Genomic DNA, 72,089 nt, shown 5'->3' on the forward strand with positions numbered 1-72,089 from the left:
CAGTGATTTGGCCACTTTCAAAACTATCCTCAATATGTTGAGTTAAATTGAGCAGCTGGCTCGCTGATTTTCCACAATGAAAGCTGCTCTGTTTAGGGATTAGGTGTTTATCCACATATGGGGCAAGCTGGTTCAGTATCAGTCATTCATACAATTTGTATGTATGACATAGCATAGATAGGTCTGAAGCTGTTTGAGTCATTCCCTGGCTTTAGAAGTGTCACTCCCTGAGCATGGTGCCATATCTTTGGAATTTTTTGACTGGCTCTGCATGAGTTATATAGAGAGAGGAGCCATTCTCAAGTCTGGTGTCCAAATTGATTGACTTGTTTGGTAAGTATGTTGTTAAGGCCAGGTGCTTTCCCGGTCTTTAGTGCAGTGGTACCAGCATTCAACTCTGTCACTGAGAAGGGGCTTGTAAAACCCAGGTCTTTGGGGTGCTTGTATCTTTCCAGTCTGAGTTTTTTTCATTTGTTTTTGGTCTGGGGGCTTTTTCTATTGAGAAGCACCTGGTGAGCAATTTGGTTAGCAGTGACATTATGAAGTTCTGCCTTTTGTGTGCCACTGCTCGGTTTACGTATTGTCATCCGTGCCTTTTTACTATTAGGAGTCATATCAGTTGACTCAGTCATGGTCTGCCAGGATTTCCTGCATTCTTCTGTGATGGCTAACATGAACTCCCTGCCTGTAGCTACGGTGTTTGTGGGAAAAGGCTGTAGTTCATACTGTTGCCTGTAGTCTTCATATAGGCCAGTGATTTCTGGAGTGAGGTCTGAGACATAATTCTTGCACTAGCCCCACAGATGTTCTTTCTTGTAGCTTTCTGTACAGCGTTTATGAATTGGTCTTGCCTTTTTAAGGTCGAAACATTGACAAAATGGCAGCGTTATAGGTGTTACTGAGGCTTTGAGCTGAATGCCAATTGATTGATGCTAGGATGTGGGGTGGAGTCTAGTAACATTTTATTACCTAGCCCAGTGATGGTGTTGCCAGTAAATATAAGGTCCGAGTTGTGTCTTCATTTCCAGGGGCCACTGTTGAATGACTGAGGTAGCTTTGGGTCATAAATCAAGCTCAGATGATATGCATCTGGCCAAGCTTCTACAACTTTGCTGTCTTTATTGGTCTCATTGTAGCACCATTGCGTGCTGTGGCTGTTAAAGATGCCAGTGATCACCTGTGGTTTATTCTGAGTGATACCTGGTGTATCTTTAAATGTGAAACTTGTGTTAGGTGGTTTGTAGACTGAAGTGACTGTAATTCTGTTGAGTTCAGCAGTCAGGATTTCATTGTTGTTTTCTTCAGTCTTTCCTGTAGAAATTATGACTGTTCCAGATTTGGCAAATATGGCACTTCCAAATTTCTTGGGTGGTCTTTCAATTGCCATAGTCATTTCAGGTATTGAAGGACAGTTATTATGAGGCCTCAGTGTGTCACTTCTAAGCACAAGATATCATGCTGGACTTCCGTACATAGATTTACAATTAGTTCTTTTTTCACCAGTGAAAACCCTTCAGCCCTCTGCAGTCAGTATTGTTAATGCTGGCCCTAAGGAGGGCTCATGTCTACTTTGGTCACAGGGCCAAACTGATTGGTTGTAACTGACTGGTTACATTGGTCAATTTAACCAACCGACTGGCTACTGACTGGTTACATTGGTCAGTTTAACCAACCAACTGGCTACTGACTGGTTACATTGGTCAATTTGCAGGGACAAAATCATGGTTTGTTGTGTTAGCAGAATCTCCAGGTGTTACCTGACACATCATATCAATCACATTACCCTTTGAGTCCCTTTGTTCTGGCACCAACGAAAGCCCTAACACTCCTTATAGCTATTCAGCCCACGGTTTTCTCTACACTGGGGGCAGGCAACCCCCGGCATGGGTGGCAGAGCATGGCATGTGAAGGCATTTTGCTTGACATGTGCCTCTCAGGGCAGAAAGCAGGGAAGAGGCTAGAGTTGCACTACCACAAAGATCAGGCCCCTTGCGGCTTTCCTGCTGCCCACCCCTGGCACACCAACATCTTACAAGTCGAAGTTGTGGGTGTTTTTGGCACTCTACCCAAAAACAGTGCCAGCCCCAGCTGTACACACAGGGCAGTTTCACCTCCCTCGCTAAGGCATGGCCCATGTCCCTCTGGGGTCCCGTCCTGCCTGCACCTCCCTGCTCAGCCCTGGGGATTTAGCCACATGCTTGACAGCAATGCCCAGGTGAGGCACCCGCTGCCCTGAATGAGGGGCAGCCCCCAAATCACTCCCCCACACACACATGGGGGGTCCCGCCCTCCCTTCCCCCGTCAGGCTACGCAGTAGCAATCCTTCCTCATGATCAGGGATCCTGGTTTTCTCCGATTAAAAATAAATCCCCAATTTTTGGTTAAAAAAAAAAGTAACCCCAAATCCACATTAAATTGAAACTTCACTATATATCTTTATATATCAGCAGTTCCCAGTCTGTGGTGTGGGTACCACCAGTGGTGCATAGACAACCTGTCAGTGGTACACAGTAACACTTATTATAATTACTTTATATGACAAAAATGTGTTGGTGGTACTTAAGGTTGTACCATTTGAAATTGGTGGTGCGCCATCTGTCAGTTTGGGAACCGCTGATCTATACATTAGTGGCGTTTCACTTAAATCACGGGAAAATACGGATTTGGGGTCACTTTTTTTTAAACGAAGCGTGGTTTTTTGTTTTTTAATCAGAGAAAACCAGGATCCCTGTTTTCAGTTGTTTTTAAAAAAAATCCCACATCTACGTCTTTCCGTGGTTAAAATGAAACATCAACTATTTATCTATATATTTGTGGCGTTTCACTTAAATCATGGGAAAATACGGATTTGGGGTCACTTTTTTTTAAACGAAGCGTGGTTTTTTGTTTTTTAATCAGAGAAAACCAGGATCCCTGTTTTCAGTTGTTTTTAAAAAAAATCCCAAATCTACGTCTTTCCGTGGTTAAAATGAAACATCAACTATTTATCTATATATTTGTGGCGTTTCACTTAAATCATGGGAAAATACGGATTTGGGGTCACTTTTTTTTAAACGAAGCGTGGTTTTTTGTTTTTTAATCAGAGAAAACCAGGATCCCTGTTTTCAGTTGTTTTTTAAAAAAATCCCAAATCTACGTCTTTCCGTGGTTAAAATGAAACATCAACTATTTATCTATATATTTGTGGCGTTTCCCTTAAATCATGGGAAAATGTGGATTTGGGGTTTGTTTTTTTTAAACTAAAATTGGGGATTTTTTTTTTTTAATCAGAGAAAACCAGGATCCCTGTTTTCGGTTAAAAAAAAAAGTAACCCCAAATCTACATTTATCCATGATTAAAATGAAGTATCACTCTCTAGATACATAGATCGAATAATCTCTCTATATCTCTGTGTATATCTATAAACAACGATATCTATCTCTATAGACATCGGTATCTCTGTCTCTATATATATCTATGTATCCATATCTATAGATAGATATAGATATATAGATATCTATAGATATATATAGGTAGAGAGAGATGGATGTCTATAGATAGATACATGGTGTTTCATTTAAGTCTGGGGGGACGTGGATTTGAAGTTACTTCCGTACCTGACCACTGGGGATGTTTGTGACCCCGGCCGTGCTCCCGCGGCATCTGCCGCCCCTCCCCCACCTCGCGTAGGCCACCCCCGGCCCCGACAAGCCGGAGGCTGGTTGTCATGGCGACCCCAGGCAGCAAAGCGGCTGCTGATTGGCCGAGAGGCGGAGCCCAATAGCGGGCCGCGGTGTTAGTGGAGTGTCAAGATGGCGGCGCGGTAAACAGGGCTGGTGAGCACAGCACAGCACGGCGCGGCGCGGCGGGGGTGGCCGGGCTTGGGGCAGGCTGCGGTGGGCGTCAGATGGCTCCTTCCCGGGGCGGCGCTGGGAGGAGCCCCCGGGCGTGGTCCTCTGGAAGCCCCGCCGGGAGCTGCGTTTGTCCCGAGGATGCGCTCGTGGCGGGGGGGGTCAGGTAAAGGCCGGTCCTGACGTGTGGTGGGGAGCCCCTAGGAGCGGAGACCTGCTGCGCGGGGTCTCACCCTGCGATCCCGGAGCTGGAGGGTTGGGGCCCGTCACTGGGATGATCTGCCAGAGCCTGGAGCACCGGTGTGCCAGTAATAGCACCGTGAGACTGATTCCTGCTGCTGCCCCGGGGGTGGGGGGTGTATATACATAAACACACATTTCTCTTTACCACAAAAAAGCGCATCTGTTAGAGTGGGGTGATGCCCGTCTCGGGTAGGGTCACATGTGCGGTCAGCAAGGGGAGTGTTTCGGACATCCTGCTTGTGTCTCGCCCTGGTGTTGTTTCTCTCTTCTCCGTCCTCTCCCTTCTCCCCCCACCCCCTCACCCTGCTCTTTTTCTGAAGACTAGAGCTTAGTTGGAAGGAAGCTTCTTATTCACTTTTCAGGTAGACTCAAAGTATCTGGGACACAATTCTGCTCTCGGAGCAAAATAGATTTACGAGATTTCAGTGCTCGAGACTCAGAAGTAGAATGGGATCTGGTCCTGCCGTGACACAGTCTGTCTTTGCATGTCATATTTTTCAGCAAGATGCATGAGGCCATGTTTTAACAGCGAGTGCAAAAGCCAATATAGATTTTAAATGCTTGTTTTCCAAATTTGGCTGTATGCATTTTAAACAGAAATCCTGTCCTTGGTATGCCTCAGAATTTGCCTAAAGTGAGCATCTTCTGAACTGTAATGGTTTCATTTTCTAGAAATAGACATTGTCATATTGTTTAAATGAAAAAGTGAGTTGTTTTTGTCTGTCCTGTTTATCCAAAACAGAGTTTTTAAAATGTATGAGTAAGCTTTCCTTGTTTACGAGAGTTAAGATGTTCGGCATTCATTCTACTAAGCTTGCCTAAATCACTTAAAACTCATTTCATGGAAGTAAGATTACTTTTTCTTGTCAGAAGTGTTTAAACTAGTTGTAATGCTGTATTTCATTATTCCTAAATCACTGTTCTTCAGCAGACTAGCTGTATTTTTAGCTCTAGATTCTAGGTAAATTCACGTGACATTTTTGGTGTCTTGCTCTTGTTTAGACTAGAAGATGTGGAGTGGGCTTTTACCACCAGGTGTGAATGAAAGTGATGTTGACTTGAGCTCTGATGATGGAGATGCAGCAGATGGTCCTGCATTGTGTACAAAGGATGATAGAGAAGAGGCTGTCAAAAGAATTCAGGTTTCTGATTTCCAGATAGATGGACCTGAAAGTACTTCTGTATCAGTGACAGATGAAGAAAATGCATGTCAACCATGCCCTTCTGGAATTTCTTTAAATATGTGGAATGTGGGTATGATTAGATATTTCTAAATGTCCAAAATATAAGTGTAACATACTCCAATGTCGCATAGATATGACATATTTTATAAACATCTTTGTAAGTAGTCAGTGAAAATATTTGAATTCAGATATTTTATATTTAATGTGTAGGACAAATACAGAGCAGTTTGAATAAAATGTAATTTGTGACCTACTAGAAACAAGTTAAGCAAACTGTTTTGAGGGACTTGGAGGGGATTTTAAACACTTTTTCTTTGCTTTCTTAGCTGATTGGTAAATTGAAGGGTAGAGGAGAGAAATAATGTAGGCACAACAGATTCATTAGTTAGTTTTCTGTTTGCCTTGGAATCCTAGCATCTGAAGTACTTTTTCAACTGTATTTTCTTTTTTAAGACTAGCAGTTAAGCATATGTCTAATCTGCATAATAGGTCAGACCTATTTAGCAAAAATTGTTTATCCCTAAATTCCATTTTAAACTCTACCATTCACTATCAAAATGTAATTGAATTACAAAACCTTTTTTGTGATTTGCGCATCAGAGAAGACTGAATATATCATGCTAATGAGCTCTGACCAGTCTACATTGATGCTTAACAATGGGGTTAGAATTCTGAATAAGGATTGGTAAAAACAAGTGTGTAACTTAAATCCATAGCTATACGTAGTCATACAAGGCATTTGCTGCCAATCATCCTTGGATGACAAAGCACTAGTTAAACTGAATATAGAAGACTGTGAATTGCTCACTGTTACACCTTTGATATATTTAATGTTGGTTGTACATTTTATGAAAAAACAAACTTGTGAGAATGTTCTGAAGAACTGGGGGGATTAAAGTAAAGGCACTAGGAGGTTACAGAGGTTATGCAGGGATGAAGATCAGAGTTAGTTGTGTGTAACATTTGCAACTCAATACCAGCAGAACTGACTTTCACAGTATATAAAGGTCCCCGTAATAGATACTGAGACTTGAAAAACAAAATGAGAATTTGAGTAACATTTTACAATACTTTTTGCTTCACCAAAAAACCAAATATTTGGAGTTTGCTTTTCCTTCTTCCCACAGAAATTTCTGGAGCTGCAGAAGAAAAAATGTGAAATGAAAGCCCAAGCAAATGAGAGAAAGAAGGGGAAAAAAAGAAAACGTTCCAGAAAAGGTGTTTTGGGAGAGTTAATATAAATGCATTTTGGTTTGATAAAGCCAGTTGAAAATACTATATTATTTCAGTAATTGTAAGACAGCTAGAGGACAACATTTGTGACCCTTACTGTGTCAATGATGATGCAGGGGTTTTTTTTTGACTGAATTGTGAGAACTGGGCACTGAAGGGAGAGATTGGCCTATGTTATGGGATAGGGGACGGGGAGTGGCTACTAAGGAGTACACGGTTAGCTGCTGGGGTCTAACAGTTACATTTATGTGATCCTGTAGTGATACAAATTAGGTAGATTACCCTAACTTGGACCCTAAAAGACCAGGATTTAAATTGGAGTAGTTCTGCTGCGCTTACTATGGAATCATAGTTAATTGTATCACCTTTTAAAGAATACTGATATTATTCTGAATCAAATCAGTCATCACATCTATTATACCCTGTTGGCGTGTCTCCATGAGCACGCACATGTGGTTTGCAGTGCCTCAAAGCAGTTTAAGGCGCAGCAAATGGCATGTGGTACACTTGTTCACTGCACTGCCAATTTGCAGCGAGGTGGGTCTTTTTGACATCGGGAGATCCCAATGTCAAAAAATCCCCACCAGTATAAAAAGCAGTGTGACGCATGTAGCAGCAGCATGTGCAGCTAGAAAAGGAGCCTGGTTGGCTAGAGCTATGCTCTGACTGCCAACCAGGCTCTGAGCAGTTGGCTTGGCACCACTGCTGCTTTGGGAGGACCCCCAGGTAAGGCTGCTGGAGATGGCACAGTTGCTGGCCCCAGCCTCTCCTACCTCACACGGGTCACATTGCTGTGCATGTTCAGTGGTGTGCCTGGGGACAAAAAGCAGCGGCACAGATGTGTTATGCAATTTGTCCTGCAGGAAGCACATGCTTAAAAAGTACATTTACACTTTCTTCAGTTATGAAGATGTTCAACTTTCAATTAATGTTGATTTATCAAGATTACCAGTTAAGCATGTGTGAGTATTTCTTGGAATCACTTCTGGTTTTTTGCTTTCTGATCAGAATTATCTATTCACAGATACTGTGTAAACTCTGTGAGAACTTTTTCCACTGAGTAGAATCTTATTAGCTTACCTCAGTCAACGTGCAGGCCATGTCTACACAAGATGCTGACTGTGCAGTAGCACCACGTAACATGAAGTTTGATGCAGTGCTACTGCGTGGTAGTAATGGGCTAGTATTCAGTCAGTGTCACCTAAAAACCATTCGGTGACACTGCTGCACAAGTCAGCGCCTTGTGTAGATGCAGCAACTGAGCACTAATGCCCCAATCCTGCAAAGAATCTCTGCTGAAACAGAATAATTCCATTGAGTTCAGTAGAAATCTGCATAGGACAATCTCTTTGCATCATAAAGAGTAAAGAAAAGGAAACTACTGAACTGTACTGAATTCATCTCCTGTAATGATTTGCACTGGAAGTCTCTTAATATTTTTAAAATACAAAATGAGATTGCTTTATTTTTTTTCCAGAAAAACTGAAAAAGAATGATAAAGAAGTGACTGACAGGTATAAATATGTCACTGTGATTATCTAAAGCTTGGGTTTTATTTCCTTCTTTTTTTTAATGGGATGCTGGCAGGTAGAATGGGTACAACAGTTTGACCAACCTTAGTGCCAGCTACTGGCTTTGGACATAGTTATGTAGTTTGCACTGAAATTAGCTAGTTTCTTTTGTGGGAAGACTAATTTGATCCCTTAAATTCTTTGAGAGCAATTATCTTGTGATTTATGTACATACGTGTATACAAATTAAAATGGGGAAGAGGCAGGTTAGGTTATGTTTAAGCCTGTGGCTATGAAGCCTTGTCTTCAGTGACTTTCAGCGTGCAATTAGTCACATGTGAAACTACTTGCAGGATTGAGGCTTTACATTGTTCTGGCACATGCTGTGAAGTGAACAAAAGCAACAATTAATTGTAATTTAGGTTGTTTCTGAGGGCAGCATCTGCCAAATGAAGGACAAATTGGGTCCACATAGTTCGTTAGTTTTCCCTTTGGTTTTCAAGATGGTAAAAGAATGGAGAGTTTAAGCATAGTTAGCTTTATATTATTAGTTACTAGCATATTTTTAGCTGAGTAGTCACTTTCATTTGCTTTTTGTTGTACAAATTTTTGGTTTCTCCTTTGCAGTCAACAATTGACAAATGAAGACCAGTGGAAGGAACTGACCCAGTACTTTGGAAACAATGACAGGTTTGAACCACTTGTCAGCAAGAAAGCTCCCCAAAAGGTGATTGTTCAGTTTTGTTATAAAATATGAAGATACATTTTACCAAGAGACAAATTTAGCTAACACTAAATAAGTTGGGCATTGATTGACAGTGAAAAAGTAGTCATGTTTTTGTTTTGTTGGCGAGAATTATGTTCACATGCACTTGTAATATTTATTTAATGAACAATTTTTTTCTCCTTCCCATTGATGAAATGAGTGTGAATTTCCAGTTCTCTTATTCTTTTGCTGTGAAATAAAAAAGGAGTTATATGTATTTGGTTTGACTACGGAAATTTTCTTTAATTTTTAAAATGTGTCAATTGTTATCTGTAACAGTTCTATTTTTTTCAGTCTTGAGCTCCATATATTAATTACCTAAAAATGATATTCTCTTTCTGAAATAGCTCTTTATTATTAACACATTCATGTTCATAAAATCTCTCACCACACGGGCAAAGTCTTCTTAGCAACTCTTTGCACTAGCTATCATTAGTAATGTCTCTTTTTCAAAACCTATTTAGTTTTTATGTCCTTCATGGCGGTTTGTTCAACAGTATGGTAATGCACAGTATAAGCAACTTTATAAAACTGCGTGGCATTATAGTTGATCTAGTCTTCTTTTCCTCCTCAGAAGCCAGTGGCACACTGTTCCCAGTTTTTTCTACTTGTGGAACCTGCATCTCATATTCCAGGCTAAGTGACACTGGGTGCAGCTACACGTTCATTAATGCACCTTATATACTGTGCATTTAGTTCAGTACTTGTTTAATAAAGTACTAACTAAATGCACAGTAACTAGAGTTACTGTGCGGTAGTGCTGGCACGTGGTTATTTTGTGACTCTGACTGCCCATTAGCCTAATACAGGGGTTTTCAACTTTTTTAAATAAATGTACTGCTGGTGGCTGAGCGGGGGGAGGGGCGGTGGCAATTAGCACGCAGCTGGACACAGAGCAGTGACATGGGCTGGTGGATGGTGGCGGCTGCTACCACTTGCAAGCTTCCCTTCTTTCCCCCTGCCAACTGGGTGGCACCTATGTGGCCCACAGAGGGGGCCACTGCCCTCATCCCATCCTGGTCCTGGTCCTGGTAGGCACTGAGGCAGGGTGGTGGGTGGTGGTGCTCCATCCCTGCCCACCTGTGTGTACCCTGTAGGGCCTTCCCAGGTTCCCCCGGGAGTACATGTACCCCCAGTTGACAAACCCCTGGCCTAATAACACTGCCGAAGGCTATTGGTATGGTTTTTAACTGCCACGTTACTGCACAGTGTTATTAGGCTAATGTGGATTATACGTCTCATGTAGACCCACCCACTGACTACTTCTTTGAGGAGTTGTTACAGGCAAATGTTTACTTAACTCCATATTTAATTTACATTCTAACCCTGGACCAAGTAACTCAGGGAGGATCTGGGTGGTAGCCTAAGTTAATATAATATGGAGACTCCTCCTGAGTTGCTGATAGGTTGCTAATTGGCGCTCTATTAATTGTGTAATCTTCAGAGAATTGGCTACTGCCATGACTTTGAAATTTTTGGTTATATTTTTCTTTTCTGACTTATGTTTTTAAGGTAATGAAACAGAGGAAAATATCCACTTATGATATTTCTTAATAATAAACAAATGGAGTCTTTTTGCCTTTGTCTTTCAAACAGAATTAGTAAATGGACTAATTTAGATTTCAGACGCGCATACTTCAGTAGTTAACCTCCTATTAAATCAAAAAAGTAATCTTTTTGACTGGAAAATAAGCTGCTTTACATAAAGACTTGAAACAATTTGCTTATGACAGACCTTCTTGTTTCCGCTTCTGTATTTCCTCAAGTAGTACAGGAAATATGCACTTCCGATTTTTTTAAGAACACAAGTGAGTTACCATCATTAGTGGTTGGTACATCTTTCGTAAACATTATCTTTAAACAAGCTAAAATTTGCCTTTGTAATTAATGTACCTTATTTTCAGAGACTGGAAAAATAATCTAAAATATTATGTTTTGTTTCATACCTGACTGTCTGAATACTTGGGTTTATTCGTACAGTAAAGTGATGTTATGCCAGAAATCATTTTTCATCTGTTGATAAAATCTGAGATTTGTAATGATACATTTTTAGTTACCGTTCTTTGTTTAACCAGACATATACGTTTGTCGTTTAATTTTACAACGCTCTGGGGATGGAATAGGCCAACCTTTATCTGAAGATTAGACTTACTGTGACGGGCATAAACTAGTCCATATAAATATGTATGTGTATGTATTTTTATACATGTGCATGTGTAATATATGTATGGTGTGTGTACATAGATGATATGTACAGACACGCATTGCATTTGTTCAATCTTATATATACAGTAAATACACTCAATCTTGCATATACAGTAAATATGTGCTTGTGTGTATACACATATAAAAGTACATAAAATATGTATAAAAATAAACCTAGTTTATTTACTCAAATACACACACACACACACACACACACACACACACACACACACACACACACACACACACACACACACACACACACGATTTAACTAATAAAATAATTTGTTCTCAGGCTTTTCGGTGCATATTTAATTATACTGTCCATTACAACATGTTTTATTTAGATATGTACAGGTTTAATATAAGTAAGAATTTTTATTAAACGTTTCTGAAATATACTACAGAAGTTCTATCTAGAAATCCTATTTCCGTATTCAGTTGGCCTGAAGATGTTTCCCCCCCCTTTTTTTTTTCTTCCAGTCTGGCCTTGAAGTCAGTGTTGACAAGTCCGTGGCTGAAGGGGACATTGAGAAAGCTGAGGAGCTGAGTGATAGGCTAGCCGTTCGTGAGGTAAGTGCACATTATTAAGTACTGCCTCCTAGAAGCCGTGTGTGTGTGTGTGTACAGAGCATTATAATGTAGCCAAATACTGTAAAAGGTTGTTCCTGGCTCTCTTTACTTTGACTCGTTAAATATGTTTTTTTCAACTGCAAAATGACCGTGGCTATGAATCCAGCTCTAGGACTGTTTGCATAAGTGTAGGTATTACTTAAGCCTTTGAAAATAAAGGTATCATAAGGAGACTGAAAACTTAACTTTGAAAGACTCATCCCAAACAAACAACTTTTTGTACAGGCCTAGTAGTGCCTCCACCACTATGACAAACTAATCCATAATAATCCTGAATCTGATTTTTTTTTCCCCCCCTCCACATCAAAAATGTTCTTAAAAATTTCTGACAGAATTCACTTTTTTTTTTATTAATGCCCTGTACCCCAAACTTTGCGTCTTGTACCTGAACAAAATTTTTCTGTAGCTTTAGAAGTGTTGAAGAAATTTTTATATAAATTGACAGACTTTAATATTTCAGGAACATATCTGAAAATTGTCATTGTTCAGAAACTCTACATTTTGGCTAGGCTGTCTTCCATGTATGCTGGGGTGTCCAAATAATTTTATGAAGGTTGGGTTGCTCATTATAAAATGAATTTGTGCAATGAGTTCTTTTATGCAGACAGGCTCTGAATGAGTTCATTGGGGCTCTTGAATGGGAGCATGGATTTACCCATGCAAAACTCATTCTGAGGTTTTTCTTTTCGTAGCAAAATCTGGATTGTGCAAGGAGGATCCCTTTACTCTGGTGGGGGCAAGATATTATTTTTTATTGTGGGAAAGCATGTTTATTGTAACTAATTGCCATAGGAAAGTTCAGTTATACAGTCAGCAGGGTCAAAACATGAATGTCATGCCCCATGCAAACACTCAAGCAACCATCTCCTATTCCCCTCTAGACTTGATATATAAGAATTATTTATTTATTTATTTTTTAAAAGGAAGAAGGAAATGCTTTTATAAAATACTGCTTCTCTGCGTAGTTCTACCAGTTCGTTACATGTCTCACCTCCAAATGCTAGAAACTTATGGAAATGGCTTGAGTCAAACACAGATAGATACAGACTGAGTTGTGGTATAGGGTCTACTAAATCACTGGTAGACTGTTTCTCTTTCTGTAGACTCCATGTTGTTCTTTATTCATGAGCAGTGATGTACAGGGATATGAAAAATCAACTAAGTTCTCTTTGGGGTACAGCCCCCTTGCAGCCATGTAAAATATGTGTTCAGTGGGTGGGTTTTCTTTTGGAAATCAGGTGTGTGAGGGTTTAATCGGCACCATTTTTTCTTTTTGCAAGAAGCAGTGACTGGAACCTGCTGATAAAGCCTTTGCTTTGAGGCACAGATCCCAGAGTTCTTAAAGCTGTTTCCTGCCTTAATAAGTGAAACTAATTTTTGATGTATAACATTTATAAGCTTGTGAAACTGATAGGGCAGCTTCAGTGTTTAGAAAAATGAAGCCAAAAATAAATAGATGACTGAGAATAGGCAATGAAACCATGCCTTAAAAAGCAAAAGCTTGTCAAAATAATGCTATCATTATGATACAGTCAGAGAAGACTTTCTCTCTTTTTTTATTTTTTATTTATTTTATTTTTTTTGTGAAATCAGATTCTCTTAAAATCAGAGTGACTGGAGCAGTGTGCATAATCTCAAGGCTCACTGTGTGGATCACTGAAATGTACATACCTAAAACCTGAATGGTTCGGTTGCATGGCTTTTTTTGCCATGTAATGCTTGTTACAAGGTGCTGTAGGATGCATGTTGTCAGGTTATATTCCTGCAGATGAGTTTAGAAAGTCAATGTCCTTAACCACCTTTAATGCTATGAGGAAAGTGCACATGTTAAGAAGTGGTTTTAACAATTTTACATGCACTCTTTTGTTGCATTAACCCAGGGTGCTGAATTGTTGCAGGCTGGTAGTTGCAACAGTCGGATTCCTTTCACTTTCAGGCTGTTTTATAGCTTTATAGACCTGCTAATTCAGATCTTGTGTGCATTTAAAAGGAATATTCAGTTGTACAGCATGCCTGAGTTTTTTATCTTGATCTACACTGTTGTGCGTTGTGGCAGGTGTACAGTTAGGAAAGTGATAGGTTTCTCAATTTGGTGTTCAGTACACAAGGAACAGTGTACAAAGAGGAAATAGATGTATGCATCATAGGTAGTGATATGCTATGCTATTTAAAAAATAACTGGGGAAGTATCAAATTAATCAGATTTTAAAATCTAGTTTTGCCATTAGAGATGCTTCAGGTCCTCTCATGCTGGCTACATCTGCTCATCTTCATAGGAATTTCCCAAGCGGAGCTTTGCACTCTGAAAGTGACTGTGCTCTAATGGCAAGATTGTAGCCTGTGTTTAATGTGCATTCATTGCTGCTACATGACATTGATTATTAATAAAAGTTTTGTGTGCATTTGGGTGGTGAAATTCATCCCATTCCCTTCACCAAATTTCCTGTGAAGACTTCTCTAGTCTTTGGAATAATTAACACTTCCCCTTCACTATCGCTGTTCCAGTTAATAGGCTCACACAGTGATTGTAACTCCATGTCCTTTGACAAGTTTTGGGCACATGCGTCTCTGGAAGCATAGAATCCAGGCCCTGCACCCCAGCAAGTCCTCTTTCCCCTTCTTCCCAAAGGGTCAGATTCTCTGGAAGACTCTTTATACTTGTGCAGACTTTACCCTTGAAAAACTTCATGTTGATGCAATGAAATTGCCCATATATCTCTCTACTACACTGTAGTTTGCAGGATATGCATGCCTTATACTCTGTAAGATGCACATGTACAGAGTTAGAGTTTAACCTGTGTGTGCTGTAGTCTTAAAAAGGGGGAGGAAATTAGTTCACTGTAGGTCTTAGGTACTGTGAACAGGACTCTGGTAGTTATTTTGTAGACCATACATTTAAATGTTGGTTCAGACTGGTTATTTTAGCTCCTATATTCTTGCACAGTATAAGTATTCACAGTTGCGGCATATTTTTGTTGCAGTCCAAGTGCCATCTTTATTATATCATCATTGTAATCTAAGACTTTCAGCATTGGCAGAGTGTGTGATATTTTAAAGCTGTGCTGTTTGGATGTAGAACTGAGTACCTAAGGCTATGGTTTCAACACAGTATATTTAATGATAGCTTATTTAAACTGAGACCTGTCAAGAAAAGTATTTCAGTATTAATGTAGAAGTTATCCAAGGAATCCAAAGCAGTCCCGCCCCCATGCATGTTTGTGTAGAAAGTCCCTGAGTCGAGTTTAAATAGGTTGTTTCACAGCATTAAAAAATAGGATTAACCAAGCTTGAATTAATAGAAAGTTTTTTCATGTGTAGTGAATATGGTTGAAAATTGTTTTAATCAATAGAGATATTTTTAACAAAGTAGATTTTTAAGCATGAACATTAATTTTCTCCAAATGAATGCGAGTGATTCACTTACAGCATTTATTAGACTAAAGAGTTAATACTGAAAAGGTGATTTGAATTACTTGGTAATGGTGCTCTGATCAATATACGGGTAATCTATTCCAATATGTGTTCACATCTTCTTTATCTGATTAAGCATGTTGAGATGTGAATGTATCCTTAAATCGGTGGCTATTTTAATTCTTTGTAAACTTGTTCTAAAATGTACTTAAACCTGAAAAAATACTTTGGAGGGTCGTGTTGATGAAAGCTCTTTCACAGTTGCCATTGAGTTCAAAATGTTGTGTTTTATCCCTGGAAATAGAATGCAGGTTTCTGTATATTTCTAATAGTTCTAAGAATTATTTGGCTAAACTTCAAACTTTTTTTTTTGACTTGCTATTTTCTTTATCTAGTTACTATTGCTGCATAGGTGCCACATTGTCTAAGAGTGCATTAGCTTGAAGGCAGTAATGTGAACAAAATAAAATAATCTTGACCACATTAGATTTACCTGTCAAAGGAGGCTTTAAAATATCGTGTAGTTTAAAGTAATAAATTACTGAAGCAGTTGTCAGTCTCTTAAAGAGCCAGTTTTTTGACAGCATTATTCCTAAAGCTATAGCTTAGTGGCTTCTGGCATTTTGGTCAAAGATTTCAGAAGCTATAATTTACCAGGAAACCCCATTATTACAATAGCACTTAGATAAAATATCTGTTGTATAAGCAAATTTATTAGTCCTTCATTGGGGTACCATTCTCACCTTACAGCAGAACATTGTGTTACAATTAAAATGGAAAGAATATTTATTGCGCTGGTTTTTGACCACATGTGAATAATTGTTATGGTCATCATTTGGAAACAACTTCTAACCTGATTAATTTAGAAAAAGAAGCATGACAGCAGAGTTAATAAAACCTTTGAGAGTTGTTCTTTCAACTACCAGCCATTTAAAGAAAATCCATCTAGCATATGATCAGCGGATCATATACACGTCCCCCTCTTGGATATACATAAGGTAAATTAATCAGTTTGCATGGTGAGCTGCCTGCTCTATTAGCAGTATCCTACAAAAGGAATTATGTTTCTAAATTTTTATCGGAGTATTTTTTCAGAACTTACTGTTATGTTTATAGGTACCCAAAGGAATTGAAACAAATTTTAAAAATGTAACTAAGGAACTTGGGGTTCTGGTGTATTGAAAGGCCTGGGGGAAAAGAAAGAGAAACGTATTATATATCAGTGATGGTTTTCTTTGGAACACTTAGCAAAGGTGCCTCCAAATCTCTCTCTTTGTTGAGGTTGTTTTCTTTTAACCTTTGGAATATGACAGGGTTATCACCTAGAATTGAATTCTTGTGCTCCCTTAATTATGTATATCTTTTCTTTAACAAACCTTAAAAAAAGATTTCAGATGTTACAAGTCTAATTAAAGAGACAGACAAAGCACAGTTTATACTGTAGATTTTTTCTGCAGTTCAATTAATCAGCATGTTTTCTCTTTTAATTAAAACCATTTTAGTAAATTAAAGCCCACAGCAAAACACATATATAATTTGTTTGTAATTAGCTCTTAATTGGTGGTAGTTGAAGCTTAGCACCCTTGGTTTCTTTCTTCATGATTGCCATTTTATTAGCAGCCAGTCATTAATTAATCTTTTTTTCTAATTAGCTTATAAAACTGTTGATGGCACATTATTGTAAATGTGATTTTAAGTTCAAAGCTTGTTAATAAGCTTTCTTACTTAGAAGAACAGAGATAAAGAAATTGCTGAAAACAGTACTACAGTTCTTTTTTTTAAAAGTGCCTTTTTTATAAGGAGACTGTGTAAAGCATCTAACAGCTTATGGTTAATTTTTTAATGCTGTATTTTCTGTATGAATGGAAGAAGTTTCTTGCATACAAATGTTTAAATCTAGAGAAGAGCTTAAATATTACAACGTTGCTGTCCTTGCTATGTTACTGTGTCGTCTGACTATAATTTGCTGTTTTAATACCCAGCATAAAAACAACAAAGGTATTACAAACTATTTTACAGTGAAAGTTGAGCACATCATTGAACGCAGACAATTTTCACTGCAAAATCCACTCAATATTCTTGTTTGCTTTATATATTTTATATAAGTCAGCAGTGGATAACATTCCATAACATAAAAGGAGAAAATCATTGCTAAAGGCAAGCCTGAAATAACTAGATTCATATTTGATGAGAAACTGTAATACAGTATTAAAAGGCTGTTTGGCTTCTCTGGTATGACCATGGGATGCTTCGGGACCTGTTTGAATGTAGATGTCTTATAAAAGCCTCTTGCTTTAGCATTTTGTACCTCACCTAAATATGACATTTCTGGAGCAGCTCTTGAATCCATCTCATTATAGAGAGTTTGTATTTTACGACATGACTTCTCATTTAATGAAGGATCTTCACTGCATAATATTCCAAGCTAAATATCTGAAGGGTTTTGGAAAGTTTTCTGAAAGTTACAGTAGATGTCTGTTACTGCTCAGTAAAAATGTTTTCTCTTTTTCTGCCTGAACTTTACAATAGTATTTTAACTTCAGCCATTTCTTCGCTTGTTTTAAAAGTGCTTTATGATGCTGTGCAAGAAACACTAGAAAGGGATAGCTGACAACGAAAAAATTAAAAATTGGATAAAAAGTAAATGAATAATGTCATATTACTAAAAAGATGAGAGGCTAATTTGTGCCGACTTTTTGCTAATTTTGTTCAAGCCTCAAAATGAGGAGCTGTCACCCGTTCTGTGTAGCACTGATGACAGTGCCAATGATCCATGAAATAAGCTGCCGCTGGCTTTGTTCTGATAAGAATGAACAAATCTGCACAATGTACGGCTCCCAGAATCTCATTTTCATACTTGCATGCAGGCTAAAAGAAATAAGCTGTTTGCAGGCTTGATTAATCAGACATTTGAGGGTTTTTTGTCTCTTTGATCTCTTTCGTCTCCTAGGTAACTTGCTTGACATTAATGTTGAGCTTGAGTAAAGACAATCAGGAATTGTAGACCGAACTGATATAAAAATTAAAGACCTTAACACTTTAAGTACTCCAGTAATGGTTCCGCTTTACTTCAGAAAACATCTGTTTTCATTTAATTAAAGAACAAAAGAGAATAGCATAAATATTTTTCATGGGGACCTGTTATTCCATAAAAAGTTAAAGTCTGATAATTGGTATTTTTAAATAAGTGCCTTGAAACCGTTCAGAAAGAAGAGATGCTTCAGAAATACTGCAAGGTAACAATTTCAGATGAGCAAAAAAAATTATGACACATAATGGCTCAGAAGTTTACATTTATGCTAAATTAAGGTCCTAAAGGAAGATATTTGAAACAATTATCAGTGAACTTTGAAAATGGAAGGATTTTTGCCACGTAGAAACTTAAGTTGATTAAAAAGTTTGTCTTTAAAAAAATCTATACTATGTTACAAGGATGAACCATTATATCTACTTTACTACCCAATATGATTTACACACTTTAAACCTGTAAAATTGAAAGGAATTAAAAAAAAAAATGTCGCAGTGCGTTTGCTTGAGGTTATGCAGACGCTTTTACAAATCTTCCAAGTGGCTGTAAAGATGAATGCCTCAAGGGTCTAGCCAGGGCCCTGCTTTTCCAACCAGCTAAAGCCCTTATCTTAAATCCAAGCAAAGTACCATTAATCTTTTTGAAAGACCTTTTATGGCTTTTAATATATCCCAAATTAGAACATTTTACACCCTTGGTTCCTGAAATATGGTGATAAAAAGCCTTTAGAGCTTAATTTTCCTTACTGCGTGCTCTGACCAATTTGCAGTTCTTTGTGATAATGTTTAGACACCTTAATTAAAATGCAGCAAAATATTGGATGTTCTATATGGAAAATGCTGATACTTTGCCTACACAAGACATTGTTGTGTATATTTTTATTCATGTTTTCTTACTTCTTACAACATTGTATTTTATTGAGTTATCTGATGACCTGAAATGTTTTTTTAATGTTAAACCCTTTGCCAAGCTTTTATGAAATTCTTGGGGGAGGGGAAGTGAAGATGTACGTCTGGGTATGGGTGGGAGCAGAAGATGCTTAAGCTGAATAAAATGTTTTTGAATGCTTATACATAACACTTGTTTTCATGTTTTGCAAACTGGGTTTTATGTAGCCCATAAGCGATAACATAATGCTGCAGAGTGTTTTCCTCCCATCCTTCCAGATCCACTATGGAGGATCTTCTTGTCCCGTAATTTTCAAAGATGCAAGGATTCTCACTCAGCCTTCCAAGAAATATGGAGTAAAAGATGTTGGGTTTTTTCCAGATATTTGTATGGACCTCAGTTATATATTGGCTTGTCTATTTCATATCAAAGGCCTGCTCGAATATACCATATTTCAAGGCAGTAACTAGAAGGATTAATACCCATGGCAAAATACAATCCAGAGGTGACACATTTAAATACACAGCTCTTTTTGTCAGTTAAATCATCTGGTTTGCTCTGTTTGAGGTTAAAATGGTTTTATTTTTTCACACACATACCTATTGTTGCATTTAAATCTATTGTGCGTCTGCTTTTCTGCTGTATCTTCAACATTGTGCTAGTTCTGATTATTTGTAAATGTTCCTAGGATTTTTTTTTTTTTTTTTTTATAGCAAAGTATGTCTAGATTTGTAGTTGTGCTTAAATGGATGCATGTTGACTGTTGAAAGAGAGACAATCTTTGCAACTAACTTCAGATTTTGGAGTGCCGCTGTCAGTATATTGAATTGCTGGTTTGTATAATATGTTGAATTGTATTTTATTAACAGCCAGGCAAGAATTTAATCATAGTGTTAATGATGCAAATGATTAAGTACTTTTAAATACTGACTTTTAGTGTATCAGGAAGTCTCCATGAAGACATCCGTGGCACAAACTCATGCTAAAACTAGATTAGAGAGATGTTTTGGTTTTGTTATGGGTGCTTAATGCTTGCTTTACAGCTGTTATTATGACAGTGCCGATAGTCTCAAGGGTTAGAACCCTTTTGTGCTAGGAGTGCTCAGCAATCAACCAGGCCAGTTCCTGCCTCAAAGAGCTCGCAGTCTAGGTTTATCACAAAATGTGACAGGTAGGTAAAATAGTGGTGCAGAGTGGAGATTTAAAAGGAGCATATTTTGTGTAATAAGAAATGGTTTCAATCCACTACCTGTCTAATTTATCAGGTGCTGCTGTTGTTATGCAGTCAGTGATAAAATGCAGGTACCAGTACTATGTCGTATGTAATCATTGTGCAATAGCCAGCCTTCCTTTTAAGTTTACATGTGAAAACACTGCATTCTTTGGGCTTAGCCCTGTAGTTTTACACGGGTAGATTCCCACCATCCCCGGCCCCAAAAGTGTAAATGGTAGCTTAGTTCATGTATGACAGCAGTTGGCCTTGAACATTACCTGGACCTTACACTCGCTCACTCCTCTCTTTTGACTTTATATGGAAAAGTGCCAGGGCAATGTTTATGAAGATGTTCATTGACTTGACTTTTTGGTCAGGCTCAGTAGGGTATAATTGTAGCAGGACCTAGACAGTTGAGTGAATACCCCAGTGTTTTTAAGGCAATTTTGGTGAAATAAGTTCTCCCAGACAACTATGCTAAAGGACCATAGGTTTTGAGAGTGCAGTTTTTTTCATTTTATATTTGTATTCTCTCTACTTATGCACAGATATCACAAAATCCATCTAGTGAACAGAACTTAAGCAGCATTCAGTACAGGACTGGAAATGATGAAAATAATTTTCTGATTGTATTTCAGAATTGTCATTGTCCAGCAGTTCCCACTTTGGGTGATCTTGCATTCTGGTCTCTTTTCAGTTCTCAGAGACTAAGTTTGTGTGGCATTCAGCTTCTAGTCTGCCAGAAGCTTATTTGAATATCATGCAAGTTTATTACAAATTAATAACCTAACAGCCATTGCATTATCTTAACATATATCCCATGTTCTCTCAAAATACATTGTTTAAGTTGCTTTGTGTAAAATATGATCATGGTTGAACAGTATGCAATATCTGCAGGGCTGTCCAACTGGGAGCACATGAAGGGTTAAGTTGTAGCCCAAATCCCCCCACCCCAACTCCCCTGGCTCTCACCTGGCTGTTGCTGCCTCTCATTGATTTGGCTGCAGTAGCAGTTCTGGACTCCAGCTCTCCCTCCTGGCTGCCATTTCCTGTCCTTCTTGCCCCAGGAGGCAGGGCAGTATGACTCAGTGCAGGGAGCTGAGGGTGAGGCCGGGCTGTGTCGAATGGGGGGTCTAAGAGGGCTGGAGATCTTGCCCAGGTGGGGCAGCGGTGGAGGGGGGTGCATCTGTGTACTCTGGTGATCTGTCCAGCGTATGGCCTTTGGGGACCTAGAAGTTGGATAGGACTGCGGTAATGGAGAACTAGAAGCAAAGAGCGTTTTGACAATGGGTACAATGTAATTTTCTAAATTAACACTTTGATCAGCGCCATTGAAGCTACTCTTCCTGAAAAAGGTGTTATAAAAGGTTTTAAGGTGTGCTCAAGAATTTGGTCGCTTTTCATTTAGAAGATATAATATTGCCCATTAGTAATGAGCAGGGAAGTTGGTTCGTTAATCTTGGACAGAGTTTCTGACTAGTGCAGTGGCACTTCTCCAGAATGCTAGGTTTTCCTCTTCTAGTGTATTGATAAGGCCCGATGTTGCTTATCTTATTGAAAAATCTGAGATCATAGGTTCATCTGTCTAATAACATTCAGTGCTTCAAGCATTTCATTCAGTGATTAAAAATAAAATTGCACTTTTTTTTCTAGTATTTGGCTCTAAACTCTTCCACATTACCAACATTTTTCTCTGTGTTTGTGGTTTGAAGTTATAATTTTCATTCTTTAATGAGATGCATCAGGAACTAATACCAGGTGGTGGCAAGTGCCCTAGTGATGGCAAATACAGAAGCTATTCCCCGTTGCCCTTCTCACTGACTTTTTTTACGAGTAGTTAATTTACATCTAGTCTCTTTTGTAAAGGATAATCAGGTGCGGTTGTATGGAAAATCTTAATATTTAGTAAGAGCCCAATGCTTCACTGCTCTTTTTTCCCCTAACTTCCTTAACTTTGTTGTCTTTTGGGTTGATAAGGGTCTGCAGGTGGGGACAAGTTTCACGTATTCTTCTTTTTTGGACAGGAAAACAAGGACTAAATGAACATTTGTTACAGAAGTTAGATCTCTCCCTGGAAAAAATCTCATCCTGCTTAGTCTTAAGGGTACAACTGTCTTTAATACTTGAAAGACATGAAAACCTGTTGGCTGTTAAGAAATAATCTAACGCTGAGCAATGCATTGGTAGGCCTGGTGTTTGATGTGAACCATTTGCCTTTGTTGACTGCCTTTTTTTTGTTCTTCCTCACTACTTTTTAGCTGGGTGTGAAAATTGCCAAGGCTGTAGCTTGTCGCAACTTTGTAAAAGCCAAGCAGGAAACAGAAGCTTCTCAGGAAGCTCGGAAAAAGAAGAAGCTTGCTTGGGGGTATGCTGGCTTTAATACTGTATTCAAGGTCTGAGAGTATATTGGTGTTAGACGCATATAATACTCTCAGCACCTGTGTCCTTACTTCAGATGGGTTTATACTAATCTTTTAATCTTAATACTTGATTGTTTAGTTTGACCTTGACTTTTTTTTTTTTCCCTGAGTGGGGTAGCAGACTAAATATAGTCTTTACTAATACTGATATATTGTCAAAATGTCTATAATAATCCTCTTGTGATTAGAAGAGTATTTAAAAACTGAATTTTGATTGTTATGGCAGTTAAATATAATTAATTGAAAACTTCCAACTATATACTGTAATAGATCCTAACTTTTTTTTGTGCTTCATTTCAGATTTGAAGCTAAGAAAAGATGGGAAACAAAAAGCAACATGGGATATATGTAGTTCTGTCTTATTCTCATCAGAAAGCAAAGCTGTTTTTAAGTATTCTGTTGTATGTGGTGGAGTCTTTGCCCTTTGGTAAAGAGTATAAATTAAATCTGAATATTTAAAATAAGTTGATTAGTTTGAAGATTTTTTTTTTTTGCTTGTACATCTTCGTGCTTTTAGATTTCAGAATCGTGTTTTAAATCCCTGTTTAAAATACATTGGAAATAATATTCACACATGTCTGCTTAGCATTCAGGTAACAGATTTCCAAATTTGGGAAAAAAAATCTCTATAACACATTTCAGGTTTAGTCAGTTTGGAGCCAGGTCAAGAATTCTGTAAAGCTAGACTCAAAACTTCAGTGCAGAGAGGTGTTCTGCTGGTGGTAATGTATCTCTATAACACTGATAACATATTCCTGTCAGCAGTTCGGGATTCAGGGGGGAAAAACATCTTGTATATTAGTTTTCCCAAGTACGTGTTGGACCAATTAATCTTAGCACCATATTGTTATGAGACAAATAATGGAACTTTTCATACAAGAGATCAGTTGATTGGATTGAAGGTGTGTTCTGAAATACTTGACAAGTGCCAGAACGTCAGCTTTAGTCACCTTACCATATGTTCCTGTCACTTTATTGAGTATGCAACACTTTCAGTAATGTAAAAACCGGTTTAATTTCAAATAAACAACACATAGATAAGATTTTTATGTGGCAAGATGAGTTGTTGAGGAACACCCTAGGCTTGTAGTTCAGAAAATGTGGTGGTTAGAGTTATTGTGAGGGTTGCATGTACTCTGTGACCTAGAGCTATTGTTCTGGAAAATCTTTCCGTTTCCCCCTTATGAATACTGCTTCCAAACTTTAAAATTCCTTTTTGTCAGGTGGGTAATATGAACCTAAAAATATCAACCATTTTCCACTGTGTAGTCTTATCAACTGCACTCTGACATCAAGTGCAAAATCTCTTCCAAGTCAAATGTCTTACAGCAGAATTGGGTTTCAGATATTGATGCAAGTAACCAGAATTGATGTTGTTTCCCCCCGTCATTTGCTTCAAAAAAAAATTTGGGCACATACAAAACTAGTAATAACTTTTCCTCCTAAAACTTCTGCATCAGAATGTGTAAATTGAATTGGTAATGTAAATGTCAGTTATTGATGGCCAAGATTAATATGTTCCAGGCTAAAAGTATAGTATTAACATAATGGTGACTTACTCCAAGTCCTTCAGGCTAAAACAGCATTCTAAAGAATAACAATTTGGAGGTTTATGGCACTAATTTTGAGTCTCAGGTGGAATAGTGCACTCTTGTTGGGTAGCCTTCAGGATGTTTTTCTGTTATATTTCTTTCATAGAGAGGAGATTTTGCAATGTGGTGATCTAGAGTTAGCTGTAATTAGCTATGATGACAGAGTTAAATTCAGTTGCCAAGATTGTAAATCAGTGGCTAAACAGGTTTCTACAGTAGAGCATCATAAATCTCAAATTACGTATTAAATACATTTACCTCTTTGGGAAGCAACTTTGTGAAAGGAAACAAGTGTTATCTAATCCTTACTTTCAAGTTAATAATGCGTTCAAACTATAAATGCAAATTAGGTATCTTATGTTTGTGCATCTATTTTTCCACCTACGGTAGCATTACACTTCAAATATTTTTAGTAATAAAACCAGAAAAAAATACCTTGCCGGTTTCTTGGCATTCCTACAAAAATACTGTTTAGGAGTGGTGGGGTATATAGTTGTAAATGTATCAGAATTCTGTGAAATGTTTTTGCGTAAACTTCAGAGAGAATTCAGGTTTTGCTCTTGTCCATTTTTCTTAACAGGTAGTAAATAAAGGTTGGGAAGTGGATGAACTCTAGCCTACTGTACACTGAAAAAGCAAAATGATACTAGCTTAAGGCACATGTATTCAAAAAGGAAAGCAGAATTCCATTATCTGTCTACCTCCTTGAAGTTACTTGCATGTTAATAACTAGTAAACATTGTAAAGAGCATATTAATAGTTACTGATCTAGTAAAAGATCATTGCTGGTATCTGGTGGTACCAGAAGCATGGCTAGTTATATTTGGTCAAAAAAATAAAATTAAAGTTCAAAGTTTAACATATCACTGGCTTGTATACATTCTGTCAGTGCTTTCCAGCGTGTAATATTTTTTACTTATAGCTGTTTAGCTGTATTTTGGGTAGTTAATATATTTAACAAGTATGTCAAATCTTTGCTTCAGCTTTTTTGTTACGAATGAAAAATGAACACATTTTAAGCTTTTTCATCCTTCTAACACCTTCATTCTTAGTGCTTTAATTTCCCAAATGATGCTATGTACAAGAAAGTATTAAAGATGTAATACAGTAGAAAAAAATTGAAAAGTTTACTGCAGCAAGGTAGAGATCTTGAGAGAGAGAGAGAGAGAGAGAGAGTGTGTGTGTGTGTGTGTGTGTATAGAGAGAGAGATCTTAGAGATTACATCTCTCTCTCTATCTCAGATATCTGTCTTGCTTGTGTGTGTGTGTGTGTGTGTGTGTGTAAGCTCTCCAGTATATATAATGTAAGCTAAGATTTCTATCTTGATATAATTTTACAGGTAATTGTGATATACGTATTTTCTACGTGTGCATGTGAATACACGCCCCCCCCCGTTTGTTACAATTTTACAACTACTTGTGTAAGTTGATTTTATATATTTATATGTGGAGGGGTGTGCATATGTATATAATCAACTTTAAACAGGTAATTGCACCTTTCACAGAAGACGGATGTGAATCCTGGGTAGTTTTACATTCCTGACACTTTTTTTTGCAGGATAGCTCTGCTCTGAATTCTGGTCAAACAGGTGAAACTACTTGCTGAACTGCTGTTAATTTTCTTTCTGTTGTCAACCTCAAAAATATGTGTCCTGAGCAACACTTAACTGATTATAGCTATAAATTCTGAAAACTTCTCAACTACAATCTGGCTATGGCATGGTAGCAAAAGAAACGTAAGTGATTTTATTTAGGCCCTTGCACTTCTCCTATTAAGATGGAGTTATAAAAAAAAAATACATTCAACTTTCTTATTCTATTTAAGGTTAGATTAGTAGAGTAAAACTGCACTGCCTCTCAATTGATCAGTTGACCGATTTTTTTAAAACAAAATGACTGTCTTGCTAGCATACCAATAGGACCATCAGTGTCCAACCATGCCGGAGCCAAGTGCCTTTTGTCATTTTCAGGACTTACAGGATGTCAACTGAATTTGGAGATAGCATGCCATTCACCAAAAGTGTCCCAACATTAGCTTCTTCCCAGTTGTTACAAGAGACTGTCAGCTGAGATGGTGGTTACTGTAGTGATATCTAATGGGGGTGGGAAAGGGTTGGTATCCTAGACGAGCATCAGCATTAATGTAAAAAAAAAAAAAAAAATCCAAGTGATCATCACTATTAATTACACCCTAGTTCTATAAAACTATCAGAGCTTGGAGAACTTGCATCTCTCTCATGCATTTTCATTGAATATGTGCTTGAAAACTGCAGGAGCTGAAGATTTTTGAGTTGTCTTCTGTAACGCCTGGTAGAACACACCTTGACATTGCAATACTGTCAACAAAAGTGTGAATAATTACAGGGAAATCTACAGCGAAAATAAAAGATCCCAACTGTTTAGCCACGCTGAGGTGAAAAACAAGCAGTCTTTTCCCCTGCTGCTACCAGAACATCTGGAAGCTGAAAGGGAAGTATTGGTCAGTATCAACCTAACGTTGTTGCTGACCTTACAGACAATATGAAGCAAAATCTCTCTGCTCTTTGACATTTCTTTCAAAGGCTTGTTTAACAGGAACGTGCCCTGGTTCAACATACACTGGCTTTCAAACTGCGTGGATTTGGTTGTTTCAGATTAGTTTAAACCTTTTTTCCTAATTGACTCAAATTAACCTCATAAACTGAATTTAAGCCATTCTGAGAAGTGTCCAGACAACCTTTTGACCTGGCTTAACTAAATTGGTTTAAATTCACAGTTTAAGTGCATCTTTCTTCAATAGACAAGTCCAAGTGCAACCAGAGGACCTTGTAATCAATTTAGTCATGGATCACAACCTTCTTGTGCAGGGTCCTGTACAAATGCATAATTAATGATGATCCTCTACCCCAAACAGCTTACATTTTAACCTCAGGAAAAGTTCCTTCATTCACTTTTCATTGGTGACTGACCCTCAAAAAAGACCAGAAGACCTCTAGTGACATCCTCCATCTGTGACATATTACACTCTGTATTGAGATTTTACAACTGGTTCCTTGGTCACATAATTCGGCTAACTCAGTTTGGAAATAAGCCTACCAACACCCAGCAAGTATTGTAATAGTCTAAAGTTATGCTTTCTCACCCCTATTATGTGCTCGTGTCTAACATTTAAGAATAATGGTTTGCATTTTGATTCCAGTAGTAGAGTTTAACTGTCACTTTGAACATCATACTGATACAACTGTATTTCAAAATACTGTACATCTGTGCTCAAATAGTTGCTGCAGGGATCATTTGGCAGAAAGAATTATGCATATTGTTGCCTGCAACTATAATCTGTATCATCTTTTTCAAATTTGAGTACTACTTTTGTTGAATCTATTGGACAAGTTTCAAAGATAAAATTGGTGTGTAATAAGTCTTTGCAACCTCTAATTTGTGAAGGAGTGCCCATCCAGTTAATACATGTTTATAGAAGCAAGGTGTTTTGAAATGGATGAAGTATACACTATAATTACTGATTTGTTTCCCATTTACCTTTGTCTTTGGCACTTGATGAAGAAAATTAATGCATTGCTTAATTTCAGAGTATTCCCCAACATCAAAAGTGTGTACTTGGTGGAGAGAGTTTAGACCTGAATAGTCACAGCAAAACCAAAATGTATTCTCATTTCACATTTGGATTTGATAATCTTCAACTAATTTGCCATCGTGTATGTGCATGTGTACATATATATTGTGTGTCACTTTTTAATATGCACTATATATAGTGCCTCCAATCCAAAAAGTTCAAGTTCAAGGCCCTTCATAAACCATTCAGAAACTGTGCAGAAGCACATGGAGGTTAAAGTACTGTGAATCTAAGTGTTCTGGCTCCAAAAACCGTGCCCTAAATACTGGGTTGTTTTCTTTTCATTAGGAAACAAAATTGAGAGGAGATTTCCAAAGGCATAAATTACAGATGCATGCCTAATTCCCTTCGAGTGACATTGTGAAGTAGGTGCCTAATAGTTACCCATGCCTTTTTGACAATAATTGTGCTGAATTGAGTAAAGCTGTGAAAAGGAAGGAAATGTTCCAAGGATGATGAAGATGACTGAAACCCAAATGTCTCTAGACTTGTCAGGCACTTGTGCCCACTCCCCCTCGCCCTCCCCCCATGGTTTTTGTTTTTCCTTATGCAATAAGAAGGTCTGAATAATTTTGTGTAACATTTGGGCTTGTTACTTTTTACATTCAAATCTTGTCTCCTCTATTTTCTGAAATCTTTCTTGGAACCAGAGCCACAGCGAATAAGAATGGGGGGTTTTCCCAACCCTTATTTTGGACCTGAGCTTCTGGAGCTGGTGATGTTTCTTTCCAGTAAGTGTTTTGAATTATAAAAGATGGTAACAAAAACAGCTCCAGAATTTATAAGTAAAAATTCCATCTCTTCTCAGCTGCGCACATTTTACTTCTGATAGGAACAGCATACTAGTTCTCCAGTCACTTTTCATAGGAGTTCTGGACACCACTTTGGACCGAGAGAGAGCTATTTGTAATGAGAGGACAACAGCATGCTGGGATGTTCAGTTCAGAATCGGCCAACTATTGAGTCATCATCTCAACTTCTGCAGTCTGTTCATTTCCCTTGGAAGTCTCATAGCAGGCCTGGCATTGCTTAGCTCTTGGGAATGAAGACATTATGTGACTGTAGACTGAAATGACTTGCTGCATCCCCACAGGATATACCTTATGGGGTGAACTGCTGTAATTTACTGAACCATTGCTGTAGCTGTGGTGGAAATTCAGATAATTCGAGGAAATAATTCATTAGAATGTGACCTAGTCTTAAAACAAGCAGTTTTCTCTGTGATGATGGCATAGGAAGAATCGGGGTGGGGAACGGGGAGGGGTTTAGAAAATGCCCGCCTGCTCACCTCCTAAGGAGTGCTGACCAGTTTGAGGTATTGAGGAAGATGATGACTCAAGTTGTGGGATTTCTGTCATTCTAGAAAGTATTTACAATTGGGTTTTTAAGGGTTTTCATTAATAGATCCACCACCTCCAAGGGAGGAGTGATCATGGTTCACTATACAATGGCCATTTATTTATGACTCGCAGTCATCTGAAGTTGTCACCCAGGTGGGGTAGACGAACTGCAAAATGGAAGGTTAAGGCAGATGCTATTTCTTTTTTGCCCAGTGTCTTCTCTAGTTATGATGACAATACCAAAGAGCCTTCTTGAAAAAATAGAAACATCTTCATGTTCATTGTTAAGGAAAGGAGTTTCTGCTTTTTTTTTTTTTTCCTACTGTGATTTTGTTTATTTTGGCAAGTTTAATCTTACAATAAACTTTACTTTGGATCTCTGAATATTGAAAGGGCAGCTAATAGAAAGGATTTGAGCCATACATGGCCAAATAAAACATTTTTCTAAACCCCCAGAATAGTGTCATGGTTTCATCCTTTATCATAAATGGGACTTTTTCAAAAAACTGTATTGCTCTGATAGTGGCCCCAATGCAGCTTCAACAGGAGTAGATGTATCCAATGCTAGATACTTTTTATAATTATGATATAAAATCAACTTCTAACTAATTTATTCAGTGATGCCATGGCCCAGTATTGTAGTGGCAAAACTTGGACAGACTTTAGTTCTTTATGGGATTATGTGAGGATTTTTGAGAGTGACTCTCTTTGAATTTACGTGCCTAAAATCCACCTAAATACCACCTTGGGTTCCTAACACTCCAGGCCATGAGTTGATTCCCTTTTGAAAATGACCTTAGCCTATTCAGTAGTAGCATTAGAGCAGGGGTAGGCAACATACAGCTGGTGGACTGGATCTGGCCCAGTAAGGTATTTGCTTTGGACTGTGGCCCTGTCCCCACCGTGGTAGATGGGGTGCTTCCTGTTGCCCCAAGATGTGCCAGGGGCACCAGACAGAATGGGCAGGCAGGGTCTTCATGAACCCTTGTAAGTGGGGCGTGCTTAGCTGGGAAGATCAGATGGGGTGTGGGTGGGCTGGCAGTGGGATCACAGTGGTGACAGCCCAGGGCAGAGACCAGCCGGCTCCCTGCGTGTCCTTGCCCACAGAACTGATGCCCGTAACAGGGATGTGCAGGGAGTGGTTTGCAGCTTTGCCCCAGGCCCTGACCTTGCATTGTCACCGTCTCAAAGTCCTAACCTCCCTCCCTTCTGCATGAGGCCCCATCACAGCCACCCAGCCAAGCATGCCCTGCCCATGTGGGGTTTGGGTCTGGTCTTTGGAGACCCCATTTGCTCGCTCCATCTGGTGCCCCTAGCAGTGGGTGTGGGGCAGACAGGCTGGGGCTGAATAGGCTCAATTGCCCCCTCCCCCATGCTGGGCCAGATCAGCACTCCCTCCTCTCCCCAAGCCTGCAACAGCTCACCAAAACTCCTTAAGTGGCCCTCCAGCCCAAGTAATGTAGCCATGATGGTACAAGATTTATGCAAGAGGCAAGGATTTTTTTTTGGAGGGGGCAGAGGGGAACAGAGGGAGGTGATATCTTCTATTGGACCAACTGCATAGTTGGAATAAACCTGGGCATTCTTTTGAATGCAGGACCTTCTTCATCAGGTCTCTGATAAAGTGGCATGATAAAGAATGACTTGCATTCGCATACTTGTCTAGCATCTCAGCCATGTTGGTCCAAAAAACATCATCCCTTAAAAAATCCTTCCCTCTTAGCTATTGAGGTCACTCAGGTCTTGCATTAAGTGAATTAGAGTTTAAATGCTGCTGGTTAGGCCTCATTATTTTAGGACTGTATAGGCAATAGCTCTCCCACATGCTAACTGTAGATGTGGACCCTCAAAGGCATTTAGATGCCTAATGTGTGTTGTTTTAAGTGGGAGTTGGACATTTGAGGAGATTGGCTTAATTTTATAAAGGATTCCTGGAGGTACTGTTTTTTAGGCGGAGTCCGAAGTGTGTATTTAGTGATGAGTTTTAAAATATAAAGGCAATATTGTAATGTGTTCACGCTGGGCGGCTGACTTGCTGAAAGGAAAAGATAATCTCAGAAAAAGAACCAAGGGCAAAACCAATTTCTGTCTCTGGAGAAGGGGGCAGATGCCGAGTTGATAATTCTCATAGCCCCACTTATGTCAATGGTGAGACATTGCATATGAATTCAAAATGGCTCTGTGTTTACATGGCTTTAAAATATATCACTTTATTTAGGTACAGGCAAGTGCTAAACAATACTTACAAGGCTACATGGACCTCATCTGCATTTCAGCGCATGAACTTTGTAAATTCAACACCAGTGCTGTTGCAACAACAAAAAGGCCTTTCCCAGAAATGTTTTCTGTCTTGATTAGTTTATTAAAGCTGACAAGTCTCTTTCCTTACTACAGCATTGGAGCCCAAGAGATGTAGCTGACAGTAGCATGGCATCTTTATTGTTGGTTGGGGTGGGGAGTTGTACAAATGAAAAAAGATAGCAAAGAGGGACCTTGCAAGGGAAACTGAACGTCGATTGGCGGGCACGTGCACATTTCTTAAGAAACTCAATGTTGTTTCGTTTAGAGGGGGGAAGTTCTAAGATTATAAAGGTTAATTTGCTCATCTGTAGATATAACGCAGTGGGAAATGTACTTGAAATCCTAACTATCTTTTAAAATATCTCCTGTTGTGGAATGGAGAAAGTCATGCTATGGTATAGTCTGTATTCTCCTTGCCTGCGTCTCCGTACTGTAGATAGGACACGTGCTGCTTATACAAACATGAACAAAGCGTTTGTTCCCCAGACTGAAAATTTCTTCCTGACATAGAATATTTTGTAGTCCTTTATCTTCTTCCAATTGAAGATCCCCAGGAATTAAGTGTGGTCCTCACTAAAGCGCAGAAAAATTAAGTGGCACAAAAGTGTTGGTATACATTAGAAATGCCTGAACAATCATGAGGTTGTTCAAGACCCATAGTATTTTTCAGGTGGTGGGTTGCTAGTGCACTATGTCATAGGCTAAGGACTTCCATTGTGTTTTACCTGACCAAAAGCTTCACCCTTCTGTGGCTTAATTCATCAAATCTAAATATACTGACAGGGTGAGTGCACTATTCCAGTCTGCCTGTATTGGATCACAATGTTATTTAACGTTTAAAAATGAAATTCCACTTCTAGAAAAATATGGCTTGTAAGCGACCTCACAATGCTGAAATCCTATGGACTCCTTTCTGAATAAGAACAACTCATAAATCATCTCTGGCATAAGTGGCTGCAACTCTATTGGCCACGTCCAGACATGCATGGGTGTTGGGTTCCCTGAGCATTTCCAGGGGCCAAAAAAATGCCCCTGTGCTGCAAAGTAGCAGCCAGGGGAATGCCTAAACCTGCGGTGCGTGACGCTGCAGATGGGTCTGCGGTGCCACATACTGCACGACTGCACTTGTTTGGATGCAGCTATTGATATGAATTAAAGTTGTACGTTTTCCCTGAAGAGGTGTTTGGTCACGTTTCGTGGTACAGAATATTCTGAAATTGCCAAAGACAGGTGAAACTCGCGTGATCTTTGCGTATGCTATATCTTGCTCAGATAAGAGTCATTTTCACAAGCAGTTCAATCGTTTAAAATGAAAGAAAAACAAAACAAAGTAATTAATCTTGTGTGAACTTTCAAACCGTCTGTTACCAAGGGTTGTTGTGGGGTTTTTTTCCTCCCCTTAGATTTTGGACTTCCTCTGTGTATGATCCAAGAAGGTTAGTAAAAATCTTTTCTGGGAAAATACAGGTTTCAAGTACCCTGATTGTGCTATGATATTTGTTCTACCTGAAGCTTTTTAGATAACAAGCATCATGCCGTATTTTTGTTCATTTATGTCCTATTGAAGATCAGGAGAACACAGAAATAGCAGTCGGTGAACGTATTAGAAGTATATACACAGTTTGTGATAGTCAGATCAAGGAGGACTTGTGAAGGAGAGGAGACTTTTCTTCATCTAGTAATTCACTTTCACAAAAGGGAAAAGAACAGTCACTAAAAAAGAAATTTATCTTATTTCTTTTGCTTGCAAGTACTGTCTTGTGTTTAAGCAATAGATTGAGACTCAGATCAGGATTCATTACCCAGCTAAGCTATAGATTGAGACTCAGATCAGGATTCATTACCCAGCTCTGTTCCAGGATCCCTAGTGACCTTGGAAAAGTCAGTTCAATTTTTAAAGGTATATGAGCAGCCACGATTGTGTGGACAGACATCAGACTTGGCTTCCCTTTCCTTTCCATAAAGCTTGACAGTTTCTACCCTAGAAGGATATTGGGAATATCCTCCTAGAAGTGAGGCAGTTTGATAGCACTGGCCTCAGCAGAATTTGACGTGATTTAATGAGAAGGAACTGTGCGTGCACACGGTACAGCTTGTACCACTATGGTACAAATTAAAAGCGCTTCATATTGTGCCTTTACCTGAAGTCCTTTTAAAGTACATCTTTCTAAGTCTTCCAAAATACTGCCCAGCTATGGATACCCAAGTCTCTGCCAACAGCATATGCCTTAGCTGCTTGGATTTCCAAACCTTTCCTCTCCAGTTTACCTGAAAATCCCTTCCTTAGGCACCTATCTCGCACCACCTATAGTGTGGGGAGTGGAGGCCTGTCACTCTGGACTGAGTTGTTAGACCTAGGAGTTAGCTGTTGCAACATGTGAACACTTTTAAGAATTTAGCTCAAAAATAAAGCTCTAGATCTAAAAAACTGGGAGTATTGCAATTTCCTGTGTTCCCTTCCCTATTTATATTTAACTTCTCAGGCAGAGTCTCGTATCCCATGTATGTTCAAAATATAACAATGGAGTGCTGATCTTTGTAATTCTTCCTGGCACCTCTGTGATGCAAATAACCACAATTGTTATAAGCGATTGTTCATCAATTCAGAAAAATAATATATTTAAGTGTGTGTTAATGGTAGGGCCACCAGGGCAAGCCCATGATTTGCATGCTGTCAGTGCATGGCATGCTCCATCCAATTCGTCCTCAGTGAAGCATAAAGCCCAAATCTGATAAATCAAATAGTTCAGATAGGCTGAAGGTCCAGACGCTCAGAGGGCAGATACTTCTTAGAATTGCTTTTGGATTCCCCATATATCAATCATGACATAAAATCAGAGGAACTATGCTACATACAGCAGCAGACCCATCCTTTGTGGTAGCCTTATCTGGATCTTATCAATGCCGCCCATTATACACCATTAATTACACCTGAGTCCACAACACGGTCCAAATACTATTGCAAGTTAAGTAGCTGCAGTGTTAAGACACTTCGGGCAAGATTTTAGAAGGTTTTTTAGGTGGCCAAAGATGCTGATACCTGCTTAGAGGAGAATTTTCCTAAAGGCGTTCAGGCACTTAGCCCCCGTTGCTTTCAAACCTGCCCTTTTAGAAGCCTGCATCCCTTTACAAATCTGTCCTTCGCTGCTTCGAGCTCCCCTGAGCGCAAGGTTGCTTTCTGAAAAACAGTCTGTCCTAGGATGCCTTTCTGAAGCCAGTTCTTCAAATCTGGCAGAGCCAGGCTGCTGCAGCCCTAATGTGGCTATTTTGTGCCTGACTGCTGCTGTTTGCTGCATCTCCTGCACTGCAGATTAGTTAAGTGTTTCCAGCTTTCTGATGTTTCCCTTTTCTGAAGGAGCTGGGTTGTCGCCTCCCTCCACTTAGAGAATTTGGAAGCCTCCAAAGGGCATGTAAGGCCAAAAAAGGAAGATGCAACCTGTGATGGATCCATCTGCGTCTTAAGAGAGGTTCTGGGGTTAGGTGGTATCAGAGGTGCAGAGCCGGGTTTCAGTATAAAAGGAGGCAAAGGCAGATGGGGAGTGCACAACCTGAATTCTGGGTGAGGATGAGATTTGGGGTGCATGCCCTACATCTAACCATTTCAGGTGGCTTGAAAACGAGCATGATGCAAACCTTCTCTTTCATCTGGGTAAGAAGATACTTTTGAAGCTGGACTGGTGTAGGGGAGACTTCTTTCAAGAGGGTTGGAGTAATGCTACCCTAGGGAGGAATAACAGTAAATACTAAACTTTTCCTGGCATATTTCTAGGAACTGTGGGGTTCTGTTTTTCAGTTTTGTACTGGTGATGAGCCACATAATTAGTCACTGGGGATACTGGACAATACAGGTGGACATTAAGAAATGCCTGGCTTTACCTCGCCTCTTATACTTTTTCATTTATTGAAGAAAATATATGCTGGTCTTGGCCATAGCCCATTGAGCTCAATCCACTTCCATGGGCTTCAAATACACCTTCAAAGGCACCAAACATTAGCTTCATAATATCCTTAGGTTAGGACTACAAATGATATAAATGCTAGCAAATATTTTTATTCCCTCAGAGTGTACTGTGCTGCAGCAGAACCCTCTTGCTATGCTGCATGATGGACTGCATTGCAAATAATTATAGAGTTGATGCATGTTGTAAAGTGTAATCCTTTAAATATGGCTTTTTCTAGTCATTCTGACTGAGCCTGAGAGACAAGTTTGCCTAAAAAAAAAAAGGAGACTGACAATGTGTAGTTATGCTGCAAGGTGAGCATGAAATCATTTTGTGTGCCTAAGCATACATAAGTTATAATTATAAAAAAAAATAGGAAGTGAAACAATAAAATGTAAATGTAATGTACCCACTGAAACAATATAATGTAAAAGAAAGCAGCGTGGAGACAAAGATGTTTCTTGAAGGGATAAGAGCTACTTTACAGCAGTGGTTTTCATACTGTTTTTGGCCACCTACCCCTTTACCTGCAAAATATTGCTGCTTGTACTCCCTACACTGGATACAGCTCTACATATTCATTCCTTATGAGGGCGGTCAGCACCAATGCGAGTGCGTGGCAATGCAGTTGCACTCTGTGCACTGACCAATCAAGCTCTACTGCCATTATTAAAATGTAGGCACATGCCCCTTGGCAAAGTGCTGCATACCCCAGTTTGAACACACTGCTGTACAGCATGTCTGCACCCCAGCGTGGCGCTGAGCTGCATCTCAGTACTCTGCGGGCACTGTCGTTCAAAACCAAGTGTGATGTAGCCACCTTAATGGCAGTGTTGCAAAGACCTCTTTCTGGTCCTGTCTCTACAGTAGTGCCCTCAGGCATCCTGTGCTTTTCCTCTGGGTCAGTCTTCTAAACTAGAAGTAGTTGAACTGTTTGCATAGGCGAATTAGCACCCCACCACCAAAGCTAGCGCTCTGAGTTGTTAAAATGCCGAGCTTGGCATCAAGAGATTTGGGTCCTGTTCCCTCCTTTGCAGTTGATGCATATTCCTCCTCCAGACAAGTCGCTTGTTGCAGAAACTCCTATATTCCCCTGCCAACCCCACCCCATCTTCCAGCACAGGAGAAATATGCTGAACACCTTTCTTCCCCCGGCCTGATTTCCCTGAATCTATTCTCTGTATCACAGATCTTCACTTAGAATTGCTCAAATCAAGCAGGGGAGCGAAGGTGGGAATGTGCGTGTGAAGGGATGGATAGAGAAGGAGAAGCCCCTGACGTTCTCTCCCCTCGTGGAGGAAAGGAGCATGGGTACAAGGTGGCTAAGGCTCTCCTGCCATTGCCTGGAAGCTTCTAATTTTAAAGGACTAATGCATCCCAATCGTCAATGATGGGTGGGGATTTATAGCACAGTTGCTTGCCTGATTTTAATGCGAGGGAGGATGGGATGTGGTTGAAGCCAATTTCAAAATTGCCTTGAACAAACTGAAATCAGAAAAAAAAAAAAGATTTTTCACCTCCCAGCGAATGAATGCTATACCATCAATGTAACAGCATGCTCAGGCTGTTTCCACATCTCCAGGCATTTCTTTTTCTAGGAGCAGTGGTAAGATGGGGGTTGGCATGATCTAACATCTTTGCCCCACCACTAATTAGATATTGTAATTCTGTTATAACCACACATGCTAACTGCATGCCCCAGCCATATTCTACAAACTGGAATTCATCTAAGTCGATTCACTGGCTTTTTAATTGCTGTTAGATTAGCTCTTTTGGATACAGATGAATTCCTTAGTCTTACTGTCTTTAAAAGTGCGTATTCAATACAGAAGCCAGAAAAAATCATGTCCTCTCATGTGCTTGTTACTTCGTATGTAATGTAAGGGTGCAGGGGTAAAAAGGCAGATATTTCCAAAAACACTTAAAAGATTGTTTGTATACCGATATTTTTTTATGAATTAAAATAGAGAACCATTCCTTACACCTTACCATGGAACACATGGGTTTCTTTTGCTGCTTTCATATTTCATTAAAGCTTTGTAGGGGGCAGGAGTAAAATCTAAATTGGTACATAATTAAAGGGCAGTGTCAGACTAAACATATTTTGAAGACCTGAACTTTGCTTTTTACCTGGATTGCTAGCAACACCCATGATTATTATACACGTATTACTCTGAACATTGCATATATACTGTCACCATTTGTCCTTCCGTCTGTATGAAATTAAAATACTACTTCATTTCTGTGCTTGGCCTGTTTTGCTGCCAGGATCATATTAACCAGGTCAACACTGCAGGGTTTTACATTGTAAATACTCTTAGATAATGCTTGTATCCAAACCTAATAAAGAAAAGTATACTGATGTTAATGTCTTTTTTTCATGATTTTTTTTTCTTAAGAAGCTTTCTAATTGCATTTCTGTCACAAACTGTAATATCTGGTTTTGATGCAACACACCATCACGTGTGCACTAGAGACTAAATCCTGGAGGATGCTGAGTTGGTGCTGTGACATCCTGAGCACCTGCCTCTCTCAGGTGAAGCTAGGGAGACGAGAGGGGCCTGAAGGTCTTCATCAGTTCGTCATGCAAAGGCCCAGTCCTGCTTTATGAGATCATTGCTGAAGATTTCAATGGGAGCCATGTCAGAATCTGAAGTTGGGTACATTTTGACAAGTGAAAAATGAGACGGTTTTCAAAGCCCCTTCAGCATCTTGACTTTTGCAGAATGACATGCTGCCATTTAGGATGGCTGACAAAATCCAGCTGTGACAGGTGTCGGATACAGCAGTAGAGAAGAGTGAATTCCACCACGCTGGCTTTGTTGATTTTATGGGAGACATGGAAAGAGGCCAGGGAGGGTGTGTATTATGTGGTAATGTCATTATACTTGGAAATAATAATACATTCAGCAGTCCTAGAACTCTGCAATATCAGAAAGGGCATTATTTACAAAGTGGCCCTATCTACATATACCAGTGAAAGCTGGTTTCTGAGTTTCATATTAATGCGTATTTGCATTCTCGGCAACCTATCTGATAATGCTTATACACGGAGACTTAAGCTCCTTAAGCATTGTTCACACCTCCATGAAAAATAATGCAGTTAAGTTCTCCCTTTAAATAAACTTTATAAGCAAATCTATTAACATTTATCTTCAATCTGCCACACGGGGAAACATGTAGACAGTTCTGTAGTGTCTTATAAACCTTGGGCTGCCAAGTATTAGGTAATAAATTAAATGAGAACGGAGCTCTTCTCTCACTATCTTCCTGCTTTGTTTTTCCACGTGGGAATGCTGAAGTTGAGTCCAAAGGATGCCATCGTCAGACCCCAGAGAAATGTACCCCCACACTGACAAATAGGCCCAATGCATAGCATGCATCTTAAAATGCTTCCATCACAGAGGTTTATCACAGCCTGAACACATTAAAGACATTCTTAGTAATGGATTATTTGTATCATTTTAATATGGTTGTGTGTAAACAGAAGCAAATAGGTAAATTTGGCTTTAGCTGTGTGGAGATGCCCATCGGTAGCACATGCTAGTCTTGTTGGGAGAAAGGCACTGGCAGGGAAGTCAGGCTGCTGAAGTTCAGTTCCCAACTCCTCCTACGTATTTTGCCGGCAACTCTGGGCATGTAACTTAATTATGCTGTACCTCAGCTTCCTTTTTTCTGAAGTGCAAATGAACATTTGCTAACTCACCAAATTGGACAGGATAAATTTGATTGTCTTTGTGATCAGATATGACAATGGTGGGAACTGTGGAACTAATGGGGCAAACAGAGTTTGGACCACACTCTGGAATTTGTCTGAGTACTGTCTCCCTGCCAGAAAATCCTACTGGACAATTTTTTAAAAAAATCTCCTGGAATTGTATTCTCAGTTAAACCCCAGAGGTTTTTTTCAAGTGATTTCTATAGCATCTAATGGTTTTCATCTCCTTAATTTCTGTAGGATTTTTCCATACAGGTAGTGGGAATTCTGCCTGTGTGACAACCTGCAGGATTTGGCTCCTAACCATAAAAGTTAGCTAGCTGGATTTATAATATGCCATAATAGAGTATAAATATGTAAACAGAGAGTCAAGCATGCACAGGCAACATAGACCATTGATAATTCCTTGTCAGATTAAGCATATGGCCAGCAGCTGGCATTTATACAGACCTCTTTGAAAATAAATAATAAAATAGATATACACTTTGCTGCATATTATTAAGTGACAATAACTCACAGGAGGGAAGAGCCTGGCCATACAGAATGTTTCCTGCTCTTACTTAAAGCAGCTTTCATTTCTTCACAGAAAAAGAAAAAAAAGTGTTTATAAGAAGGTATCTGGGTTGAGGCTGTATTGGTCTAGAGGAAAATGCAATCGGGACTCATCTTGTATTAGACAAACAAGATTTTTGCAAAAAAAAAAAAAATTCTTTAATTGAAAGTTTTTGGGCACAAACACCCTTCATCAGGCATTGGAGAAAAGATTGTAGAAGTTCTCCTGAGTAGAAATGAAATTTCATATTTCGTAGGATTGAAATATAGGAGTAACAGAACAGAAGCTTAGTGCACATAAACCAGTTTCAAAATGGCTGAAACTGGTTTAAGATAAACCTAGTTGAATGTAGTATCAGACTTAACTGATCTGGGGCAAACCAGTTTATGAAACTTCTGTCCCAGACTCTTTCCTGGTTCAAGTTAAAAGTTAATAAGTTAATTTCCTGGGCTGGGCTGCACTGTTAGCTCCATCAGAGAAAGGTTGTGTGGGGGTGGAGAGTGAGAGGCAGGCAGGCAGGCAGGGATTGCCTCACCCAGGCAAACCCTGGCTGGGGTCAGGGAGGGAGGGGTTAAAACCCCCTTCTCCCAAATATAGAGCTGCCCTGCCCTGCTAAACTTACTGAAATTTACTGCTGGCTGTGACTGCAGACTACAAATCCCAGAGGCACCTGGAAGCAGGAGGAGGAAGTGATGACCAGCTCTGCAGAGTCCTGCTGATGTAATTCTGGACTGCAAATCCCAGAGACCACAGGGGCAGCAGGAAGAGGAAGTGCCAGAGAGTTGTGCTCTAGTGCCCCCCTGGCTTCTGGCCTGAGCCACTCTAGGCATGTCACTGCATTTCCTGAATCAAAGGTAAATGTGTATCTAGTTGTTTCTCAGTTTAATCTTTGCAGCTTAGACTAACCAGGTTAGACATTAGGAAGAATTTTTTTACAATAAGGGTGGCCAGAGTCTGGAACGCTTCCAAGAGAGGTGATGCTAAGTTGGAGGTCTTCAAGAGGAGACTTGACAATCACCTGGCTGGGGTCGTCTGACCTCGGTCCCCTTTCCTGCCAGAGGCAAGGGGTCAGACACCATGATCCATTGGGTCCCTTCTGATTCTATAATCTATGAAATCTATGAAACCTGCAAAGGCTGAATCAATTCAGCCTCAGGATTTTTGACTGTCTGTACTTAGCCATAAATGCTGCTGTAGGTTAGCGCTTGTTAATACAAGTACTATCCTGCAGTGGCATTTTTTAAAGTGCAATAGTGTAGATGCTAACAGGGCTGGCTGGGGCACGAGTATGCTTCGGTGTGGGGGCAGCCTGCCAGCTAGCCCTGTACTGAAGCACCCTCTAGCCCCAGCCAGCCCCTCTGCAGCATGTTGAGCTGGGTCAAAGCAGACCTAGGTTGGCAAGCTGACCCCCCCCCACCCCCAGCTCCCCTACCACCTGGGGCTGATCCCCAGCTCAACATGCTGCAGTCTCAGGCGCACATGTAAATGCAGTGCCCAGGAGCAGTAAACCCTAGTGTGATATGTGCTGGAGTTTATTGCTTTGCATTAATCACGTGTGTAGATTCACCCAATGATATGTAAGCAGGAGTAAATGTATAGATGACCTTTGAAAGTTGCAGTGTGGAGTCTAATGTGAGAAAAAGTGGGGACCTAGTTCAGGGATTCAAGGTGAAGTGGTACCATGGCCACCATGGTTGTTGAAATAGGCAACTTTAAGTGTGCGTGGATTAGAGAGGGGAAAATTGAGAATGCTGCCTCCAGGGAAAGAAAAATAACTACAATATGGACTGTCACAGGCCGGGGTCCTAAAAGCGGCCATGATCTCTCCTGGCGCCCCCTACCGTGCCAAGTCGGTGTCAATGCACACTCATTCTCGCCCGCCATGTCTTTGATGTTAAGAGTATTAAGGGAGGCTGCCTTTAGTCCTCCTTGACACGGTACCCTGATGTACTCCAGTCTGTGCCCCGTCTAGGGTGATTCGGTGCCCTCACGCCTTAAGGGCTACGTGTAGCTCCTACCACCCGATACCACGCCCCAAGCCTCTCAGATGTACCGGGCGTTGTCTAGTCAATTACTGCTGCCCGCACCCTCACGGACACCCTCTGGGCTTGTCTTATATTTGTGGCCCACACCAGGGCCCTTCTCTGCGCCCGCGCCCACGCTGGGGCCTAGCCTCACGATCCCTGCCCAAACTGGGGCTTTGCACAATCCCACAATCGAGGCTCAGGTGGCTGTAGCCGTGCCTGGTCCCAGACCCCCTTCTCGGGTCTTATGCCCCACTGGGGCTTCCCACAATCAAGGCTCAGGTGGCCATAGCTGTGCCTGGCCCCCCCAGACCCCCCTTCTCGGGTCTTGTGCCCGCACTGGGGCCTTTCTCTGTGCTCTCGCCCACACTGGGGCCGGGGTCGATACACCCCAAAACGCCACGCCCTCTCTAGCCCTGGGTATCCACGCTACCGTGGAGCCCCATGAGGCCTCCTCCAACCTCTATTAGCCTCACCCGGTCCTCCGGTGTAATAACAAACAACAAATGCAATAACACGAGCCAACCGGCTATAACTCAGACTAAGCCTCCTGGCTAAATGCAATCTGTAAGCCACTTGACTAATCATCATTCCACTCCCTACCAGGGCTTTCTCCACCCAGTCTCCTTGAACCAAAGCTGCTCAGGTCATCAGGCTTCTCTATGCTGCTTTCTAGGAGCAGGGTACTGAAGTGCCCTGCGACATGGTCAATAGTTTTGCCAGTGGAATTAGAGAGGAAAGACCATGTTGAATATGCCAGAATGAACAAGAGAAGTTAGTGCCAGTTTCATTCCTCACTCACTGCATACCCAAAGGTTCATCATCATTGCTATTATGTATTTCAGTGATCTCTAATAGCATAACCCTGATGATGGGACACCCCATGCAAATGGACATCCTGCCCCTTACTCTGGGATTAAGACAAGAGCCGAGGTGGAATCAACAAATGGATTGGGGGTGCGCAGACTAACTGGTTCACACGATCAACAGTAGTCGCAGCATATCAGTTGTTGGGTGTATTGCAGGCACTGTACCAGAGATGAGTTGTACGGAGGGCAGGCATGTAGCCATTTTCAGGCGTATCTACACCAGGGGATTCTCTTTTGTTCACGGGACCCTGAGAACTAAAGGACTCTGATGCTATGTACTGCTCCAGTCCTTTTAAGTGACGTAAAGGCACAAGCATATTGGTAAGGACCTTAGTCTCAGTTTTCTTCAATCTCAGCCCAGGCTAACTTAAGTGGAAGACAGAGCTATTAACCTTTATTCCTTTAGCCAGCCAGCTTCTCTTGTACGATGCTGGATTCTATAAGGCCAGCATCAAATTTTGTACTTCCTTTTGCCTCTGCTGCATGTCAATCCTGTACTGAGAAGGACATGGGAAGACCCCTATGTCCATGGTGAAGTTGCATGGAAATGAATGGGTTCCTGTACAGGTGCAGTTACCCATCCATGGGCCCTTGTTGCAGGATAAGGCCTTTACACATTATCCTGGGATTGCTCCTGTTGTAAATAAGCTTTGCAAGATAGTCTTACCTTCTCTAATTTAAATCTGGTAGTCACATAATGAAGAAGTAACAGTTTCTCATACCATTCAAACAACTTTAAAAAAAAAAAAAAGGCAAAACTGGCCAAATTAACATCAGCAAAACCACTGCTAAACTTAAGTGCTTTTTCGAACCATAGTTGCCATAACAACTTTATGCAAAAGTCTTTGGTGGTAACTTTGTACTCAGCCCTATTGAGGCTAAAATAACCTTACTCTTGTGCTAATACTTAGCCAGCATAGTAAATACTATTGGTTACAGAAAATTAAAACTTTTAAAGAGTGAAACTACTTTAACTGAAGTAAAAGAAACCTCTTAAATCTAAGTGTTTTTCTTCTTGTAAAAAAAGCATAATTTGTCAGACATTAAAATAACAAAAGGTCTTTGAAAAAGGATTATGGTTTCTGATGTTTCGCCACTAGAATGGATTTACTTTATATCCTACTGATGTTGTAATCTTGAATTCTGAGGTAATGTTTTAGCCCTTTCTTTTCACATAAATACAGATTTCAATGATAGCACTTCATTTCCTCTATAGAAGTTTCCTTTATTTTTCAAACTACTCATTTTCTCTTGCTTAAACCATTTCATCAGAATAACATACAAATTGGATGCAGTGCTTTATTTGGAGGAGAGAAACAGTTAGAAAAGCAGTGCATTTCAAATCGAAACACTGTTGACTGCTAGGTAGACTTTTAAATGGAGAATATCCATATGGCTCCTATGCATGTGTTTCCTTGAAAAGATTTTTTTTTTAGTTAAAAGACTATTCTATGGTTTCCTTGTAATATATATATATAAAAGATATATCTATCTATATCTAGATAGATAGATATGATATCTCTATCTCTACCTGTCTATATAGACATCTATATATAGATAGATATAGATAGCTATATAGACATCTATATGTCTCTCTCTCTCTATCTAGATCTATATATCTCTATATCTATCTCGCTATCTAGATAGCTATCTAGATAGAGAGCTATAGAGATATACAGATCTACATATATAGATCTATCTATATATAGATAGATATCTAGATATCTACACAGAAAGATATCTATAGATAGTGATATATAGATAGATATATCTTCTATAATGCATAATCACTTGAATGCTTTTATAATGCTATCAGGGATAAAAACAAATGCATGTTTTTTTCCCTCCTGAGGTACCAAGCACTACTTTTTACAATGAAAAAAGCCTATGCTAACATGATAAATAAATCATTTGCTAATCAGATCAACTTCATTTCCCTTTGAAACATAGTGCCTTGGATTTTGACACATCTCTCTGGGCAGCATAGATTTAATTAGCACTAAATCTCTTTTTAAATTCACAAATACCCATCCCTCTCTCAGATTAAAACAATTATAGAAACTACACAGGTTTTACTCCTTCTCCCTTTTTTTTAAAATATCGTTGTGAGGGGGAGGCAGAAACAACTGTGTATAGAAAGGGTTGTGGAGAACTGTTGTTTTACCAACAAGGGAACAAAAAGCTGGGAACACCGCACACTGCAGCGGTGAGCAACGCTAGAACATTTCAGCAACTTCATAGTGGTTAGCTCAGTTGCCAACTTGGGTTCGTTCTGCTAACCCTCACCCTACAACTTGCCTTAGAATGGATAGAAAAATGTTGCTTTTGTACCAATTTTTTCTCTTTATGTGCAACAAAGTAAATGCCAACACCTTTTCTACTTCAGCAGAGCCAGCAGGGAGGAAATTCATGTAGTAATTATTACCTTAAGCAAGCAGGCAATAAAGGCTGCTTCTCAAGCCATGTCATTTGAGATGATAAAGGGGGAATTATTGGCACACTGTAATATGTAACTGTGGACTTGAAATACAGCATCCTGATTCTGCTGTCCACATGGAAGTATGGCATGGAAGCCAATGGAGTCACAGGTGGTGAAAATGAAAGCAGACTCTGGCACGGTGCACAAGGGGACTGCCAGCACAAGAAAATTGCCCTGAAAGTGTGCGGCGCTTGGAGTTGTTCGAAAGCACCTACAGGATTTAGAGGCAAGAGTCTTACTGAAAGTCACTGGAAGCTGTCTGGGTCTTTGATCAGAAATCTGGCAGTTTTAATCTCAGGGGTATGGGGAAGACACTTTCTGTATCAGAAGCATACAATCAAATCCCAAATGACCTTGATGTCATATTTTAACAAAAAACTTCCTTTGGGTCTGTTGCCTTATAAGTAGATCCTCTCCTGGTACAAGCTGGGGGAACTGGTGTTAACTTTAGTGGGCCTATAGCAATTTAGAGCAACTTTGAAGATGAACAAAAAATGGCTTTGCTATACATTTAGTGACTACGACAAGTCCTTAGTCCTCCATGAAGACCAGCGCCTAGGGTAGTTTTGCAGAGAGTAGCGCCTTGAAGGAACGTAGGTCGTCCCACACTTTTTTGTTGATTAAGCAGCTGATCCTCTGTGTACTACTGTGTTGGTGATGGATCGTATCTGAGACAGGGCAGGTCAGGTAACTGGGATGAACTGAGATGATGTGTTTGTTTTTAAAGTAGGAAAGTACCTGGCCTCTCCTTTCTGGAGGCAGATGTGCTTCAAAAGTGACTGGTTGGCTTTTGTGTTTCAGTGGACTGCTCCCATGGTTATTGTGTTTCTAGTCAGGAGAGGGAGCTCTCACCCCAGCTGCCAAAAAGGCAGGAGCTCTTTTCACACAAGCCAGATGGAAGCTCCCCACCCCACCCCCAACTAAAGCGGGTAATGCATGTCCCACCTTCTTCCACTTTTTTCCATCCCTGGACTAGTTTAGCTTCCAGCGAGACCTCAAGGATCAGGATTGTGAAAAAAAATTCCATAAAGCAGCCACCTAATCCTCCATTTCACCAAGAGCACCCAGAGTTGCCGTAGCATGGGTTGACCCATGGAATCTCACTTATCATCAGAGTTTTACGGCACCAATGCTTGGCAGAATATCCTTTCTCTTGTTTCATCACATAGGGAATACAGATGGCCCAAAGGGCAATCTGACTGGTAGTTTATCAATCGTTTATTCTAGTTTGCTTTAAAGCTCGGGGCTCTCAGAAGACTGAACGATAGTGATGGTTTGTATAGGCGAGACTGGCTTTCAATGTTGTCTCTCTGTTTAATCATATCTTTGTTGTTTATCCCCTCTTGAGATGTGTGGCAGATTTATTTCTCCTAATTTTTTAAATACCAAGTGTATCTAGTGTTCTTATTACTCCTAATTAATGTGCGAATAAAGAATCAAAGAGGGTATTCCTCCAATGAGTTGTTTTTGAAGAGTGACAAATTAATCCCCTTGGATATGGCTGAAGCCAGGAAAGATTTCCTCTGTTTTGTTCCTCTAATAAACTGCAGCAATTAGGTGTTCAAAACTCCAGGTTTTATGACAAATAGTTTTTAATGCCTATTTTACTCTCTCTGTCAGAATAAGTGGATTAACTCCTTCAGGCAAGCATTCTCCCAGATAACTGAAAAGATTAAGAACCATATTTTCATTAATAGCTACCTGCATAAACCTATATCTATATAGATGTATAGATATATAGATATAGGTTTAAGCTACCTGCTATATACTGTCTCTGTCAGAATAAGTGGATTAACTCCTTCAGGCAAGCATTCTCCCAGATAACCGAAAAGATTAAGAACCATATTTTCATTAATAGCTATCTGCATAAACCTATATCTATATAGATAGATATATAGATATAGGTTTATGCAGGTAGCTATATATATGTGTGTGTGTGTATAATTATAGGGGAGGTGTGTGCATGTGTGTCTGAGTGCTCATGTGTAGGCCAAACTGGGACTTGTGTACTTAGGGGCTGATCCCAAGTCCAATTAATTCATTAGAAATTTTTTTTCTGTGTCAGAGTTTGAATGCAAAAACTTCCCTTGCACTTTTGCCTAAACCTACCTGCCCTGACTGTAAAATCTGAGCTTGATAAGAAAGAATTTGATGGTTGAATTCTTTGTCTATTTCCCCCCCTGTAAATGCATCAGGAACTTCTTAAGGGAATGCTTGTCATCTATTTTAATAAGGGCCGGATGGCATTTACTAAAAATCAAATTTCACGAGTGCGACGTATGAGCCTTTACCTCCCTGCTTGAAGATTGAAGCCGATCGACTTGGAAGGCTTTGACAGCACTCTGGTTAATCATTTGAGGGGGGAGACTTTAGAGACTAAAGCTTTGCTGGGATCTTGAATTCAGTGACTAGATGGTTTGAAATCTGAGTTTTAGACAAGCTGAATGACTTTGCAGAATCGGGCCAGGCTGCATCCAGCACAGGACTTGGGTGGAGAACCATAAAGAATTAGGGCTGGAAGTGACTTCAGGAGCTCATCTAGTCTAATGCAACCTCCTGCTCAAAGAGGCTGCCCATCCCCAACTATATTGTCACTGGGGGGCAGGGGGTAAAGGGAGCACCAAATGATCTCTGTGCATGCCCAGTCAAAACTGGGGGCCCAGAGCTGCCCGAAGAGGCTCCACGGGGTTGTTGCACCTGTTGGCAGTCGCTCCCTTGTGCCTATGTCATGTCACTCATGTGGCATCCTGTGTCAACAGGGTGGCAATGAACTGGCTATACTGGTGGGTATTTTCCAGCCAGAGGTATCCTCAGGTGCTTGTTCAGGCAGGTCGGTGCGGACAGCGATGGCCACTGTGCTGTAGAGGTGGAGTCCACAAAAGGGAATGCACAGCTGTATGCAACAAGCCTGAAGTAGTGTTGGAGGATGACTGTGTACACCAAGTTCAGTATCTCTGGGTATTGGGTGGTTTTACCTAGAATTAGTACATCTTAAGTTCTTTTTTAAAAGAAAAAAAACTTTCTACTTAGTGCTGTGCACAATGCCAGGGCTATTTCAATATTTTTGTTTAAATAAAGTAGTCCTACAAAAATGTGATTGTTCAGGGATAAATATTTTGACAATGGCAAATGGTCTACCTGTGAAATATCTTCCTGAGTCTCACTGCAGTTTTTAAGGGTTTCATTCAGGGCCAAAGGAACAAAATCCTTCCTTTGTGCGGGGACTTGAAAAACTGTGGGGTTTTCTGGTTTTGTTTGCATGTTTGTTTTTTCTCCCGTAGCAATTATAAAAGAGCTACAAACCAGGGGGAAGTTGCCCAAAGATCATTTGTGATATTGAAGTGAAGGGCAGTCGGGAGGAATCATAAGCCAGTGCAGGGTAGTTCGAGGGCAACTAAAGGAAGAAATCTGTAAGCCAGGTTGGAACGAATCTAAGGAGCGTATAGAGAAAACCACGTGGTCCATTTTGAGTTGCTGACTCAGGGACAAAGCAACAGAATTATCTGAGAGAGTCTGATTTCTTTATGACCTCTTTGGAGGCAAAAAACAGCATTCTGCATATGCTGGAGCTTGGGGAGACCATTAAGAATAGGGGTGCAGTGCAGATTATTAAAGAAAGGATGATGCCTGGATGGAATTGATACAGTATTGCAGAGCCAACCATTCATGCTAAAATTCAAGACAGAAGTTTAGAAAATGATGCAATGAAATAAATGTTGCATTCTTTATCTTCTGAAACTTCAGGCTAGGTTCAGGTCATATTTTTGAGTTTTTCTCCAAAGCTATGAGGCCCATACCATGACTATGTTACTACTATACTTAGCAAGATTCTAACATAATCCAGACTCAGGACTGAGGTCTTAAATAAAACGTGAAAATCTTGGGACTTGCAATACAATGACAAGCACTGGCCACGCTCTGACTGATAGGTTTTAAGGTCAAGAAGAGATGATGCTAGTTTCGGCCAATCGTCTTAAATAAGACATGGCCCACTTAGATTTTTACACAGATGTAGCAGAGAAGATGGTTGGCAGAGCTGTATCTATATCCATATATATTTATTCCAGGGATGTAATAAAACTTGTTTTCTTGCAATTCCTCCCACCTGGGGCTGCTGCAGTTCACACTGGTCTTGCCTTTCCCTCCATGCAGAACCTCACCACTGTACAACTTGGCTAGACTGCAGCGCAGACACTTATCACTTTATTTTCTCCTATGGACAAGAAGTGGGAATGCCTCATCTGGTGAGCTGAACTCAGTTCTAAGTGCTAAAATGTTTACTGCTTTCAATCTGCCCAGAAGGATATCCAGAGCAAAAGTGATGATTGGCAGCATGCTGCTTGCTCACTGTAGCTTCCAACTTGCAGAGGTTTACAGCAAAACTCACACAGTATCTAAAACATTAGACTTTTAATTATATTAGGGGGATTGTTCCACAAGTCCTTCAGACAATTTTCTATTAACTTTTGACAACATCTCAGCAATTGAAATATGTTTAATGAGATTACAGCATTAGATTGAGGTCTAAGAATTTCTGATCAAATTCCAATTTCTCTAATTATCGCATTCCAGCACCCACTTAACTACATTCATAACAACAAATCATTTCTAGTCTTTAGTAGGGATCTGCACCCTACCTAGGCAGCAGATAATGGATAAATGCATATATGTTTACGTTGTTTTAGTAGGAAAATCCTTGTGCCATGGGTAATGAATTGAAGGTTAAGTGACAATTTTTCTTTACAACCACTCATGTCTTACAGTCTGTGAACTGAAAACTGGATTAACCTTTAATTACCCCCACCGATCTCTCAACCCTGAAATAACATTACCACTCCTACCAGTGTTATTTGCATATAACGTTTAATGAGAGAAACATCTGTTTGCATATTTGGTATCATTAATATTATGCAGATGAGCTGGATATTCACATTGCAATAGGCAATTGTGCTAACATCTCATTTTCTCTCTTATTTTTGGTCTTTCTTCTTCTTCCCACCAATTCAGCCTGCCTTGTATTAATTAGAACAAGAGCTGCCTGGTGCCAGTAGTCTTGCATATGTAATGCACAGCTGTTATGTGATCCGAATGGCAGCAAAGCCGTATTTCAATGAATTACAAAATACAAATAACTGGCTTTAGGCTGTTATACTCTACAGAACACACCTGTTGATATTTTTTGGCAACATGTCTTTCTAAGAACACATGCCAAAGGGGTTTAAGGAGAAAAGATTTATAAGTGAAAATGAAATGAAGTTTTTTTGTAAAAGGAAATAATTGTTTATGTCTATCTAGCAAAATGAAGGGCCCAATCCAACTCGCATTCACGTGATTGGGACTTAGGTTAGACCCTGATATTCTTTTGCTGTGCTTTCAGGATTCCTAAAATGTTAATTAGGAGCTAAAACTGAAGTTTTTATTCATGGCTGATCCACAGGCCACTGAGATTAATGGGAGGTTTGTGGCTGATTTTTAATGGGCTCTGGATCAGACCCTTAGGCTGTGAGAACTCCTACTGCCTTTTCTTGAGCAATGATTGTAGGATCTGGCCTTGAATTTGTTTAGCTTATGCTCTTATTCTTTTGATAGCCCCCATCAGGTGATGTTCCTAACTACTAAACATCTGAATGCATCTAAAAATCTGTATATGAGATACTGGGAACTGGGTTTCCAAGGGTAGTTCAATAGGTTATATAAATTTCACTTCTAGTTCAAATCCACCAAGCAACAGAAGTTGTTGCTATCTCCTGAGCGTTTGATGGCCTAGCTGAGATTTGTACTGACGGCTCAGATCAAGTGTGAACATCATCCTAGTGAAGTGGGCCCCGCAACTTAAAAATCACCACCAAAATTTGGAGTTTAACAAGGGGGCAAGTCTTGAACAAGGACTGAAAGTGTCCTGAAGTTGGGACTATTCTGCTATTTTCTGAAGTAGCCTGCAACAGTTCAAGGTAGGACGTATTTTCTGAAGCAAGGACCTCAGCGCATCTTTCACAAGAACTCAGACCCAGTAACTCTTCACCATTTCCTGCATGCATAGCTGCCAGCTTATCCTGTCTCATCTCATTACTTCACTTTTCTCCAGGGCCAGGTACAGACAGTGTACTTTTATTGGTATAAGCGATCAGTAACTGGTCTATACCCATAACAGAACAGAAGTTCGGCACACACAAATTGGTTTAAAAATGGCAGAACCTGGTCTAAGATCCTTTTACACCCCCTCCACCAAGGAGTGAGTGTGCATACTGTTTACTACCAGTCTCAACTCTACCAGTTACAGAAAGCTGTATAACTTAGATTGGTTCTGCTTTGGGCTTTTGGTATGTCTGTACCTAGCCCAGGTGGTTAAAGAACCATCATGCCAACATCAGGGATTATAGGAGGGCGTGACTATGTCTTCTGGCTTCCAGGAAGACAGAAAGAAAGACATTAAGTTTAGATTTAGGTATAATTTTCTCCCTATGCCCTGAATGGAGTTACACCTGAGATACAGTTGGTCCGTCCTTTGTTGGAAGAAAACCGAATGCATTATAGCTTCATGATGAACTGGACTAGATGGTCTCTTGAGGTCCCTTCCAGCCTTCTCTCTGTATGAACTATGCATAACTTGCTTTGTTTGCTTCATGCACAGGGATGTTTTTAATACTTTGAATAACGGTGCTCCAACACCAACATCACAAGCAAAACGCTCTGAGCTGTTTAATGCCACTTAATACCAAACAAAAATAGACCTGTTTTCCGATTCTCTAGCCATGACTGCTTCCCACAGTGTGTGCGTTTCTCCATCAGTGGGGACCTCTCTGCAAGTAACACTGAAGTTCTTCGTGCGGGAGCTGCCCATCAAAGCCTGGAGTCTCAGCCAGGTGTCAATCAAAAGTTCACATGCTCTGCCATCTTAATGTCAAACCTCCACCTAGGACATGCCTAAGCTTAAAGTGCATCACAAAGCGACTTCTGGTATTGAGGCAATTGATAAGCCCAAAATGTGAATCATTCCCCAGTACTTCAAGGAGGAGTTAAATCAGTTCCATAAAGGCACAGGGATATCATAAAGATACCAGAAAAATCAGGACAGTTTCCTATCTGGATACCCTTAGCTTGCTGTAAAGGTGCTTGTGTCTCCAACTGAAACATCCTCATACTGGTAAATTTACAGAAACAATCTGCTGAGCAAAACATAACGTTTACACTAGGGCACTGCATCCATTTCAGTAGATCACTTTCTCTACTGATATAATTAAATAAGAACAAGCTGGGTTTGCAAACAATACTTTGTCAGTATTTTTCCTTTTCATAATTCATCTCGGGTTTTTGGTTTTTTATTTTTCATCATCAGTGTTACAAATGAGTAATGAGCCCCATTTTTATTTCACTTTCATATTTTTTATGTGAGATCATGGTTTTTTTGTCTTGAGATGAGTGATCAATCATCTAAGATGTTACGATGCAGCCTGTTTGTGAGAACACAGGCTCTTCTAAGAACAGATGTTACGATATAAAGGTTTTGCTCCTCAAAAAGTCAAGAAACCTACATGTCTCATATAATGTGTATATATATATATGTGTGTGTATATGTGTGTGTGTGTATATATATATATGTATATATACACACACACATATATGTGTATATATGTATATATATATGTATGTATGTACGTTTAAGGCAGTTCTTTCATCACTTGTGCATATACCAGATTCTTAAAAGTCAAGTCCAGAATGCATGCCACAAGGATATTATTGACTAGCTTCTGAACTCATGATTTCAGACTGAATGTATAAGCTAGTGGTTCTCAAACTTTTTACACTCAGGGCGCTCCTTGATAGAGTTGAGCTACCCCTTGGACAGTGCCAGCTTAGTTTTTACTTCTTTTTTTCCCCTGCAGAAAAATAATAAACCATGTTTTTTCTGTCGCAAGGAGCTCAACAAGACCACAGTTATGGGGGTCTATTTGAAATCTCCGGGTTTATCTTGTGAATCATGTTTGGAAATCTATCAGTGAAAACAACATGTGGCAACCTTGAAAGGAGCTCATGGTACCCCAGGGTGCCATGGCACCCTGCTTGAGAATCACTGGCATTGACTGTACTGATGGAAATCCAACTTTAAGTCATCTACCGCTTTCACTTCTGTAACTCCTTTCATCTTGGGAGCTCTTATAGAGGAAGAGTGGCATCTCAGTTGAGCAGAGGCAAAAGCAAAGGTGCAGATAGGTCAGAAAACTTTATCAAGCTCGTAAGAAATAGATAACAGAACTGGAAATAGACTTTCGATAATCTCTGGTTATGTATCTCCTATCCTTTTAGCATGTGTCCTTGAACAGGTTCTGAATCGCAGGAATTGTTTCATAAAATAGGTCTGGGCATATTATGTCAAACTTTGCTTATATGTGATGTCATTTACAAATTTCTGCAGATGGCCACAATTACTTGCAACCTAGATTTTCAATGCTATATTAGCAGTTAAGGATGCTGCAAAATAACCAGTGTCTTTGTACCAGAAAAACTTATTATGGTCATGGGTGGGGGGAACCAGGGAAGCCCTCTCTATTTCTCATGCTCCCTATCCGTTCCAGGACTTTGACTTTTCCTAGGTATGGATTTTTGCTAACGCTGTAGGGTGTAAAACACCTTAGCATCTGGACTGCAGTACGAGTTTGTAGTAGAGCTGATCGGGAAGGTTTTGTGCCCCTCCTCCCCCCAGTGAACACTTGAACACTTTCAGTGACATTGTATTAAACAAATAGCACTGGCTTCACCATTCCCACTGAAAAAAAAAAAAAACCAGCAAAATTCTCGCTGACTTCATGAAGGGCAAAGTTAGCTGAATGCTGCATGCTTTTGAAAATCATACCAGAAATATGTGACAATGATAGCTCTCCTTGGAAGAAAAAAAACTTGAGTTAAGATGCTGTGCTTCTCTGTGACCTACATTCCTGTAGCATGGACACTGCCCACATTTCTGCATTCTGATACAAACCAGATCATTTTAAATCATTGAAACACTTTGCCCGTATTTTTTCCTTTCAGGTTGTCATTCAGCTCTCTGTTGACAAAGTTTACGAAAACACTAGAGCAGGATACACACTTTGCCGTTACTAAGTTGTTTAAAAATCACTTAGAAGAGATTGTCGGACGACTGTCAGTGTTTTCCTGAGTTTAAATGCAAGCCTGTTTGTTCTTAAATCCTGCTCTTAAGGGTAATATATTACAATGTAATTATAAATACATCTCTAGCCTTCTTTCTGAAATGAAAATTAAGCTTGTCATATCTCAACAACATAAATATTTGGCATTTAAAAGAGACTCCTAGTCTAATGCAAGGACATTTTTATACCTCAGTAATAAATTAACATTTCAAAAGTACTTTACCCTGCTGAGATGGATCATTCTACTAATATGGGTAACACCATGGACTCCAATAATTAGTGTAAATTGCCTTTGAATAATACAGAGCTGGGAACAACTTTCAGTGCTTAATGCCCCTTGCAGTACATGATGAAGAGTCCTTAATGGGGCTTGGAAAAACAAGTAATACCTATAAATCAAAGAAGAAAAGCCGTTTTTGATGCATTTGTCTGAGAGTGTGAGTTTTAAACCAAATTGTTAACACTCCTCCCTGCTGAGGGTCATGGATTAGCTAGGGTGGGAGTTTCTTATAGAATCTTTCACACTAACCAGGAGAGGTAGGGGGTTTCGAATACAAGTGTTTTCTTAACCCTAATCCTTGCCTCCCTGACCAGTACAGCTCTGAATTTCTCTCTAATTAGGTGAAGAATTAGTAGGTGGATAAATGTGTTAGTGGATGAGGATGAAGTGATTAACTTACCCCAGACTATGATAGTGAGTTCAAGGCGCTACTGAATTCATTTCGTGTCTAATAACTTTCCCCCTTTTCTAGTGGCACTACAGCTGTGTACTTGAAAGCAGCTAGAATTTATATCTCTGTAATCTTAGAGCCGTATAGTCTATTGCCTCCTTCTCTTCCCTTTATCTCCTATGTTTAAGAAGCAGTTCACTATATTTCCCAATGTTCCCCTTCACATTGCTGTAACTATTTCAGAACCTGAACAAGCTCAGAACCTCATCGAGACAGATTACTGTTCCAATAACACTGTGTGTTTAAGGAAAGCAATGGATTTCCACCCCCCCAAAATAATGGGATTAGAATTTCCTTAAAATATTTCCTGGCTGCACTTAAAAAAAAAAAAATGTGCTCCGGTGTTCTTGGCCTCACAATCATTGCTCAGCTTCTGATGCGTGTGTGATGTTTCTGCACATTATAGAGGCAATGTGGTTGAACAGCCAGACTATGCTCTGCAACTGCACCGTTTTTTGCCGATGACGAACACGGTATAGCCGGGGGTGAAGATGAGAATGGATTCACCTCAGGGGAAGGGCAGTGTTTCAGTTGCAGATTCCCCTTAGCAGGTGGTACCAAGGGAAGGCCGTGCATCTTCTCTTGGCATCTCATTAGGAGCCCCTGCCCTTGCCAGAAGACCCCAATGTCAGTGCATCTCCTCATTCTCGGGGTCACAAAATAGTCTCAATTATCACCATCCTTTTTTTTTTTGCTGGCACTGATTTATCCCTTTCTCCACTGCAGTTACATTTTCCAGGTATTGTTACACTCCACCCTGTGCTGATTCCAGCAGAGGCCTGCTCAGACCTGAGAATCATCTTGAACCCAGAAAGCAAAACCTGCTATCTACAAAATGGGCATAGGCCCGGCAGTGAAAGTGCAGACTCCCACGCTGACTCACTGACTTGATTCAACTTTGATCTGAGAGGCATCCATTTGGCAGCAGAAAGGCAATTCATTTCCTACGCTCAAGTTTTGGGGTGTCCAGTAAGCTTATGAGGACTGCTGTCTGAGTGCAGCCGTCGCAGTTTGCAGATCAGCTTGCATGGTTAAGTCATTGCTCTGTATATATCCAGTGACTCGGACAAGTAACACATTTAAAGAAAAGCGTTTTTCAATACAGTGCAGAGTTGATTTTATCCTTGTCTAAATTGCTTCTTCTAGTGAATCTCAAATGTCTCATCTGATACTTGAGAAGAACACGTATTTGCTAACTCTGCCATTTAATACGGGACAGAAATCTTGTTTAGTAGAAAGTAGTTTCGTGGTCGTTGGGGCATGGAAAGTTCACTGAGCCTAGTGAGTAGATGTTTCTTGATGAAAAGCCATGTAATGCTTATTTAGGCATTGCACAGTCCACCCAGGGTTGTCTTCTACAATGAGAATCCAGTTGTGCATCTCCAGATCTCTTAATTGCAGTGAGTGCCTCCCTGGCTGAAACAATATCCAGGATATGTCAAAACAGGGAATAGAACTGAGAAATTTCTGTACTCCGCAAGACTACTCTTTGCTCGTGGCTCCGGGCCCACTCTGGTATTTTAGTAGGCAGAAACATATGGCTAAGTATCTAGGTAGTGAAACTAGAAGTGACACATTTGGGAAGTAAATTCTTTGTTTTGATGCATTCGTGGCTGTGATTTGCAAATGGGACTGCAACACTTGTGAGCACTGAATCTGGGTAATTACAGAAGCTATAAGATTCCAAGACGCAGCTCACTGAAATGTGTATAAAATGCCTATTTTTAGGCAACGGCTTACAAGGCTCAACATGCTCGATAACTGAAAAATACTTACGGTGCCGTGTTTGCCCTCTAGAGGGCCCGGCACCTAGATTTACATCCCTGGAATAGTTTTTACCTTCTACTGAAGAGCAGTCCTCTGCATACTTAGTTACATTACATGTTGTGCATGGTATCCTTCTGCATTTGCCAAAATTATCTTTTGCCTTGATTGTATCAAGCTTTGCTTTGTAAACTACAAACAGGTCTAGTCCAACTTATTTTACTTGAACAAACCACATGTCACAGATAGACCATGGAGGGAGGAAATTGATGACATGTCGTTCTGTTACTTAACTGGAGTTTAAAAATGAACGGGTCTTTATTACTACATTGTGTGCCATCATGTAAGGACATTAACATTACACTGTATGACAGACTATTACTTTGTTTTCATTACTAACTAGCCCGACTTCTAAAACTGTCTTATATATTTAAATGGACAAGGATGCAAATTATACTTCAAAACTATTAAAGCCAATGGCATATATTATAATATGCTGTGAAAAGGAGATAGCTTAGGACAGTAACTCTTAAGCTTAAATGAGTTTCTACTACAAGGAACCACTGCTCAAAGTACATATATTTTAAATTAAATTTCTTTATTACAAGTTACTTAGACTTATATGTTTGCTACTTTACATCCTTTTTGAAAAAGGAATTGTACAAAGCTTTACAAAATAATCGGATGCTCAATAAGCATTACAAATTGAAAATCAGAAATTATACCAGTGTTTTTCAGGTTCTCAAGTTACATACGTGTATTAGATAGCCTCATTAGTCATTTTGTGGCAGTGCAATATTTGAAAACAGAATTCCATTACGGTATTTATGGTCAAAATCTGATACAATCAAATAATAGGTTTCCCAGTAGAAATGTCTGTGTGCCATGCAGTAAACTTGATAATTGTAAGAATATATTTAATGCAGTAGAACAGAATACCGAACCAGGAGATTAACATTTCTGTTATATAATTACAAGTTCAAGGAGTTCAGCTTCTTATCATACCACAGTAAGTATAGAAAGTAGAAGTGATCCTCTTTAATTTGTAATTATTTAACTGAAATATAATGTTTCCCAGTCTTATTCTAACTCTTCTACATTGAAGACATTGGTATGCAGAAACCATGCACTAAGGAATAGTACACTATCAGAGTAGGACATGTTTGATTATTCTTTAAAACCAACTAAGAGAAGTTAATCTCATTGAACTTCTTTTTATTCAACAAAAGAGTTAGATGTTTCCAAGTCTAATGTGACTATAATGTTCATTAAATGGACTTCTTTACACCTTTAAATGGATTAACTGTACATATTCACGGTCTAATTATTATACACGTCGTTCACAAATCATAGATCTAATTCGGAGAATTGTAAAGAGCTATGTTTGTAAGTATTACAAAGAAGACGCAGCAAAAACTGAGTGATTTTCATCTGGGTCACTTAAAAGAGCAAACATTGATCACAGAAGAATAGCAATATATGTACTTTCACTTAAGTTTTTTATTTAACTTCTTTAGCATAATATTCTACTTGTGAGAGTTTAGCGGCTCACCACAGTGGCATCTGGACTCCCACATTTGTCCATAACCTATATGATCCTTTGCCAAGATAGTACCCCTGCAATTGGCCTATTAATTACTTGAAAATGATTGCGGTCATTCTGATAAAGGATGATTTATGAGTTTACTTAGTATGGTCTGGGACCTTGTGGGATTACTCTGATTTAGACTGTTGCCTCTGCCCAGGTCTCCTTATCTAAAGATATGAAAGACCTAAGGGACTCAGGACCAGTTTTTAAAGAGATTTAGGTGCTTAGCTCACATTGAAATCAATTGAGCACCTTTTAAAAAAATCCAGCCCTAGGGTTTCAGCTGGGTATAAATCAACATAATTCCAGCAAAGTCAATGGTGTTAGGCCAATTTGCATGACTGAAGGTCTGAGTGATGAGCTCTAAACGAGGCTTCCATATTTATTATGGAAAACAAAAGTTTTTCACTGAGTCTGAAGAAATTCCAGTGTATGCAACATACATCAAAGATAAGATGTTGGCAGTTTGGATCAAAGAAACAGGATTTTTGCCCTAAATTAGGCTGGACTTTATCTGTGGGAGACCCTAAGACCTCAAAGTTGTATTTAAAGGCCTTGTCAAGAAGACCTCAAGGTCTGTTACAACAGAAACTATAAATATTACACAAGATATGATACATGAGAGATCTACTTGACTTCCGGTTCCTACAGGTTTGAATCCCAACCAGGCAAATTTAACCCTTCCTACTCCTGATGGGGACCACCAGATAGTGCTATGGTGTTTTGGAGGTCGGTTTATTAATATACATTGATCACAGAAGCACTGGGCTTTTTATTAGATGAGCAATTATTCTTTCCAGATGTTTCTATGGTCTGTTCAACACTACATACCTTTGTTGGCAGAACTTGGGTCCTGCCAGCAAAATAATGAGTGCGTTTACATCCGGAGGTCTTTTATGGTGGTGACAGAGCCCCACTCTTTCTATCAGCAGGGTAACTTCAGCTGTCCAACCAGCAGAAGTTAGAAGAGGAAGGCACTGGACCAGGTTGCCCATGGGTGTTGCAGAATCTCCTTCACTGACGGCTTTCAAGCGGAGGCTGGAGAAGCGTTGGGCAGGTATAATTTAGGGACATCATTTTGCATTCATGCAGAGGGTTGGACTACATGAATTGTGAGGTCCCTTCCAACCCTGTGATTCTAGATTGTATGATAATTTTGCCTGTGTCTTCTGCCATCTACTGTGGTCCCTTGCCCTTGCTGGCACGGCTGCTCTGATGGAGCTACACAGAAGTTGTGGCTGGGGTATGCACTGGCTATGAACCGTGCGGAAAACATGTCTTCAAAAGCTTTAACATTTGTCAAAAAATGTTGACCAAAACATAAATTTTCATTTGAATCTGAAGTGTTCAGAGGAGGAACACGAACGTTTCCCGCCAATCAGTAAGGGTGTTTCCCTTCTAATGATAAAACCAGTTTAGTGTAGACACAGTCATACCTAAAGAAGAAGAAATGTCTTGCCCGTTGCTTTAGTGGGTTCCATTTTGAACTATTAGCAGATTGCAAACACACGATGAGTGAAAAAGGTCAATATAACCAAATGTATGGTGGAAATGTTCAAAGTTTTCGACAACTTTATAGCCCAAATGGGGGCACAAAACGTGACATATTCAGAATGGTATGGCGAACCCCAAGAGTTATGCCTGAAGGAAGTCTAGTGTGTGATGAGATTATTTTCCTTTAAGTGGAAGGATGTTCTTGTAAAATGCAGATTGGGTCTTGAAAGTTTTGAGCACAGTTCCTAACACTTCTATAGACTTTCACTGTGATGCTGGAGAGATTACTTCATCTCTCCCTGAGTCACTTCTCGCTCTCTGGAAAATGCTGACAACATTTTCTTTTCCCACCTCTTCCTCTGTCATGTCTTACTAGCCTGGAGATCTGATCTTGTGTCTGGGACTGAGTCCATGTGTTTAGGGAATGCCTAGCGCAATGGGGCTCTGATTTCATTGGATCTCCTAAGTACTATGAAACACCAATAATAACAAATAACACTTCCTTTAATTCTGCATTTCTGACATGTAAAGTGAGAAATTGGGAAATAGGTTTCAAAATGAATCCTATCACTCGAAATGAGGGACTTTCAGATGTTTGTAGAATAGTGGCTTATCCTTCACAAGTGCAGACCATGACGGCTACAGCTGAATGACTAAAAGGGATCATTATTTTAGACAAAAAACTAATGATCAGAAATGAGGCTTTGTGGCTTCTTGCTTTGTGAAACTACCTGCTTCTCTCCCATGTAAAGGCATTTTGGTTCATCACAAATAGCTACATTCAGGTTTCCCAGCTCCTTTGAGCAAAATCCAGATATTTGCATGTTTTCCGTAGACATTTGAAAGAAATATTTGCTCTGCTTTATATGTGAGTCTCCGTCTTCAAAGTGTCAGTGGCAGGTACGTTAGGCACTATGAAAACCAGGTGTTCACCCACAATTATTTACATATTGGAAGACATGATTACTGTAACATCCGCTGTAGCAATTTGACAGTGATTTACTCACAAGGGCATTTTTCTCCTTCCACTGCCAGCTGCTCTCTTCCTGTGGAGGCTGAGTTTCTCAAACTCCTGGGGCCCACCATACAGCTCTTGATCTGTTAACCGATTCTTTGGAGGCCAGGCTCTGGGTTTTCTCTGTGAACCGCCATCTCTAAACCTAGGCGAAGGACTAGGTAGCCTGTGGTGCTTGCACGAGGTTTTTCTCATAGGGCTCTGAAGAAGTTTGTAACTTCAAATGCCCATCAGGATCTCCTTACAGTCATGCTGTAAGGATTTGTCCACACACAGGACACCAGTCTAGTTAGTGCTTCAATCGCTGGCATGGGTGCTTTTATATGCAGGTCTAGCTAATACTGGAATATCCACCTTTCTATCAGTATGCCAGTTTCCCTGCTAGAGGTTGTACCACTTTACCTAGAGTGGCATAAAATCAGATTCCTTATCCAAATTGGTACAAAAGCTTTATGTTAATCCATAGATCTGTGAGGAGCAGTTCCCCAGTGGGTAGATGTACTATATTGTTACCACATCCCGAGATTAAAAGCTGTACAAAGACCAAAAAAGTTGACATTTTGATGCTTCAATTAGGGAATTCCATTAGCTACCTGTACGATCCTATAGATGAATGGTGCATGGGGTAGGATGGGAGTTTGTGCAATGGATTTTATTTGGCATGCGCAGGGCATGAGAAAGCCGGAGGTCATTTATAAATGCTCTCATTTTTGTCCTGTTACTTACTCTGCTTCATTCTGTACAACCTCTGGGGGATGTGGCTTTTTGCCTGGCTATGAAAAGAAGGGGATCAGTCAAATATAAGGTGGTTGTGATGAGCCCACACCTGTAAGGTACTATGCGAGTCTGAGTGCTCACCAGGAGAGTACGAGTTATGCACTGATCCAACTGAGCAGTGACATCAAAGCAACAGGAATTTGTGTGTGAGCATGTGCTCGGTGAGTGAAGTGAGGTACATGGGGACCAGTGGCCTTCTGACCAGAGGAGAGAAAGCTAGGAAAACTGCATGACCCCCAGTGTCTCCTGCTGCCAGTGAAGATGTCCTTTTGCAATTATGGATGAAGAGGTCCACCATGCTCTTTAAGTCATCCTCCTCCGTGGCCAACTCTTACCTGAGTTACCCGTGGGAGAAACTCCCATGTTGGCAGGTTTATGGTCAAGAAGCAGAAGCTGGAAGAAAGCAGAGCTGGAGTGGCTCAGCCACTTTGGGTTACTATGGATTGTAAGGAAAAATAACCTTTTCAGCAAAACTGAAAAGTCCTCAGGGAATTTAATTAAACCTTGTTAATATCTTTCCTGTTTTTGTCAAGAGAAGGACATTTAAGTTTTCTCAGCTGTCAGAGGAACTTTTCATTTTTGCATTTTTGTGGGGAAAACTTGTCTTCAGAAGCTTTAACATTTGTCCAAACATGTTGACCAAAACATACATTTTCATTTGGATCTGAAATGTTCAGAGGAGGAACAGTAACCTTTCCCAGCAATCGATAAGGGGATTTCTAGACCACACCCCCAGCACTTCGAGGAAGAGATGGTTTGAAGCACCTGCTGCCCACCTGCTCCTGTTTGCATGTGCCAGAAGCATGGTAGCAGAGGTACTCCGACCATATCCTCTGATTTCTACACACCAGAGATGGAGAGGAGCTACAGAAATGACCTGGAGAGGCTCTACTGTCCCATTCCCAGGTGTGGTGTACGCAGGTGAGAGCGGATGGCTAGAACACACCTGGGAACATCCTTCCCCTAGAGCACTTAGAGCATGTCTATAAATGCATCCCAGGTGAATCACACCCTGCAGTTCGACTTCAGCAGACTCTTTTCTTCATTTTTTTTTTTTATCATCAGACACCTCCTCTGAGCTACCCGGATCCCTTCAAGTTGTCATGAACTCTGAAGTCACTGAGGGAGAGGGTCCTGTCACTGTCTGAGGACATACTTTGATCAGGTTGTGGAAGATGTCCAGGAGATTTTTTTGCTGTACGTACTTCCTCTGTGTATCATCGTGCATGGAAAATCTTAATCCAGGCTAAAGGAGAGTGGATTTAAGACTGAATGGGAGTGCTTAACTGGTCTCTAACCTCAAAGAAGTTACTAAGCAAAGAAAGATAACTTTTCATCTGTGCCTGCACTGCACAAAAATACTCGAATCCCACCTCACTTCTGCTACCTATCGGCACGGATAAACTGCATGCCAAGCCAGTGAACCAAGCCTGTGCTGATGATCAGAACCTGGCTCCAGTTCTCAAACTGCCAACTCTTAAATAACTCAGATACTGCATTTGTAACTGAGCTCAACAGAGATGTCAATTCAATTAATATTACATTAGCCTACCCACAAGACTATGCTAGCACAAAGCTGATGTTCAGAGTCAAGTCTAGGCTTGTTGTCTGCTACCTGACAAGCCTGGGGAAAAAAAAAAAAAGATTAATACTAAATACAAGGTAATTTAATTAACTCTTCTGTTCCCAGAAGGCATATCCAAGCACTTTGGATCCGTGGAAGTGTCTAGCAATCAAAATGGGTATTTTATATTACGTGATCTGCATTTTCGGAAGTAGCCAGGTATTTTGACACCCATGGTTTTTGGGGGCATAGCCTCATACACTCAAAAATCACCAGCCACTTCTGATGTTTTTAGCTTTTACATGCCTCTTTGGACATTTGTTCTAAGGCAGGGGTGTCAAAGATATGGCCTATGGATTGGATCTGGGTCATGGGGCCCCATTATCCAGCCTCCAGTGCCTGCCCCAGCCAGTTTGGGCCGGGACCCATGTTACACCATGCAGCTCCACCCCACCCCTAGCTGCTAGGGGTGCAGCGTGGGTCCTGGACCAGTCAGAGCAGGTGTCTGCCACAAATGGCATGCATCCACTGTAAAAGTGAACAACAAATCCCACATGATTGTAGAAGAAAACTTGAAAACATTGAATTTTATTCACTTAAAATCCAGAAAGCAAACAAAACATTCTAAGTGTTTTTAAATCTCATTCATTTTAAACTAATGTCATGATTTGGGGGGCATTGAGGCTGACATACTTTTTAAATATTGTATATTGACAATGGAGTGAGGATGAAACTGGTATTAAGTACAAATAGACTCAACTGAGAGCCTGAATCCTTCTGAATGTTGGTAGTTTAGATCAAATGATGTCTGGATCCAAGCACATTTTTGTTCTTGCTCTGCAAACCTCATTGCCAGGTTTCCACAAAACAAAGTTCTGGCTAGGCTATCTTTAACAAAAAAACCTGGCTAGAGACAGGTTTTTACTCCTCCATTTTCTGTGTCGCACCAGATGACCTTCCACCTGGTGTCGGACACCATGCAGCTTTACAGTCAGTCTGTGGCGGTAGTGGGTGCAGGTATGGCAAGTGCAGTCATGATGATAAATGTTTCCTAGTTTATTTGTCTCAAGAACTTTCAGAAATTACACCTGCTCTTCAAGGAGGGAACTTGCCATTCAAGATAGGAAATTCCCTGAAGGTAAGGCAGGTTTTGAAAGCCTCAGGTGAATAGTATTTGGTAAATAGTATTTTCTCACCTTCTGGATTTTTAGAACAAAGTGATGGACATTCCTAAGATGCATTGAACGTAAGGTCCATATATATTGAACAGTAAGGGTACATTTGAACAAGGAGGCTTATCTATGTACTAATTAATTAATTTTTGCGTGGTGCTTTGAAAAGCGTGACACTACTGGCAAGCACTATTCTTAAGTTCTCTCATGCAATTTTAAACATTTTGCTTTCTTTGTTAATGACTCTTTTTTTTTTATTGAGCCTGCAGCCACAGATATTCTAGTGACCTATGGCTGCTTTAAACTAGGGTAAGGCTCCATTTCAGCTTTGCATAACTGGGCTTCTTTGTATATGACTAACTTGTAGAGGTTTCTTGGGATGTATTTCAGCTGGACTTCAACACGTTTCTTGGGATGTATTTCAGCTGGACACTTCTGTAAATTCCTTCGGGCTCCTACATGCTCCTTCAGGTGTTTAAAATCCTGCTACCTGGGCCCCTTCTCTGTCTGGACAGCTGAAAAAGGTGAAGCTAACTCAGTCGTGTTCAACCCTACCACCTAGAAATCTATCGGTGAGTTTGACTTGTACACACACACATACCTATTGGTGTGTCCTCTTGTACTGTGCCAGTAGTGTCTGGTACTTGCTTCTCATGCTAAAGTGAGAGGGCTACGGCCAGGACATCTCCTACAGACTATACATCTTCCAAATGTATACAGAACATAGTCCTAAACAGATCAATTGAACTCTAGTAGTAGCAGTATGAAGTAATATAATTACGCTCCCATTCAATGGTGCTACTTAATATTTGTCTGCAGTATCCCATGTGTGATGCTGTACACAAAGATTGAGGACACACAGAGATATTCTCCAGTTGATGACATGGCCTGCACAGTTTTAAAACAGCAGAGAGAATTTTTGCAGAACTCCTTGGAGTTGGAGCTCTTGCTACTTCCCCTGGTCCAGTCTAAGAACAGGGTAGGAGTCTGTTATAGACCTGGTGTACGTAAGGCAATAGAGTGACACATGGGCTTATTCTCCACTGGGATGACATTTGTTTTAGGCCTTCCACCATGGTGGAAGTTAGAACAGGTCCCTGGTGCTCACATTTCAGCCAGTTCAAGAAGGACAAAGGGAAGAGCTACAAATGACTCCCAGCCCACGTCCCTCTTCACCATAGCTTAGAGACAGCAGTGAGAGTCAAGGCTCAGGGTGATTGTTCTGATGACTTGAAACCTATGGGGTGACCCTAGGGTATAAGACAAAATGAGACCTGTTAGCGCATAGAGCTTCAAGAGAATGAAAATTGTTCTTTTTTTCCCTCTCTTTCTCTTTTTAACTGTATTCAACATATGTTGATTTTTTGGGGGGAATACTTATAGCATTTAGGTTGGGACTGAACAGCACTAGATGCTGTTCATAAGCTCCTGGCCCTGGAGGTCTGCAAGCTACACAGATGTTGAGAAGAAGTATTCTCCCCTTGTTATAGCCAAGGCATAGAGCATATAAGGGACTTACTCAAGGTCTGTGCCAGAGCCAAGGAAGGAACTCATATCCCCTCAAGGCCTTGATACAAAGCTTTGGCCAAAAGATCTCCTTTCCTGTAATGCTTCTGAGATACTGTTTGTGGTTTAAGCAAAAACCTACCCACTACCAGGGACCCTCAGTTTAAAGCAGCGTTCTCTTTCCTGTGTGACATGGAAGTGCTAGATCAGCATTTCCCAAACCCCAAATGGGGTTGCAACATCAGCAGATGGGGTGGCGGTGGGGAGCCCGGCTCCATGCAGCTGCTGGTTCCTGGGGGGCAGCCGGGGTTCAGGCGCTGCTGGGGTGGAGGGTGCAGGGGGCTGTGGGCCCTGGCTCTGGGGCACCTGGGGAGAGTGGGGGGGGGGGGGCTGTGGATTGGGAGTGAAGGGCACCAGCAGGGCCAGGGGGCTGTGAGTTGGGGGTGCGGGGCCATGCTGAGGAAGTGGGGTCATAAATGGGATCATGCTGAGGAAAGAGTTTGGAAGCACTGTGCTAAATAAGGGGACACACACAGCAGATGCTTGCTGACTGACTTAAACCTCAGCTATCTGAGGTCCTTGTTAAACATCAGGTCAAAACAGCCTATGGAAATGATGCAACACGTTAATTTGCAGCCAGGAAATTGGTGGTGCTGGTGGAGCACAACGTGATTTATGGTGCACTTAACTTGAGTCATGAATCCAGTTCTTACGGAAATCAGCTCCACCTCATGACCAGCAAGGCAAACAGGGATTTGCTCCTTTGGAGCAACCAGCATCAAGAGAAGGAAAGGGGTACAATCTCCAAGTAGGATCTTGACCAGCCATTAAGTGAAACGGCACAGTTGTCATTGGGACATGGTTTCTTTTGGTCTTGCTCCCTTGTGCGTAAGCAGATGATTAGTGTCACTCTCACCTACTGCCCTGATGCTGAAGAAGCAATGGAATAGCAAAGGGGATAGTAGCAGAGGACTTAAAAAGGAATTTTATGACTCTCATATGTTTTGGTTCATTAAGGTAACCCTAGATTCAAGAAGTGACGCCACGGGTCAATGAAAACAAATTGCAGCTCATTCTAAAAACAGAAAGATTAAGACACAGGAAGGTATGGGCCTTGATTGCCGAGCTGAGGCAATCCATAAGCAGTTTGGGTGGGTTTTATAGTTGTTGGAGAGAAGAAATAGGCTAGCTCAAAAACACAATACTTTGTAGCCTCTTTACTCTTGCAGGCAAAGTTCTTAATTACAGATGACACTAAATGTCGCACTGCCAAAATACCTTCTGCATGCAAAAGGTTAAAAACAAAACCCCTACAAAACCCATATGTACTTTATAGTTTCCCTTCTTAATCCTGCCCTCCGCCAGCCCCCCTATTCTCATTTGGTATGAATTAAAAGTGAATGGATTTTGACTGTAAATAAAAATGCAAGGCAAGGTGGACAAAAACCTAGGCAGGGAAGTTTGGGGGGAAGAAATGAATGCTTCTAATGAGAGGAGAATAACAAACCTGAGCTTACTCGCAATAGATTCCCGATCATTCCTGCAGCAAAGGAAGCACCCTTTCTTTGTGATGAGTGACAATCCCAGGCTGGTAGGTGCCCGGTTTTTTCAGAGGAAAAAAAGGTAATTTGTAAACAATCAACATTTTAACAAGCTACAAACAGCTGTCTTGACTTCTAGCAGATTTACCGATGCTTGAGCGGCTAAAAATCACAATGTTTTTCCAAAACCTACTTCATTAATTTGTGGTCTGGTATTCATTAGGACAACAAGCCTCAGGGGGCTACTTATAGCTCGGCTTCCCCTACAATGACGCGAACCTAGGTTCTGCTGTTTTTAGTGTGGGTGCAGTACTGGGGAAGCACGGAGGTATTTTCCCATCTTGGGGCTGTGTATTAGGGTCTAAAAAGAAACAATGACATTGAAAAGAAATCTGTTTGTTTTTCAAAAACAAGGGATCATTTATCACTCCTGCTTCTAGGACCTGTTGTCATTAAGTAGATTCTGCATTGATGCTTCCCTCTCACCCACCTGGGAAATCAAGGAAAACAAGACGATACTTGTCCTGACCAAGAGAGAATTTACGGAATGGTTGAAATCTTCCCCGTAAGTGGTGGTAAGAACTATATATTGTACAATAAATACAAACTGGTCTGTGGAGTGGCAAAAAATAATGAAGTAATTAGGTGGACAATTACGAGCACCTGTGACACTGATTAGCACCAGCACATTTCAGACCTGCATTGGAGTGTGAGTACATGCATCTTAAAGCTACTGAACCTAGTCTATCAGGAACAGTATGACAAAAGTATCATCCCCTTTTAAACTTTTCCTGTTAAGCTGATCTAGTAAAGCATGTGTTTAGGTGAGTGCACGTGAGCAGAAGTATGGCATACTTTGTTATTCCAGCCTGTTTTGAGCAAACACAAGTTTTCTAAATTAGATTCCCTCTTTCCAATCCATTAGGGTTAATGCAGTTTTAATTAGCACTTGATTTGCAGCCTGTGAGATACCATTTAATGTGCCTTTTAGAGATTCCAAACCAAAGTACTGCATGGCATTAAAGTAAATGAAATCTTTTTCCACAACCCTTTTGGTTTGGAGGGGATTTTTTTCCCCCCCCTTGCTTTTTACTTCAATAAAGATGATAAAAAAAAAAGGAAGCTGTGTGTGTTTTCCCTCCATGTAAGAGAAATGCAATGCAATATAGTCTACAACAACTTGGGAATCTTCATGCATGCATCAGAGTACTCTTGTGTAAGAGTACTAAGGCTTTGGCTTTTGTCCCCAGCTGTCAGCAGGTGCAATGCTCTGTCTTTCTATTAAAGGACTTTTACTGGAGGTGGGACTAGCCAAATCAGTAGTAGGGGGCTTGGCATTTGTGACCTCTCATTCCTTTTACTAGTTATGCAGTAATTATCAAGTTGGCAGTAGAGGGCAGGAGCTAGGCCTACTAGTCGCCTCCTACTGTCCTCCTCAGGGCAAACGTGCTACTGGCTGGAGATTCTGTGGTGAGCAAATGTCATTTTTCCTCTGTAGTTTTTTTCTTCTTGTGCCCTTATCACGGTAATATCCAGGCTCCTACAAAGAATAGTGACTGCATTAGTGATTCTAGTTTTTGCAAGTGCTGAGCCTGGCCCTGCATTTCTTCTGCATTCAACCCCTGAGGTCAGTGACCATCATACACGTGGGGTCTACAGAAGTGACTTTTTAAAACTCAAACACAGCGATCACTTTAAACACATCTCAGAGGAATGTTTGCTCTCTGGACTTTCATGCAGCTTACTTAAATCATGTGTTTCTTTCCCTAGATTAAAAGAAAAAAACATTGTTTTGAGACAGAAGCCTAGAAAATGAATGCAAAGGTAAAAAATGCCATTTGAGTGCTGAGCTTCAGTCTAAAATTGTAAATTCCCTAATTAAGATGAAGTTTCATAGTTAACTTCCCACTGTAGTGCTCCCAAGCATTGTTGGGAGCCACTGATGTTACAGTACATGTAGTAGCAGAGGCGTAACAGGGTAGCTCTGTGCCCCGGGCAGTTTTGTCATTCCTCAGCTGTGGTGGCAGCTGCTTTTGTACCCTAGCCCCGAAGTGGTCCCCGGAGATGCCACCTTGGTCACCCTTCCTCAGTTGTACTGCTGTGTAATAGGGCCTCTTCTATTGGTCCTCATATCTTCTGTTCACATGAATAAAGATCCCTGTTAAGGATGCAGTATGTTTTGGGCACAAGAGTACTTTGAAGCAGGTGGAGGACTGAATTCTTTACTTTGGCTAGAAAGCAGTGGCCAACCTTAGAGTGAAGTTACTTATTGCACTTACACCATACTCAATTTTGCCATGTTAACCAGAGTTAAAGTCAGAACGTCCTGTGAGCAGTCGAATGTTAAAGGTTAATACTGTTTCTTGACTGCACGGCTCTGACTTGGTGCTAGAGGGTTGGTGAGCAGGGGCGTGGCTAGGAGCCATACCTGGACTCTCTCCCTGCTCTGGGGATAGGGAGTGGGGGTGGAGGGGCTGGGAGTATCCTGGGATGCTGCTTGTTTTATCCCTGTGGAGTAGACAGAAGTTACCCTAACATGAGCTAGGTAGTATGGCCCAGAATTCATCCCTGACATAAAACATAAACATCCACACATCAAAACTCAAAGTTATGTGCCCTTAGTATAGTCTACGTGTAACATCCAACATCTCCATTCACCTTCTTTAGACTTTATTAAGGATTACACTAGAACTGGCTTTCCACAGTCTCCCTTGGTTCAGGGGATCTGTCCATGGGGATAGTTATGATAGTTGCACAACCTATTTGTAAGGGTAATGTTGGACAGTTGCAGGGAAATAAATGGTTTAGTCTGTGCGTCTGTTTTGACTGGTAACTTTATTTCCTTGCTAAACTAAGCATTTCAGGAAGCAGCAGCTAAGTGGGTGAAGAAATAATGACGGATGCAAAGTTGCTTTGGGAATGTGCAACATTAATAGTTGTAACATAAGCACTGGATCTCGTACTCCTCTGGAAGAAAAATAGCGAAAACACTGCAGCCCTGGTCTTGCTTGAGGTCTCTAATACTACTGCAAAGAGCTAACTGATGAACATAAGCACAGGGTAAATGAGTAAAGTGCCCAGTCTCTATTTGGACATGATGACTGAATTTCCTTTTCCTTCTGAGTAAGTCGAGGTACAAAGAGTTGCTGGGGTTGGAACGGTGTAAGACTTAAGGGAAGCAAACTACACTCCATCAAGAGAGGGCAAGGCAACCCAGAAGCCTCTCTGCAGTTCCTCTTCCAGGTCCAGTGCTAGGCTAGCATGTGGTCCCAATCCCTGCCTCTCACCGTAAGGAGTTTTGTGTCTGCTGTGATCTTAGACTCAGTGGCCTTGCTCATGCCCCTCCACAGAAGTCCGTGCCCCCTGCACCCATTGCTCTGGCCTGTGTGCAGTTGGCACAACGCCCAGCTCAGCAGCATGCAGAAGTGAAGACTCCCTCCTATTCTGCTACCACCCTTGCCCCATCCCCTTCCCCATCCTTGTGGTTCCAGTCTTCTCTAGTTTTTCCATATTTCCTATGTTCTCTGAGATCACCTTGACGCCAGCTATCCAATCCAGCCTTCGTTGAGCAAACAAAGCCCTTGGCTGCGGAAGGGCTGCAGGTCTGGCCCTTAAAACATTGATTTACATGCACAGTACTAGCCAGAATGTGAAGCCTCTGTTTTTAGTAAGTAGTGATTTTATTTCAGTGCACACAGATGCCACTGCAATGACTTGGTTGGAGTTGCTCTTGATTTACATCAGACCCTTTGTGCTCTATCATCATCAGGTTTTAAACACCCCTGTCAGCTGAGGAGTCCTTCCAGACCAGTTACACACTATATCCCTTGGTCAAACCCAGTTCTATGCCTAGTACATGTGAAGCCATTTCCTCTGAGAGTTGAGGGCACGTATCACCTCGCAGGATCAGGCCCCCAGTGTTCATCAAAGCAAGGCTCTCTTGCATTTCAGTGGGAGTTTTGCCCGAGTACAGGCTGTATAGTTTGACTCTATACTTTCTCCATTCCTGTAGGGTTCAGTTAATTTTCTGGAAGGGTTGTTTGGAAGAAAAATTATGTTCCTCTCCGCACTATTATTGCCGCAGTTGGTACAGACACCCAGGCTCCTTTTTACATAAATCTTCCCCTTGCCGCTGTATTTAATTATCAGGGCTACAAACTTATTAAGCACTACCCAGCCTGGAGGGATTGCATTACAGTCGAAATGCTGTATGCTTTCACTGCCAGTGCTGCTCAGTTCAGGTGGCAGAAGATGCATATGTATAAGTGCATGTTACTGATCTCCAAGAAACTGCTGCTTAACAGCAGGGTGAATCCTAGCTCATTTGGCTATGGCATAACCAGAGCAACTGCTGTAGGAGGCTGAGAAGGTTGACCGTGGAGCCTGCCGTGGAGGGTCCCCGTGTGCACCCACAAGTGGGGATTTGGATGCATGCTGCATCCATGACTGCATCAGTCCCACTGGTATGCTCTCATTTAGAGCTGTAAGTGGTTGCTACTGCCTGATTAAAGCAGTGGGGGATTCAGAGTGGAATAATGCCTAGCCTGTGGGGAAAATTCGTGCCACCCCAGTCCACCTGCAGTGGTCACCCGTCGGGCCTGGCATTTGGTGCAGTACTGGACTGGAGAAGGTGGACTGGGCTCCCCTTGCTGCTTGCTGCCTGAATGCCTGCACTCTCCCTCACAGCCACTAGATGGTATTTGACATCCACTTCTGTTGGCTTCACTTAAAAAAAAAAAAGGCTTTCCAGGTCAAAACAACCCTGAGCATTTCTCCTTGATCCTAACCAAACTTTCCC

The 72,089-nt window shown here is 40.6% G+C and overlaps 1 protein-coding gene across 2 annotated transcripts; it reads left to right on the plus strand.

Annotated features, from left to right (window-relative positions):
• Window positions 1–3,750: 3,750 nt before the first annotated feature.
• On the plus strand, window positions 3,751–23,030 carry FAM204A (family with sequence similarity 204 member A). 2 transcript variants are annotated; one of them, XM_090056991.1, is made up of 8 exons: window positions 3,751–3,816; window positions 5,077–5,324; window positions 6,386–6,476; window positions 7,969–8,005; window positions 8,630–8,729; window positions 11,457–11,546; window positions 22,405–22,511; window positions 22,867–23,030. In XM_090056991.1, the coding sequence occupies exons 2-8, from the start codon at window positions 5,085–5,087 to the stop codon at window positions 22,916–22,918; spliced, it is 717 nt and encodes a 238-aa protein (XP_089913117.1). In that variant the 5' UTR covers window positions 3,751–3,816; window positions 5,077–5,084; the 3' UTR covers window positions 22,919–23,030. The 2 variants fall into 2 exon arrangements, with proteins under 2 accessions (XP_089913117.1, XP_089913118.1); XM_090056992.1 differs by lacking the exon at window positions 3,751–3,816 and adding an exon at window positions 3,854–3,997.
• Window positions 23,031–72,089: the final 49,059 nt, after the last annotated feature.

The sequence above is a fragment of the Crocodylus siamensis genome, chromosome 7, assembly GCF_052110815.1.
Source record: "Crocodylus siamensis isolate JL-2025a chromosome 7, ASM5211081v1, whole genome shotgun sequence".
Taxonomy (NCBI): Eukaryota; Metazoa; Chordata; order Crocodylia; family Crocodylidae; genus Crocodylus; species Crocodylus siamensis.

Excerpts from the sequence above, each read along its gene's own strand:
- FAM204A (XM_090056991.1), top strand. The coding sequence starts at position 5,085 with ATGTGGAGTGGGCTTTTACCACCAGGTGTGAATGAAAGTGATGTTGAC. Across the intron at positions 5,325-6,385 it reads TTTCTTTAAATATGTGGAAT|AAATTTCTGGAGCTGCAGAA; the intron begins GTGGGTATGATT and ends TTCTTCCCACAG. Across the intron at positions 11,547-22,404 it reads ATAGGCTAGCCGTTCGTGAG|CTGGGTGTGAAAATTGCCAA; the intron begins GTAAGTGCACAT and ends ACTACTTTTTAG.